This window comes from Canis lupus, chromosome 19 (genome assembly GCF_011100685.1).
Source record: "Canis lupus familiaris isolate Mischka breed German Shepherd chromosome 19, alternate assembly UU_Cfam_GSD_1.0, whole genome shotgun sequence".
Taxonomy (NCBI): Eukaryota; Metazoa; Chordata; class Mammalia; order Carnivora; family Canidae; genus Canis; species Canis lupus.
The window spans coordinates 50,990,270-51,062,358 of NC_049240.1; the positions used below are offsets into that span (position 1 = coordinate 50,990,270).

Below are 72,089 nucleotides of genomic sequence, written 5' to 3' on the forward strand. Positions count from 1 at the left end.
TGTCTGAGCAGATGTTAGATCTGCAACATCAACACCCAAGGAGTATGTAGCCCCACATTGAGCAAGGCCTTAGTCTAGTAGTCTCGGAGTCCATGCTGGGACTCCACAAAGTCCTCCCTCAGTCTCCACAAAGCCTTGACTTTGGAGGTAAGTCCTGGAATAAGGTCCTGGGCTAACGTAAACACTGAAACTGAAGAATATTGCTAGAAATTCTCTCCATACTAACCTTATTAGCAATTGCCATCAGTGTTCTCTCTCCACACCTCTCTTCATAGAGACTTTGACCTACATGTAAATTATATGAAAATCAGATTAATAAGTAATCATACGTTGATCTCAAAAATGAGAGCCCTAGGTTCTCATATAAAAATCCACTTACCTTCAGACATTTCCTCTCAGTAACCCTACAGAAAGCTAAATGTCACAATGTACAATGGTTTTTAAATCCTTACAGGCAAGAAAATCTAAGAAGTAATCTGAATTTCCTTGTTTACAAACAAAGATTTATTGTGAGCCTGTTCTCAGGGCCTCATTTGGATCTGGTTTATTTTCTTCAGCCTCATCTCAGCCTCTAGCACTGTTGCTCTTCTTTGCCTGGCTCTACCTACCTATTCTTCAAAATGCCCTTCCTCCAATAGGCTTATTGGGATCTATTTGCTTTTAGGATTCTGTGTATTACCATTGTGCTCTTTGCACACCCCTACAATAGTACCCATCATGTTTATGGTGATAATATGGCTAAATTTTTTGCCCACCTGCCAAATTCTGACTGAAAAATCTATTACAAGGACTCAGTGCTATGTCTAGTTCATATTAAAGGCTCAATAACTCTTAAATGAATGAATGGATGAATGAATGAACAAATGAATGAATGAATCATAACCCTCTTGCCTATGATGTCCTTTCCCTCTTCCTATACCCGGTGACTAAAAGCCTTATCTCATAGACAAGGAGGTATGAATATACTAAAAAACAAATATTAAAATGATGCAAACATGAATAGAGTTCTAAAACTGGACTGTAGTGATGCTTGGACAACTTTGTGAATTGACTGAAAGATATTGAATTGGGGGCACCTGGGTGGCTCAGTGGCTAAGCCTCTGCCTTTGGCTCAGGTCGTGATCCCGGGGTCCTGGGATCGAGTCCCGCATGGGGGTCCTCATGTGGAGCCTGCTTCTCCCTCTGCCTGTGTCTCTGCCTCTCTCTGTGTGTCTCTCATGAATAAATAAATGAAGTCTTAAAAAAAAAAAAGATATTGAATTGCACCGGGGAATTTTACAGCATGCAAATTGTACCCCATTACAGCTATTTCTTCAAATGAAAAGAAGATAAAATGTTTACATTATAGAATGGCCCACAGTGAGAACATTTCAGAAGCAGAAAGTGGTAGGACATGAAAAGTGAAAGAAGTAGTTACGGAAATTCCTCATGAGTTGTCTTTTTGTTTGTTTGTTAGCGAAATTGCTTTTCACCAAGACAAGACGTTGCCAGGAACTTTGCATTAAAAATATTTAATGAGAGTGTCAGAGGTCACATGCTGACACTGGCCTGTTTCCAAATTGGCAGAAGGGACCCACCCAGTTTCAAAGTTTGATGCATACATGGCTTGAAAAGCAACTTTTGTTTTATTGAGTTAGTGAACTGAGTTCAAATTAATTTAACTCTTAAAAAATGGACTGACAATTAAAAAACAATAAATTTTTGTAATGAAACTTTATTGACATACTTTTTGTAGTTAGCTATTTCTAAGCAAATAAAGTGTTATCTGGTTTTAATCAGCCTCACCGCCTCCTAATTTCCATTAAAATTTTCTTTGGGGTGAGCCAGGTCTTGTCCGCTGAGTTGCAGATGAAGGGATTTCTTCATGTAGTCTCTAACATCTCAATTACATAAAGGTAGCCCTGTTTTCCTTTTAAGTTCCTAACTGCCTTACACTGAGAAGGGGTCCATTTTAAACAGATCTTCTTTTATAAATAAGAGTAAATGCTTTTATCTGTCCATCAAAATCATGTTGCGAATTCCTTTACAACCTCATCTTCATGACATCTCCACCTTTTCCGATAGAATTTATCATAAGGAAGAGAAACCCTACCACAACAATAGCTTCAGATCTCCTTTCACTGCAGAGATAGCCGGAGGTATAAATTCAACATGCAAATAATTCTTTTCATCATCGGCCTGTTAAAACATAGAGTAAAAGGTAAAGACAATGAATTCCTGTTGGAAGCATGAACGTTAAATACACTCCTTGACAGACATTTAATCAAATCAGATACGAGGAACAGGAAGGCGACGTTGTTATAAACATCAGTTGGCATGTCTTACGGTTCTTGGTGGTCTAAGATCATCGCTTTCAATTTCAAAGGATTTGAATAAAGACAGCTTCACAGTTGCTCTGGAGTCCTCAGATCTGAAAGGAATCCTTTTACAGATCTAAAACGGACCGATTTGATATTTATTACGGAGCCGTCACGGTCTTGCAAAAAATCAGTGATTTATATTCATAACCATATTTCCAATGAGAGTATCTTTTCTATCGAGGGGGGCGGGGAGGAAGGGAGGATGTGGAGCATGTAGATCATTCACAGCTGTCCTTGTCAAACAGTCGCCTTTTATTTGTGGCCATGGCTAGATTGGACACTATACTAGCATTTGCATACTTGTTCTTAGTAGGTTTTCTTGTTGTTATTGTTGCTCTGATTAAAAGCACGCACTGCATTCTTTCTCAATTATGTGTCACTTTGTTGTGATTGTTATTTCTGGCAATTTAACAGTCTGTGAACAGGAAAGCTTTGAAATGACTGTCCTCTGTCCCTTGGCATAAACCAATTACCAGGATTTAAACTTATCTGACAAAAGCCGTAGTGACAGATTTGAGAACAAAGTGGTTTTAAATTGTCATTTTTGAATATTTAACCTTTCCTGTTTTCTAAAACTAGATGTTTTCAAGTACAGTAAGTAATCATGAAAACAGCATCGGCTTTTATTTCCTTAATAAAAAGTACGTCTTCCAGACTTCCCTCTACCCTTTCATGATAAGCAATAGCTTCAGCTCATTTAAATTAACTACGTCCAATTATCACAATAGTGACGTGTATGAAAGCTTCAGGACCAAGATTGATTCCTAAGAACAGAATTTCACTCTGGAAGAAACATGTGCGCTCGTTTTTCAAGTTTTCTTTAAAGGAAAGGAATTAAGAGTAGAAATGCTTGTTCTCGACTGAAAACTATATCTGAGAGATATGCAAACCAGGTTTAGGATGCGGTGCTCCCAGGTTTCCCTGCAAACCTTGGAGTGTTTTGTTAGCTGGAGCCAATTATTATTCATGATGCACCTACAGAAGAATTCTTCTGGCTCTAGCTCACCAGGCATGCTGTCAGGTGAAGCAGCTCCTGGGCAATTTGACACAATAATAAAAGTAGGCAAATTCCTTCCCAACCACATATTGCACAAAAGTTGACATCACTTTCCCAAGCCATGAAACCGTTGAGACCTAAAAGATATGTCTGGCTAATAGGATACAAAGTAAAATAATGAAAAGCACTTTTCTTTGGTTATTCTCAAACAGGTCATAAATATTTACATCCCATTATAAAACACCTTAATAGCTTGGTGAGATTGAATGCAATAGCGCTTAATGCAATATGACTCCAAATGCTTTATAACTCCAATGGACTTTATAACTACACCTTATAGAGTTTACCATGCAGGGAAATCTGTGAGGTGACTGGCTAATGTTCTTTGTTTAAAAAACATGCGAAAGAAACACTGTGTTCACTATATGGACAGTGTTTGTTAAAATAACATCTATATTTTATATACGGTTCCATCTAGAAGACCATGGGAGTCCTCAAGGAATCAGACAAAGGCACTAGGTTTATTTCCTGAGGGTTACTGCACCACTTATTACACGTCTTATAAAAAGGAAAATGCATGTGCTTAAAGCAAAGCACCTTGTGTCTCATGAACCTTACATTTAAGTGGTGCCTTATGGTTCACCGAACGTGTTCTTGTTATTTTCTTACTTGATCATTGGAACGATTGTCTGAAGTAAGTAAAAGGAGAAGGGGAGAAAGGGCTGTGGCAGGGAGGGAATGGATATTTATTGAGCACCTACTATGTACCAAACAGCATATGAATGTAAAAAAAAAAAAAAAAAGTCTACTCATTGGTTGAATTCTGAAAAATCATGTGGGCTACCTGTTTCCATTGACATTTTATAGATGAGGCTCAGAAATACTATCTCAGCCCCTCTCACGTAAGTAATAATTGTCAGAGCTGGGATTCACTTTCAAGTCTTACTCCAAAAAGAAAAGTATTCTTTCCTCTATTCAATTAATTGTCGATATTGACTCTTGAATCATTCTGAGATTGTGGTCTTCCTAATATTTTGTTGTTAAAATGTCCCTTCTTCATTAAGGAGGGTGCTTGTGCATTAATGATAGGCACATCACACATGTGATGATGATGTGTAATATGTAAGTGACAAATCCCTAAATTCTACTCCCGAAACCAATAATGTTAACACTCTTACGTTAAGTAATTTGAATTTAAGTAAAAACTTGGAAGAAAAAAGTCTCTTCTTCTATGAAGTATGAAGCTTCTTAAATAACTTTAATGGCTGTTCTTATTTTTTTTTAAGATTTTATTTATTTACTTATTCATGAGAGACACAGAGAGAGAGGCAGAGACACACAGGCAGCAGGTTCCCTATGGGAAGCCCGTTGCAGGCCTTGATCCCTGAGCCACCCAGGGTGCCCCCTGGATGCTCTTAGAAGTATCCTTTCTTGGCAAAATAAGACACTGGGAGTCCATATAGGTCTCTCATATTTCTTTTTCATTCCACAGTCCCTGTGTTTTAGGAAAATACAGGACTCTAAGAACAAGTACATTGAGGTTTTCTTCACACAATGATCTGGCCCAGTTCTGTCCAGTATGATCACAGACCAGAATCCTCCACAAATAGGAGGGGGAATGGGAGTCAAATCCTCTTTGTTCATGAGTAACATATGAATGATTCACAGGTGGATCAGCAAAGGGAAACTCTCTTTATCTTTTGACCCATTTACTACTGGCCCAGTTACCTACTATCCGCGTGTGAGAAGGAGACGAGCATATCACATCAAGGAGTTATTAAAATTCCCTACTTCACTTTTTGTCTCTCAGTCCAGTGGAGCTCGAATTGCGTTCCTCAGACCCCAAGAATTTTGTTGAGGTACCTTCAGAGCCATTAAGAGGCAGCTGTAGCAGGCAAAATTAGAGTGCTCTTCAGCCATTTCAGCAATATTTTTAACTACTTTACATATGGAGGTTTTGTATTATGATTTATTTTAAGAAAGAGCTTTGTACTATATAAGTCCATACATATATGAATAGATATGTGAATAGATATGGAGAGGTATTGAGGTCCTGAAAGATCTACCAACCTGTAATAAAGTTTGGGAAACTCTAATATTTCAAAAACACTAACAGTCAATTTTGACATAACGAGTTAAATTTTTTTTTAAGGATACTTTGTATCCTATAAATACTTGGCTAACTATCCTGGTTTAGAGAAAGAAAACATGATCTACATCTCAGGGTGTTCAGACATCAATTATATAGGTCTTTGATGGCCACACAGAATAAAGGGATTAATTAACACTTTAAATAGAGAAGTTAGTTTGAAAGACCAAATGATTTAAAACATGAAATCTATAATGAAAGACCGTTAAACAGTCAGATTTCTCCATCAGGCTCTCTTCCTTTTCTATCAAGCTTATTTCTACTTTCTCTCCTGATCCTCACTGAACTCCAAGAGTTACCGAGAGCTTGCAGTGCTGTTAGATGTCAAAACCGGCATCCAAAGTCTTCTGGCTGGATCCATCTCAGACATAACTTTTGGCAGAGCCAGAAATCCTGAACCTTGTCCTGAACACTTGTCGAAGGACTTGTAGAAATCCCCCGACTTGGAGAAGTAATCAAGCATCCAACAGTAGGACTCAGCTGTGAAATGGGATTAAAGGTGAACATTACTGACTCCATATTAACAGCAGTACCAACAGTAACTGCACATACTCGGCAGAAACTTAGTAGGAGTTCCACAAGCCGTGGGTGAAGAATACTGTTGACGCAAGCATGAGCACGTCGCAGCACCCACCAGCAGGCTTTCTCCTCCCCTGACAATAAAAGAAAAAGCCTTTTCCACCATAAGTCAGGTAAATGCCATTGAAGGGCTTGCTCTCTGAATTTAACTTCCATACGTGACTGTCCTGATGTGAGAGGCTTAAAGGCATTTTTAAAGTGTTTCCCTTTTAGAGAGGAAGGAGACTCACATTTTTTCATTTCCTAATCTGTGTCAACCTGATTTAGTTTTCATGAATCCTAATGTGCAGGGGAGATTATTAAGGCTTTAATTTAAGGTGTTTTTTTTTTTTTTTTTTTCTGTTGTTACTGTCATGGTTGTTTTAGCACAGTTGGCCTGTTGCGCTGTGCTGAAGCAGCTGGTGACTGAGGAGGACTTTGGATTGCTGAAAGAAATACAGGACCTGTCACTGCCATTTCACCTGTGAGGATTCTCACCTATTCAGCGGAACTGGGGCTTGTTCATACACCATCTCATCAGTCATGTGACCACATAGTGTCCAGATCCCTCTTTCTGCAGAGGTAGGTCAGGGCCAATCACTGAGGGTTACATGGGGCTAGAGCAGGGACTCAGTGAAATTAAGAACACATCCAGAACCAAGAAGTGAGCAGGTCAGAACGCTAGAAAAGGAAATACAGATGAATCACCCAACCAAGTGCTATCTCCCAGCAGAAATCAGAAACTAGGACAGTGAGCCAGGATGATGGCAATAGTGAAGCTGGCTCTTCTGACATCAGGGACACAATGAAATGCAGAGCAAAAGGAAAATAATTAAAACTTAAATAGACCCTCCACCCAGTCCCCAGTGCTCGTTTCCCTTCATTGGCCCTTATGCCTTCCTTTACTATTTCCCTTTTGATGGTATGATATTGAAAACTAAGATTGATTTGCCTGGACGTGGCTCTGGGTCAAGCAGAAAATGCCAAACCATTGCATAACTTTTCTCTAAGGATCAGAGATAAGGGTCTCTGTTGCATTAACTTCCTGTTAATGTTTTTCAGCAAAAAGTTCAATGGTTTATTTTTTAAGGTCATGAAATACTGAGAAACTCTTGCCTACTTACTATTGTTAAACCCTATGGCCTGACTTTATTATTGCATTTCGCACTTCACAATGTGGTCAGATGGAAAGACACACATCAGGGAGCTACGGGATGAGGGAGTTAGAAGGTCCTGGGCAAGATTTGTCCATGCAAGCACTAGCCTCTTCCTCCCTGCCTATAACGTGTGCCTCTGGTAATCTCTGGAAAGGAATTCCAGAGGATTGACTAGCCTTGCCAGTTCCCCAGCTTGCATGGCTGAACATCCCCCCAGTTTCCTGGTTTGTTTTCTTATCTTGTAAATTTCACTGCTTCATGTATTTGTTGAACGTCCATGGCTTTTGCCTCTATTCTGCTAGCTTCATTGAAAACCAGTTCTATCAAGAGTAAAGTTAAACTCTGGTCTGGGAAAAATGATTCTGGGTTTCACGTGTTGGAGAAGCCACATAATTTTTTTTTTAATTTTTATTTACCTATGATAGAGAGAGAGAGAGAGAGGCAGAGACACAGGCAGAGGGAGAAGCAGGCTCCACGCACCGGGAGCCCGACGTGGGATTCGATCCCGGGTCTCCAGGATCGCGCCCTGGGCCAAAGGCAGGCGCCAAACCGCTGCACCACCCAGGGATCCCGAGAAGCCACATAATTTAAACAACAAGAGACAGGCCCATAGATGGAGCAGCTAGTTGAATCTCCATTATTACAAATGTCAAAAATGAATGTCGAGAAATTGAGTGACTTGGCCAACAAATACCAGGGGTCTGGAACCCAAATTTTCTAACAAGTAATTCAGTCCTCTACCCATTACAGTCTTCTATCCATTCCAGGACACATCTTCATACTCACTTCACAGAATATCTTTGTGGAATGCAGTGCTTTCACATAGACTGGTAACACAGAGGAGAGAGAGCAAGAGCCACAAAATAAAATTTGGGGAGAAATTTAAACCTTTATAAAGACTAGATACCTCTGTTTCATCCACTGCAACAGCATAACGTAATCCCACGAACTCTCTGAGAAACAAAGAATCTTCTCTCTGCTTTTTAACAAGAAGGGATCACATTGGGCCTGAAAGCACCAGGCTCTTTCCTCAGCCCCAGGGTCAGGCTTCCCTGGGTATCAGCTTAAGCCCAACACTAGTTCTTAGGGCAAAGTTTTACAGTGCCACCTCTCAGTTCAAAGGTGTTGCTCTCAACTCAAGAACTGAGATAAAAATATTTCTCCTAGTATAAGTTGCTTAGAATATCCCTCTCCTACCCCAGGGGCACCAAGATGATGGAAACCTATAACCAAGAATAAGCTATACAATGGGCATCTAAGGCATCTGGTTTTCCCAGCTCCAGGCATAGATTAAATTTTTATAGGTCACTAGTAGCAAGATGATGACTATAAATGTCTAACCTCAAGCTATAGGAATGTGAATCTTTCAACATTTAATCCACTTCATTATTCTCCTTGGGATGATAAGATAACTTGGCCTGGAGGAATTTTTATTATTTTTCAGGAAATGTAGGCAACCCATGATCAATACCATAGAAACAAAAGCCATTGAGAAACAATAATTAACCAGGGAGGAAAATAAGGTTTTGGCCTAGCACCAAGAATTTAACCAAAAACAAAAAACGAAAACAAAAACTAAGAACATTTTATTTATGATAAAATAAAAAGTAGACAACTCTTAAGGTTTTACATGCTATTTAGCTACTTCTCCCTTTCTGATAACTCCCCATTTTTCAGTGTGATACTCCTACAAAAATCATTACTATGCTGCTATGACTAATTCCATAACTATTCTCAAATAATGCCAGTTGACTATTAAACCATGACTGTGGCCTAATTCTTAACTGATTGACAGCCAAAGAAAGGTCATCGGTCACAAAAATGCCCACTAAAATCCTGGAAAAAAAAATCACTTAACATGCACTGAATCTTTTGGTGGCTTACATTTATGGTTGTTTCTTTTTTAAAAAAATTCAAAGGCCATGAATGCAGATAGATTTCAGTTGTCCTTGTGTTTCTTGCCTGAAAGAATCCTTTAAGTGCTCTTGAAATGGTTGGATGAGTAGCAGAAACAATTGCATCTTTTCAACCCTGGCCACAGCAGTTCTAAGATTTTGATGAGTAAAAAGAATTGGACAGATTTTAAGTCAGTAGTGGCCCTCCAATTTCTAAAGTTCTTCCAGAGTACAAACTATGTCGCTTGTACTCTTCTGGCATGGATTTGCTCATTTGCAGGAAAACCATATTTTGCACCACATCCTCACATATTGATATGTTGAGGAAATAAACAGCAAACATCACTTCCCATCCATCTGCTTAGCTTGTTAGAAAGATGAACACCCAGTGTTCAGATGTTTTGCACTCAGGTTTGAAATTCCACACTCAGCATAATTTTCTTTTACTTTTCAAGACATATTTTAATCCAATAAGAGGAAATTCTGGTCCTCTGTTGAAAGCAAGAGACATCAATAAAATAGAATAAAATAGAAGGGCCAGCCACATTGGACGTTGTCAGATACATATACAATTTGGTTTCTGTCGAGATTCTAGACACATAAGCCACAATTTTGACAAAAGACAATTTTTTTTCCATTTTTCTTATACGCAAATCTAGCCATTACCATTACATAGTGATAACACAAAGCAAAGTACCAGATGAAATACTAAAATGAGAGTAAGTCACTTAATCTATTATTTCTAACAAACTGCTTTCAGAAGATCGTTTACACTCATTCATTCATACCCAGAATTACACAAGTTCTTCTAGGGTTGCAAATATTTTAAAAGTGTGAAGCAAAGCAAAAGAGTCAAAGGAACAAGCAAAAACCTTGCAGCCACAGTGCCCAGTGGAAACTGAGCCAAACGCTCTTGCATAAAGAGCAAGGAGAACAGAAAGTGCATGCAGCCCTAGGTCTATCCCTTCCGGATATTTTTGTTTCCTCTTCTATTTGGAATTCCAACTCTTCAGGGGGCAGTTTGCCCTTCTCTCCTGCTTTTGATTTCCTCCTCACACCATAAAAGATGGAATTGGCGATCTTGAAATTATATCAGTGGGAGAGAAAACGGCAACGAAGCAGATGCACAGCAGAGAAACTCTAAGTTATACCTAACACAAACCCTCGGGGGCCTAGGCAACATAATATTTTTATATCAGTGTTGATTTTCTTTGTGTGGTTATAAAATGAATATATTCTAAATCTTTTACTTTTTCATAATGACATGAAGAACCTCAGATGAAGGAGTACAGGCTCATCTACAGTTTGATAAAATTTAACTTATCAAACTTTGTCATAGAGCAACAACAGTTCCTAGAAACACCAAAATGATCTTGTGGGGTCCCTCATGATGGTCTAATGAAGAAGCAAAGAATGAGAAAATGCAGAGTTCTGAACAGGAAAGGGTTCCTAAAGATGTCTATAGTCCAGTGCTTCTCAGGCCGTAATGCACACTCAGATCACAAGGGAATCTCATTATAATGCAGATTCTGATTCAGGAGGTCTCGAGTGGAGGGGCCATTCTGCACTCCAGCTCCTGCGTGATGCCGGGGCTACAACTCTATGGATGACATCTTGAGGGGTGAGTGTCTAGTAGACCACCCCCCGGGAAGCGAGAAAATCAAACCAGAAAACTATTTAACAGCAATTATTTGTTAAATAATCACCATGAATCAGATCTCATAAACATTGCAAGGAAACAGATGAAGTGTAGAAAGATAAACAGGTGCGTATCACGCCAAAAAAGTAAACTCTTACAAATCAACTCCCATTTATTATGGACTTATTCTGTGTAAGGCAACGTTGCATGAGGAATAAAGGATTAAAATAGAAGCAAAGAGATAGTCTCTACTCTCAAACTGCTTACATCCAGTCCTCTAGCTCGTCGGTTCTCAGCTTTCCCTTCAAATATAGTACATACACCTCTTAGGGAGCATCTCTTTGATCTCAGGATTACTGATTACGGGGTTGGATGCCCTGCTTCCTGCCTGTTCTGAGATCTTGTTCTACCAGTTGTCCCTCACTTTCCTCGAATGTCCTCTCAGCCTCCTTGCCTTCTGGCTACTTACGATCCCTAGCATGAGCTTCTCTATCCTCTACTGTCACGCCTCTAAGCCAATGGGTACCCAGTTCTCCATCCAAGGCAGAGTCTTCTTTCCTAAGATCAAGTCCTCATTTGAACTTGCCTACTGGACATCTTCTCCTGGCATATACAGCTTAACTGAATTTATTATCATATCTCCAGAAGGTTCTTCTCTTTTTTTTTTTCTTATTTCCCAGAATCCAGCCTTTCTTCTGCATCTCACAGCTACAGTTTAGTCTCGTAACTGGCCTCCCTGCCACCTGTCTCTCTCCACTCTGTCCATAATCCATATATGTGCCAAAATTCTCTTCCCATGAAATAAATCTGAATATGTCAGTACTTTTCTTATATATTTCAGCGCTCTGAAAGCTAAATGTACAAACTGCTTAGCTCCACATGGCAGATAAGGACCCTGACAAGCCGGCCCCCAGCTATCATTGTAATCTTCTTTCCCACCCTCCAAACCACATGCACACAACATATGCTGAAGCTCCACCACTCAGTTCAGCAGTCACCGACAACATCACGCCCTCTTACAACTCTGCCTCTGCACGTCTTGCTCCCTCTGCCTGAAATATCCTTCCCTCCTTCGCTGCCCGGAAAATTGCAGTGCCTTCTTTAAGATGTAACCCAGTCTCCATGAAGCCTTTTCTGCTGGAATTAGATATTTCTTCTTCTTCTTCTGAGAGCCTACAGCAAGAACTCCGTTCTTCACCAGATCAGAGAGTGCTACTCGCATCTGTTTTCTCCACGGACACGAGAATTCATTGAGATCAGACAATGCCTTCACTCTTCTTGTTACCAGTGCCAGGCAGAGTGCCTGGTAAAGCAAACATTCAGTAAATATTTATTGAATGACTAAATGGATGTAAAACAGAAACTAATAATGCAAAAACTGCAGATGACAAATGACTGGTACACATTAAAGGGGTTATAAGCACCCAGAGGAAGGAGTGTTTGCTGTGTATAATTAATTGCTAAAATGCATGTAATGTGACCTTCAGAATGGATATTCAAGGGCAGCCTCATGCAGGAAACGAAGTGTGCATTGGGTCTTGAAGGAGGTGCCCTCAATAGACAAGAGTGGGGGGCATTACCTACCTGTAAAGAAGTCGGTGGGGGGTAGGGGGAGGAATATGGGAAGTTATAAGCTGTCTGCAATAAGAGTGGATGGTATTTTTAAAAGAGAAATAAGAGGTAAAGTTGAACAAAGGACACAAGAAAGGAGGGGGTAGGTATCAAACTTCAGAGGATATTGGCTGGACTGTGGTAGGGTCTAGGGCTGTGGGTGGCATGTCACACCCCCCTTTGATACCAAATCACATTTATTATCAAGACTTGTTGCTAGTTTCTTAATATCATTCTTGCAGCAATACCCGATCCTTCTTTCTGGCTCTGCCTTTATATACCTGCAGTCACAAACTCACTCCGTAATCAACTTCATTATAATGGAAACTAATTTAAAGTTATCTTCGCTCCCCTTTCTCAAAACTTATCACCACACCTACAGTATCTCTTCATTGGGCCTTCTGTCCTCCATTCTTTCTGCTTTTTGTTCCTGCTCCTAAAACATGGAAACCCTATGGAGATTTGAGCAGAGCTGAGGAATGCTGACTCAGACGCTGCATTTCCAGCCACTCGGTTGACTGTCCTGGTGGCGAAGACTAATGCTGTGAGCAGAGCTCCCACAAAACCCCACTTCCGTCTCAGTGCCTAAAAAGCTATCTTGGTCTTAGAAATCACAGCATTCACTCTACTAAATTAAAGCTCCAAAGGCAGCTTGCAAATTGCTAATGACACCAGACAAGAGAAAGAGAATAGCCATTATCAATTATTCCTGCATTCCTGATCATTCATTTTTGGGGCTAGATGCAGCCGAAAGCAAGCCCTGTAGAAACATGGCACATGAAGAGTCAACTTTAAGGCATAAATAATTATCACACTGTGCAAAAGAGTGTCCAGATGCAATTTGCTCTCTTTAAAAAAAAAAAAAAAAAAAAAAACTTGGCTGGAAAACTGCCATTTCAAAACAAGGCAATTTTCTTTCAAAGTAAAAGGACTGAATTCACCTTTAGGATAGACTGTTCCTTTGATTTGGGATAATTGCTTCAAGTGGCCCCTTCAAGTGACATGAATATAAAGGAAGTCCCCACCCATCATTGTCCCTGGGGAAAACTGTGAAGTAAACTGAGTGCAGGTGTTTTCAACTGAGAAAATAAGTGTTCTGTTTAGTAATATAAACCATGGTGTACAGCTTTATAGCCAGGTTTGTTCCTTTCAGGGAATGTTTCTCTTACTGTACTGTTTGATGCAGACAACCTGTCGCTGTTCACGTGAAGATGTGACCATGCACATGTATGGGTGTGTTTTCTTGACTACTCAAAGGAGACAAGTTGGACAAAGTGAGAGAAAGGTCACACCAGCCCGGTCTTGATCTCATGATGGATGAGACACCGTGAAAAAAAAAAAAAAAAAAAAAAAAACTGGACTGGGAAATCTCAGGGAAACGTAGACTGGATTTTTGAGGCCCTTTGTGTAGAATTGTTTGACTGAAACCAGCAGAAAGAACTAATGTAACATGTAGATTTTAGATTTAGTTTATAGTTGTTTTTCTGTTGGAATTTGAGGACCTGGTCACACTCACCTGAGGGGTGGGGCTTGAGTTTCTTCCCAAGAGAGCACTTGGGAATCATCTTTGTCAGGAAGATGGAAGATACTATCTGAGACCAGAAATAAGGCCTGAGGAAATGAACCTTACTTAGTCTGAAGAAAGAGAAGCTCTTTGGTCATTTTGGGATACCTGCAGATGGGAACTGAACGCCCTAGAGAACTCAGAGCATTCCAGGAGGTATGAGAGAGGAGAGGCTGGGAGGGTGGGCAGTAATGCAGTCGGGAGGGGATTTTGAGGGTGGTCCTGGTCCTGGTCTGTGGACTCTGAGGGCAATCCCATGTAGTCACAGCTACATGCTAGTATCTAGAATGTATTTCCTTCTCATTGCTCCCTGGCTTTAGTAAAGCCTTATGAAAATTTCCAACTTGTTTTCAGCTATGTTTCATGGGGAATTTGAAGAATGATCCTAGAACACACTGAGGAAAGGGATAAAGGAAGGACCAGCACTCCTCTCCCCTGACTGAGGCCATGGTGGAGGTCAGCAATGTCACCTGGAAAGACCAGTTACCCTGCACCGTAAGAGCACCTGCCTCTATACTATGGATTGACAGAGAAGTCAGAAAGGAAGAAAGTACTAGAAGACTTCTTCTAAATATCTGGGGAGCAATTAGAGGAGCCTACGTTCCTACATTGGTGGGGCAAAGTCATTATAATTTGCATATGAATAAAACGTAGTCTAATTCTAGACACACAGGCCAATGAGGGCTAGGCATACGAACAAAATTAGAGAATTTCTGTTATTTTTTTCTGATTCTAAAACGTATGCATGCTCATTGCTGAGAAATTAGAAAATAAAGTTTCCAAAAAGAAAATTAAAATAACCCACAATCTCTACCAAGAGATAACCAGAGATAACCATAGTTACTGCCGCAGAAGTTTATAATCTATTTTCTTGATCAATCATTTACCTCTGGGTTAAAAGAAATCCAAAGCTATTTTCCAAAAAAATTCTTTGCCCCACCCATAGATATTCTTTTGATTCACTCTAAGAGAAAAATTCTTGGCCAAGGGTGTTCGGAGGCACCTGTAATCCAGTAATTCCCCTGTATTGCCCAAAATCTACTCTAATGGGCCCACAGAACCACATGTCTAAACTATATCCTATTTTCTCATTTGGCTTGGTGACATTGACATTTTCTCGGGTTATTAAATGATTTTTTAAAACATCATCTGTAACAGTAGCATGTTAACCATTTGCAAATATCTCATAACTTATCTGGATATCCAGCTTAGTTTCAGTTTTCCATCATTATAGTGAAAACAGCCAAGAGCATCTTTGTACATAAATCTTTTGTCAAGGCAGTTAGAGGAGCACTTGGGTGGCACAGTCAGTTAAGCATCTGACTCTTGATTTCCACTTAAGTCACCATCTCAGGGTCATGAGATGGAGCCCCACACCCAGCTCCAGATTGCGCATGGAGTCTGCTTGAGATTCTTTCTCTCCCTCTGCCACTCCTCACCCACACATTCTCTAGACTCTCTAAAAATAATACTTTTTTAAAAAAGACAACTACAGAGTGGAACAGAGAAAAAGCAAGATATGGGCTGCTATAGCAAAGGGTCCTTATCACCCAAGGTGACACCCAGGATGAAAGGTGAAGCCCTCACCAAGAGGCAGAGAGCTACATGGGAGAGAAGAAATAGGAGTAAGATGAACAAACTCTGCTCACTTCTCAATTTTATTTAAGGGCAATATTGCCCTCAGCTTGTGAGGTATCAGATACCCACCAACAGTGTCACCTAATTCTATAAATTCTCTATTATTCAGCATAGCCAGGAAATGGTATATCTATCTTGATTAATAATATATTCTGGTTAATAGAGTTTTGTCACCAATGACTAATTTACTACTGCTGCTAGTAAATAAAGTTTATTAGCAATAAAGCTAAGATGAATAAAATTTACATTTTTGTAATTCTAAGGATTTATCAAAATCTACCCATTAATTCATTCATTTCCCAAATATTTATTGAAGATCTATAATTATGTAGGGCGCTATATTAGGTGCTTTTATGTCAATGATCCACTATTTATTCATATCATTATGTATTTTAATCTGTCTGACGTTACACACGATTTGAGGTGGCCATGTCATGGCAGAGGGTAAAAGTCATAATTTACAGAGAATCAGGCTATTAAAATTATTTAAAAATCAAAGAGACTACTTTATAAAGTTGCCAAATGTGTAATCTAAATGGACCTAATGTTATATTATTTTTAAAATTCATCTCTCCTCAAAGCTAATAGTGTGAAACAGAGCCAACATCTAAGTGAAAATCTGTGGCAGATTTAATATTTTTAATGACATAGGTCATATATAAGAAATAGCACAACTCTTTTATTTTCCATAAAACAATTTAACTCCACATCCCCCTCCTGCCTGCATGGTGGGAAATACAACTTGAGCCATTCTAAGGGCTCCCCAGTATTGGGCCAAGTCGCAGGGTCTTTCAGAGTTCCAAGGCATCATGAGTCCCTTGGGGATCACCGGCCACCTGGGCAGAGTTGTTGGTGCTGAGACACCCTCTGTCTCAGCCTACACAGTCTCTCTAGGTCCATTGCTCCCTGCTTCTGAGGGCACTTGGGACTGAGCAAGGCCATCATCGCTCCAGGCCCACACCACCTGTCCCTCCGGCAGCCTCTGAGACTGTGTTTCACCTCAAGGTACAGACTGGCAGTAAGCTATCTGGCCCTTTGTGCCAGGCCCCAGAGATCCGCTCTCCCTCTATAACCCCAAAGGGTATCCCTTTGGAGTCTCAGATCTCTGCAGGTTTCCCTGAAAGCAGTCAGTCCTCCTCAGTGGGGTTCATTAGCAAGTACAAGTGCGATTTCAAAGCTATCTGTGTGTCATCTCCTTGAATTTCACTCATTCTTCACCACAACCCTGTAACTTAGGCCTTATCCCAAACCTACAGGTAAGGAAACTGAAGCTCAGCAAGTTCAGGTAAGTTGTCAGAGATCACACAGCCGGTGAGCCAGCGCCGCGATGCTCTCAATCTTACATTTCTGTATCTTCTAATAACTCTTCTCATTCGTTTAAAAAGACAGAAAAATTGAGACACTAAGAGTTTAGGTGGTTTATTTTGGGGCACGCAATCCCATGTTCCTCTAGTTAAACATTTTTAAAAAATCATAGGATTTAAGCTCATAAGCACATAAAATTTAAGTGAGACATCACCATAGTAGTGGTAAGAATTTTAATGCAGCCAGACTTGTCAAGAGAAGACGGACTTATCAAAAGGACCAAAATGCACGACTTAAAAAAAAAAATTTATTACTATTTAGCAGATGTCTTCCTAGTAGTTTCCATGGGCAAAATTCTGTGTTCGGTGCTCGAGAGATAAGAAGGAGACGGCACCCCTGTCTTCCCAGAGCCTATCAGCAATGGAAGACCCCCAGGTATACAAATAGATCGGGGAAGTGAATGAAGCCAGGCAGGAGGAATGCTGAGAGTGGCACAGTGTAGGCTGAGCGTGGACACAGCCAGCTTCAAGTTTCCAAACCAGAGTGTAGGAGCGTGGGTATCAAGGCAAACAGTGTGGGTGACCCCGCCTTTCTCCTCCTCCCAGAGGATGAGAATGCTGGAAGCTCAGCTGTTGCAGAATGTAAACCATACGATTGCCCAGAGTTACTGACTTGCCTAAAGCCATAAAAAAAAAAAAAAATTTATGAGTTATTTTTCACTTCTTTTTCTGCCAGGATCAAGTATCAGCATTGTTATATTCAGAAACACACCACTTTTAACACACTGAAGAAGAGCTGGCCCAACCCCGGGTAGGCATAAAACAGTTGTCAGAGGCAGGAAGTCTCCCAGACTCCAGCCCCGAGCTACAGCAGAGTAAATTTGAGACATTCAACAGATTTCTAATGCACTGAGATGCCTGAACTAGCCTTCATATTTACTAGTAAAGAGACAAAGAATGTTGTTTTGACAGAGCCAAAAAGAGATTTCAGGCAGATTTGGAATACTCACTCAGATGAGTTTTTCTAAACTCATCTAAAAATCTAAAAATTTTTAAAATCACTGCTCAGAATCTTAAAACTACTGCAAAGATTTCTCCTCCATCCCTGAGCTCCGTTAGGTCCCTGACGGGGCTTGATACTACTAGAACCAATCCTTATACTCCATCTGCCCCCCACCATTTGTTGAATTCTTTACCAAAGAGAAAAAAATGTCAAGAGACTCCAGTTGCTTGGGTTTTAGATTTTGACGGACTCCTACCCCATCGGGGGCCAAGATCTCCATTTTCTTTGTCTTTGACTTTTCAGGAGACCCAGAGAATGAAATCCAATACTTTTGTCTGCATCTGCTGCTAAAAGCCTTTTTTCCCTGGCCATGCCACAGCTCCCCCGAGGCTCATTAAGCACATTTACATTTGGCTCTTAAAATCCTAAATAGCCCATTTCACGCCTAGCAATGGTGTATTGATGAAAGAAGCACTCAGTGATGGCCTGTAGGATGAGAGGGAGGACTCTTCTGGACTCTAGATAGCTCCCACAGAGGATTTGTACATGCTGCTAAGGACTTAAACAGAATCACGCGAGCAAGAGACTACTGTCAGGAAGACACATGCACACAGACTCCATCGTTACATACTGTCAAGTACACCCGTTCGCGTGCACACAAAATGGCAAGGGCCTAACATTTAGTGGAAATGCACAGAGATGTTTAAAGGCGAGCGAGGGGGAGAGGAGGAGAGTGAAAACGAAGCACAGGGAGAGGGGGGGAAAGTAGAGAAAACAGGAAGGAGTATGTGTAGGAGGAGAACATGCCTTGGATTTTAGTGTAAATCTTCCCCTCAGAGTTGTAAGGATAAAAATGAGGAAATAGGGTAAGGGAACTAGTAGAGGCATGTGAATCCTGTTTCCACCGGATGGTGGTGAGCGAGAATGCCTGGAACATGGAAGGCAAGGAAGGGTCCAGAGGGTTCAAATCACCGTGAGATTCAGGAAGAGACACCTGGGAAAGAACAGGAGCCCCAACGGTTGGATCTTGACAATCTTTCCACTTCCACCTACACTTAATGCCCCAAAGTGATATTTTTTTCTGTGACTTCATACCCCCCCGCAGGGGACTCAGCACACAACAGAAAGTGACCCATTGCTCCTCCTAGCTTCCTCAAGAGACATTCAACTCCACACAGTTTCCTCAAGGATAAGCAAGAATCAATTCTCCATGGTGGGGGCTTAAGATAGAAATGAGATCTTTCCTTTTTCTTCGTATACTTTTTTTGTATTGTTTTTAAAATAAAAGTAATAGACCTATAAGAGTACATTTCAAAATCAGTAGGGGTTGCCTGCACATTTGCAGATAATTTACATTTCGGTTTTCTTCATTATATTTTTTCTGTACGACCAAACTATCAATAAAAATGTTTTCATGGGTACAGTAGAGGAACAGGGCCGTCCACTGTCTCACCCGTACCTCCCTCTGCTATGCATGTAAGCTGATTATAATTTTACATCAGTTGAACTTCCTATTACAGAATAGATATGTTCCCAAAGACAAATGCATAAATCAACCTTTTGCCAACTGAACCTTATTTTCAATGTGCCGAGAGCATTTGCTATTTACAGAAACATTTCATGAAATCCTCCTATAAAAGTGAATAATCTACCTTTCTGTACATAAAGCTGCAGTTGGTGCCACTGTTAAAATGGAGTCGACGTGTGCAGCGTAGAGAATCGATTATGAGGGCAGGTTCTGGAGTCAGACCACCTGGGTGGGAATCCCAGGCTTGTCACCTCCTCCGTATATGTGCCCCAGTAAGCTATTTAACTTCCTTGCCTTCCCATCTGTAGAAGGGACTCAACTATTCATCTATAGAGTATCAGCAACTTTTTCCTGATGTCTAAGTGAGGATTAAAAGACATGATCTACTTAAATCACTTATGAGACTGCACGTAGTAAACAATCAGTGTGACCTATTATCCCTCGTGTTATTTCTAGGACTTTTATTGTTCTGGTCATGCTGTTACTAATATAGCCCCTGGGAAGGCAGTGAAGCAGTCTATCTTCTTCCTCCACCTAGATGGAGAGCCCATGAGGGGCAAGACTGGTCTCATTCCAGGCTCTATGCTAGCTCTAGGGCTAGGATGGAGGCACAAGGACGTTCGAAAATGACTATGGGAAATCTTAATTAGTTGTAGCCACCATGTAACTAACGCATGGGGCCTAGCAGCGCGCCTGGACGGAGTAGGGGCCCAACAAAAGCGAGCAAGTGAATGAACGAATGAATGCACATAAATATGGGGCACCCCCTAGAGATCCTAAAAGGTAATATGTCGTATTTTCCTTTCATTAAACCCTAATCTTATTTTTCCTAACAAGGCCTTTAGGAAATCTAGGGCCGTCAAAGCTTCAGCTAAGTGAGGAAAGGCAAGAGTGTAATTAGCAAGCCAAAAACAGATGATGTTTTCAGTAAGGTTTATGTCTTGTTAAAAGGAAACAATTTGTACGATCCTCACTAAACACACCTCATCTATCACTCTTCCCAGCCCCACTCTCCCCAGGGCTCTCAGCGAGGCTCGCCCTCTACAGTTCTCCACGGGTAGCCAACACGCTTTAAATGTTTGCCAACTGACAGTGAAGCCTGGACTTTGAAATTGGCCTCCCCCCATGACATCTACTGCCAAGGGGTGGCCCCAGCCAAAGCATGTATTTTATAAGATGTGCCCCCCAAATCCAGTGATTCCCACATCAATAAAGTCTTGGGCTGCCAAGGCCACAGTTTCCACATTAGTTGAAATTATCAAGGTTAAGCCAGGCCCTTGATGTTGCTTTTATTGACCTGATTATTTTGTGCACATGGTGCCTGAGTGTAAATTGTTGAGACTGTTAGCTATAACTCTCCTTAAGGTGTATTCTTCAGGCAGCCAGTGTTGGAAACAGTGGGGCTCCTTAGAAGTGGGGCTTGAGAGGGTGGGGAGCAGACCTTGAGAGGGGAGAACCAGGCGTGGTCAGCTCTGCCCCCCCAGGGAGCGCACCAAGGGAGGCAAATCCATCCCCTTCTCCATTTTACAGAGGAGACTAAAACACCATAGGGGGGTAGGGGAGATCTCTTCTCCAAGGACAGCTGACGGCATGCAACCATGACGGCATGCAGATCTCACCCCGACCTGTGCCCCCTCTTACTTTCCTCAGCTCCATGTCGGAGTATTATTACCCGGAAGAAACCAGGAGGAGCTGAGAGGAGAGCTAAGAGGAGGACACTTCCAGGGTCACTTATACTCAGCTGGGCTTTGACAAGATTAATTTGTACCTGTGTTACCAGTGGGAGCCAATATTTATCGAGCAGCCACCACACGCAACACTCAGTGCTAGGTGAGATGGTAGGCAGTCCGGTCCCCGTCTTCAAGGGCCTTAAGAAACGGTCTCTGGTTCGGAGGCAAACACACGGAGACGATCACGTTTCGCGTTGATCACAATCTACTTATGGCCTCTTTTCAAGGTTACCTCACTTCATCTTCAGAGCATTCCCAGCAGAGGAGAACACGGAGTCTCCGAGAGATGAAGGCGCTTGCTGCCACATAACGAGTTAGTCAAGTGACCGTTTTTCAACTTAAAATCTCTGACCTTGGAGCCTATACACTTCTAACCTGGATTAGCTTCCTAGAGCTGCCATGACAAGTACCACAAACTAGGTGGCTTAAACTATAGAAATGTATTCTTTCAAGTTCTAACTTCTAGTGCAAAACCCTGGTGGCAGCCCTTCCAAGGGCTGTGAGGAAGAATCCGTTCTCTGCCTCTCTTGTAGCTTCTGGTGACAGCAGACAACCTTTGGTCTTTCTTGGCTTATAGCTAGATTACTCCAACCTCTGGCTCTGTCTTCACATAGTTTTCTCTCAGTGCATCTGTGTTCAAATTTTCTCTCTTGGCTAAGGACACGAGTCATATTGGAGTAGGCCCAGCCTAATGATTTCATCTTACGCTGATTAAATCTGCAAAGACCCTATTTCCAAAAAAGATCCCATTTGTCAATACTGAAGGTTAGAACTTCAACACATCTTTTTTTAGTGGGACACAACTCAGCCCTCAACCACCACTACACCATGTGCTTCCCATAATCCAAATTTTGGAAAATATCTCCCATCAAACCCTTTCAAGGAGATATTTTTGTACTCCTTGCATATTCTTTTTTATTTAACAAACATGAGATCCCATCCCATCATTTACATCAGCAACTAAACAATTTATATTATATGTATTATATAATATATAATATATAATATATATATATATATATATATATATATATATATATATACAATCTCCTCTCTGACCCAGGACAGTAGGATCCAGACCTCTGAATCTAGTAGTAATTATTTATTTTAAATTATCTATATAGTCCTGAGCTTCCTTTTGCACCTAGTTAACTTTCTAAAGCAGATTTAGTGCAAAGCTACTATAGGATATCTAGAAGCAAATCATATAGAGAATTCTAGAGTAGCCCACAAGAAAAGATTCTGGTGGGTCCACTCACAACACTTTATAGGTGATTAATACGAGGCATAGAGCCTAAGCCCTGTCCGAAGTCATGTGGCTCATTACGGTAGCAGGTTGACTGGCCTGCAGCCCGAATCTCTTTTCGGAACTCCTAGGGCTGCTGGTCACCTGTCCGTTCCAGACGTGCCCAGAGATGCTCCTGGTACCTTGCACTGTTTCAGAACTCCAAAGAGGTGGGTATATGCACCCAGGGGCACATTCACGTCCCGGGATAAGCAGGCTCCTAGGCCTCGTGCTTTCTGAAATCTCTCCTTTGACTGGTGAAGCTGAGCCACATCGGTCTGGGTAGCTCGAATATTCTAAGCGCCAATGTTTCGATGTCAGTCCCAGGAGCCCACTTTCACTCTAGAAGCCTCCTCGATAAATGACACCTCAACAGCACTTCCTTTCTTCATTCCTTTCAGTTTGACAATTCAGATATGAAAACATTTGCCAAAGTGTAAAGTAAAAGACTCCAACGAGAAAAATTACACAGGCTCACCTTGGAGACTAGGATTCTCTCCAGTTAGGCCCAGTTGGCAGTGTCTGATCAGGAGGCTGAGGGGTGGAGACCCTCGGTGACCATCACACTGAGATTTCCCGGGCCAGGGCAGCAGGGAGGAGAAGCATGTTCTCTCCAAGACTCTCCAGAAAAAGCAGGGTGTGGCCTGGAGCAATTTCATTGTCCAGCTTTATGAATAATTCTCTTTCCCAAGTGGCCTTTCCACCAAGGGCTTGTTTAAAGAAATCAATAATGCAAAGCCCTAGTGTGCAACACCACGTGACCCTAGTTAATGGTCACTTGATGGATTAATTTAGATAAAAACGTCTATCTCTATGGTTCTCTTTGGAGAAGCAAAATCCCAGTCCCGTCGTACCTCATATTCAGAATTCTGTCCTTGTAGGGGTCAGGATGGCGGATATATTTATGCTCAGTAGTAAACTGGGATAGGAGATATGAGGAGGATCAAGCAACTGGGGTCTCACAGGTCTTGATCCGACACTCAGCCTGGTAATGCTCCTCCTCTGCCACCTGAAGAGTGAGCAATCTACTCCGGGGTGGACAGGATGTAGGAGAGTAGCTTTGGGTCGCTCTCCTGATGGAAAGTCCCTCCCAGTCCTTCTCCTCCTGAAGAACACCTGCTCGCCCCTGATGCTTGGTCTCCCGAGGCCCCCCAAATGCTCCCACGGCTTGCAAATGACTCTTCCAGTACTTGTGGGTCATCTCTTCCCAGCGAGTGAGGTGGGGAGCCTGTTAGGAAGCGGGGGGCTGAGTGGGTAAAGGGCAGCGAGGGGGAGTAAAGGAAGCAACATGCACTGTGCAGAGGGGGGTCTAGAGTGAGAAAGCAGAGCAACCTCGGTGCGAGGGGCTGACACAGGATTAAGAACAGAGTTGCAATGAGAGGTTGAGGGCCAGGTCACTGGAGAACCCTAAAAGGCAGAAAAGAGCATCTTCTGGGGAAGCAAAGCTGAGGGTCTAGGAGATCCTGTAAGCAGGCGGTGCAGGAGCAGCCCAGTCCCGGTGCATCAGAGTAAGATACTCTTGGGAGGGTTGGACAGGGACTTGGGGGGGCGGGGGGGTGTTGGCCAAGAGGTGAAGATTGAAAGCACAGCAGGTGCAAGAACTTTTTCCCACAGCACCCTATTTTTCTCCACCTCTTGACATGACGGGGTGGGCCTTCTCAGCTCTGTGTCGGGGGCCCAACCCACAAAGTCTGACATGAACTAGCACCGACAGGATTTCCCCTGGGAGGCCTTCCCTACGCACCGCCCCCCACACTGGCCAGCGCCCCAAGTGTCAGAGCTCCCCTCTGACAGCGTAGTCCCAAAGGGTGCTCACTGCTCTGCCCTGGGCCCTGTCGCAGGGATTAGGAGAGCCGCTGTCTGCCCCTTCCCCGGGCAATGGGGGAACTGATGCCAGGACCTCCCCTCCGGCCCCTGTCCCCAGGACATGCACACCTAGTCCTAGCTCTGCTCCTGGCAGCCACTCGAATCCCTGCTCACCCTATTTGTTCTTCCAGGTGGAGGCCCACCATCAGGCCAGAGGCCCCTGGGATGCCCCTGAGTTATCTTCTGGAGCTCCCGTGACCACAGGGCCTCACTCCTTTAAAGAGATGGACGGCAAGGACATAGGTCTAGAAACCTGTGAGGGGCCTTGTCTCCCGGTCTCCTCCTCAGTCCCTACCGTCACACAGCCCCACCCCAGGGTCCCGCCAGGGCCCAGCTCAGGGCCTTCTTGCCAAGTGGGTGCTTCCAATAGCACCATAGATGCTCTTTCCCCAGGAGGTCTTCCCTAGGCCCCCCTGCCCCTCAGCCTCAGAGGGTTCTCCTACTCTACACCACTGTACCCCATCCCCCCCCATCTCTTTCCATCATGACTGCAATGGAAAGAACCAGACATGGAACCAGTCATGCATCCGGATCCTCCACTAGAAGGCCAGCTTCGTGTCTGTTTTGCCCATCTTCCTAGTCCCATCTAACGCCTGGCTCATTTTATTAGGTACTTTTTTTTTTTTAATTGAACCAAAGTTTCTCAATTTTTTTCCCAGAGGGTCAGCACCAGATTCACAGTCTTACAGTTCATGACTTCCAATAAATGGCATCGTCCCCAGAGCGGGTTATCCACTTCTCAGCTTTTAGCAGAAGGAAAGGTCAACAGACACCTGGACGCGGAACGTGCCCATGGCCTTGCCATGCGTGGACCCCGTGCCAGCTCTGCACGTTAGCATTAGCCTCCTAGCACCTGGCCTGGGGACTTACAACGTGCCCTCCCCCTCCCCCCAAATCACTCCTATTCACTCTGTTATGTTCGGGTTTGTTCTGCACCGAGCATTTACGCTTCAGTTGTGTACGTGTCCAGAAATAACCGAGGCTCTGGGGCATGTCCATCATTTCTATTTCACTGATTTCCTTTGAACAAGACAAACCTTTGCATGTCGTTCTTGATTCTAGCCCATAACGTCCCAGTGTTTTCTGTGACATTGGATTTGGTTCCAGTGTTAAAAACTCCAGGTTGACTGGACTTATTCCTTCATAATCTGTATAGAATCTGAGCTCGTAAATATAGTTCTCGGACATCTCCCTGTTGTTTTCTTCAGTAAATTCCTGAACACCTCCCTCCCCACCGTGCATCCTGTGCCATCCTGACGGGCTTCCTAATGTCTAGCTAACAGGACTTTCTCCTCCTCCTGCTCAAATTTCACTGGCAGGTCCTTCTTCATCAGACCGGTACCTTGCTGCCTTTTTACTTTACTCTTCCCTCTTCTTGGTGTTCTGGTGCGTGCCCAGCCTGTTGTCATTCTGCTCTTGTGAGCTGCAGTCGAGAAAGCTCAGCCGTTGACAGTGTCTCGGGGGCCTAGCTGACGCCTTTCCAGGTTTTCTCTTCTCTTTCAAGACAAGGGTCACTACCATAGAAGGACAAGTGAAAATGGCATCTATGTTCAGGGGTTCTGGAGATTTCTGATCCTGATTTTTGCAGAAAAGGGAGAGATTTGGGGAAGGAGAAGTACAAGGCAGGCCGTGCTGGTGGAGCCCACCAGCAGAGAGAAGATGGGGCCGTGGAGTCTCTAGGGCTCTACCTCACATCCCAGAGCCTGCGAAGGAAAAGTGATAACGAAAAGAATCCACACTTACTAAAGACCCACCACAAGCCAAACACAGCTTTAAATACTTTCATTCATTAACGTGTTTAGTGCAAATCATGGGAGACAGTGCAGTTTTCTGTTTAACCATTGCAGGCCCTGCATGCACCATCTCCCATCCTGTTAGACCAGTAACGGGAGTCCTAAAACCTACCTGCTGTTAGTCCTCTCCGTTGCTCCGTATGCAGCGAGGGCGAGTTCTCACAGAGGAATCCAGGTTCACCCCCTGAGAGGGATAAGCCAAGCTGATTCTCAGAACCCCCGGGATACAGAGTTGAATATCATTCATCTTTCTTCTCCATGTTGTGTTCTTCTAATCACCAAAATATTGAATACTTTTCATCCCTCCTACGTCCTTCAATGGTTTTTTTTCTTTCTGGTGTCCTGCCTGGCTAAAACTTCCTGCCTGTCCAGAAAGGTCGCTTCCACGCAGCCAGGTTTCAGAGCAGCTCTCTTCCTGGTGTTTGATTTTACATTCGAGCAGGGGATGGACATGCCTCAATAGCACAAGAACGTCCAGACCCTGAACCCACAGAGATGTAGAGCCAACACAATTTCTCATGCCCCAGAATATCACTTTTCCCATTGACCCCCTGGGATAAGCTATATAGATGTTAAGATGTAGCAAGAAGGAAGGAAGGAAAGAAAGAGAAGAGGGAGGGAGGGAGGGTGGGAAGGAAACATTCAAGAGTTAAAAATCATACTTCTTCTACCTCTCCAAGAGAAATGTCTCAACTTAGTTCTCCACTCAACAAAGGCAGTTCTCAAAAATAAATAAAATAAAATAAATAAAATATAAAATAAAATATAAAATAAAATAAATAAAATAAAATAAAATAAAATAAAATAAAATAAAAAATAAATACAAAATTAAAAAGGCAGTTCTCCAGACACAGGTGTAGCTCACTGCCACGTTCCCAAACCACTTCTTGGTTATTATTTTTTACTAATTCCTTCCTTTAGGTTTACTCAACTAGACACATCTCTAGTCAAGGGTGCTCTGGAGGCTCTGCTGATTTCCACCTGCTATTCCTTTCCTCAGGGGTTCCTAGAGGGAGGGCGGAGGAGGCCACTGCATGCTCCTGAGAGGGGAAACGGTGCATGGGCGCTCCCTGCTTCCACACTACCTCAGTCACCACTGCTCCTTTGCTTTTCCCACTGCAGAGCAGGGTTATGTTTAATAGCTAATTCATTCAGCAAACATTAGGTACGAAGATACTTTGTGCCGGACCGTACCTAGGTGCTGGATAGAAGAATGAATATTGCAGGCAAATAAGGGCATGGACAAATGAACCTAGAGCTTAAAGAATTTAGCTGAAGAAGAACACCATAGGTAAGCAACATTTTTTAAAAACTCTGAAGGACCTAACGTAGAACCTAAACACTTTAGCTCCCCAATGAATATTTTTTCATTGAATAAATGAATAAGTGAACCATAACTGTGGAGGCATAACTCTCATCAGCCTCCTAATGATCCTCCCACCTACCTGGTAAGAACAGCGACGATGTTGCTTACCCTAGGAGGCCTAATGTGACTCACACGGAGGGGTTTCTAGATACATCTTATGTTCGCAGGTCTTCTTCTCTGTCAGGGAAACACCAGGTCAAAGCCCAGTAATGGGTTTTCCTGCTTCAATCTGTTGAGACCCTGATCTGTACTACGATCCACACCTGATTGTGTCATTTCCTGTTCAACATCACCATTACTTTGTCCTGTGTCCCACATCATCCCCACCAACTCCGTATCAGTCAGGGTAGAGCCCTCAACAAGGCTCAGCAAGGCTGGGGGTGGGAGGGTCTGTGGGAGGGAGCTGCTAAATGCCCCTTACATGTCATTTCCTGCCTCCCTCATGATCCAGCCAACACTTCCCAACAATTAATAGTTCTGAGAGGAAAAAATAGTGTTCTCGCTTCTCTCTGTGTCTTTACACTGCCTGTTTCCTTTCTCTCCTGGGTAAAACCCACTGGTCCTTGAGGATTCAACTTAAGCATCATCCCATTCAGGAAGCTTTTCTAGAAAAACCCAGACTGACTTGAACGCCTCTTCACAGGCTCCCACAGCTTCCTGTGCACACGGTGCTCTGAGATCGTCAGCACTTTAGAAACTATCTCCCCAAATACACTCGCTGCTGAAGGGCCTCAACGGGGTCGTCTTCTTCACTGGATTTTTCATGTCATTTTAGTGACTGGAACACATTGGGGGTAGGTCTCCACACACACACACACACACACACACACACACACACACACACGTATGTAGAGGAAGATAATAGAAAAGAAATGTAAAAGGGAAAAGCACCTGGCTCTGGAATCTTTGCCTCCCAGAGGTAGCTCGGAGGCATGCAGGAAATTGCCAATGTTGACGGAGTTCTTGCTCCAAAGACTGGAAAGAAGCCAAAGGAATAGAATACTCTGGCACTCAAAGATCTTGCAGGCTAAGAAAGGGAAAGTCGGACATTTAAAAAAAAAAAAAAAAAAAAAGATAAACCTTGGAGAATCTCAGGGATGAAGAAGTACAAAGTAACAATATGCAAATTGCATTATTATTTTGTTACTGGACTTTTAGAAGATATCCAGTGATACACCCGTTGGCATTATTCCCTTGTTGTGGGGAATGAGGAGCTATAGGAAATACAGGCCATCACCGGAGCCACTGGGAGATAAGCCAAGTCGGAGGTCAGAGCCACCCACACCCTCTGGCTGCATTCATTCCCCATACCCAGTGAGCTGGGGGGGGGGGGGCAGGACGGTGGACAGAGGGTCATCCCATAGTCAGAGCTGCCCCACATGGTGTTTCACTGACAAAGTCTTCAAAGCCTTCTCTGAGCCTCCTGATTTCCTGACCCTCCTGATTTCCTGACCCTTCCCCTAAAACAATTGACATGTCCAGCTCCTTTCCGTGGACCCTGTTCTCAGAAGGGAAAGAGAACATTTGCTGAGCATTTTCTATGCACCACATACATTTGTTTTACTCTCCAAACACCTTCTGGTACAGAAGAATATGGCCACTTTATGATGAGGAATCTTGGGCTCTGAAAGATGAATAACCGGTTCTTCATCACATAGGGAGCAATCGTAAAGCCAGGACTTGAACTCTGCTTGATTCCACTGACCAAACTCCTTGTATTATAATGAACTACTTCATGCTAAGGCAGCCTTCATGCTTCTCTTTCCCCTGGCAAAATTTACTCTGGGACCTTTGGTTCCTTGCTCCCCAAAAAAGCACCCCGCAAAGCCATGCCAGTTACCATAGTAGGGTTGGCAGATGAGAGAATTTGGAACCCAAGTCTCTTGCAGCACCCCCTTCAGTTACATCAGGCGGGCACCATTGACCCTAATGATCACTGTGCTGAGTTTCTTAGAATTGTTCAGCATGTACAATCCAAAGCAAAATTATATGGAAATTCATAGTAAGGTAAAATAGGACACCTCATATCCACAAAATTGCCTTTGTATTTATAATTTCATCAGGAAGGGCAAACTTATAGAAAGATAATGGCACCATTTATCCTCAAAAGCAGGTTTATACCTGTGACTACATATGAGTTAAGGTTAGTTTAAACACTGTAATCTCTTTTCATGCATTTTTAAAATTTTAATTTGTGCTTAAAATATTTAGATGACTTCTTTGTACCCATGAATAAATAATCCTATATACACTTTTTTGGCCCGCTTAGCAAAAAATGACTGATCTATGTTTTAATCCTTTCTTATAATATCACTGAAATGATGGCTTTCTTAGGAACTCAGAAGAGGAAATGTGGGCTCTGTCCTTTGCCTTCCATTTCTCTCCTCCCTGACTCCAGAACTGGGAAGAAATAAAAGCATGATCCTTCTGGAAGGGAAGGGGATCTTGGTACCTTGGGAGCCTCTGGAAGAATGATGTTATGTAAGAAAAGAGCTGCTTCCAGATCTCTTATCCATGGCAGTCGGTTGCCACGCAAGGATTATCATGGAGCATCCAAAGAAACCTTACATCACCTCTTTCCCTCTAGGACTAGGGTCTAAACTTCTGTAAAAATCCTCCCAAGATGTGTTTGTTAGAATCACACTGAAGACCAAGGTGGTTCACTATCGCTGAAAACTCAGGATGCACATGAACGAAATGCAAGATATGGAGAGAGGTGTTAATTTGAGGCCTGGTGCTGGCAAAGAATTATTTAGAAAAGCAGTGTGTGAGCCAGGTTTATTTTTGCACATGGTTAGCTTACTTAACCAAAAATCAGACGCCCTGAAGCCAGCCCTCCCTACTCCCACCCCCCAATCTAAAACTCAGTTCCAAGAATTAATAGCAGTAAAAAAATAATAATAATTAACTCACAAACATGATAAAGAAACTTCCCATTCTTCTGAGCGTCTCCATATATCATGGTAAAATGAATCTATGTGGCAATTTGCACAACCTAAACTATTCAGTCAGGGAAACTGTTATATCAGAAGTATTCATAATCATAGGTTCTAGGAGATGCACAATTTCCACTTTATAGATCAAGGTTCTTGAGTCTGACACTCAAGAAGTTATTTTGGGGGAGGTCACATTGACAGCCCCCAAATACTGCCCTTCCTACGAGGGGTGGTACCTTTGTTAAGAAGTTGTGGTTTGATGAAAAAGCCTAAGATTCAGCTAATCAATTCTCTAATCAATACCTCTTATCAAAATAAAACTCTTTATTAAAGCAGTTAGGGATGCCTGGGTGGCTCAGCAGTTGAGCGTCTCCCTTGGCTCAGGGCGTGATCCTGGAGTCCCGGGGTCGAGTCCCACATGGGGCTCCCTGCATGGAGCCTGCTTCTCTCTCTGCCTGTGTCTCTGCCTCTCTCTCTCTGTCTCGTGAATAAATAAATAAATCTTTTTAAAATATACATATATGTGTTTAATATAAATAAATAAAATAAACAATAAAATAAATAAAATAAAATAAAATAAAATAGTTTAAAATAAAATAAATAAACAAAGCAGCTAGGGCTAATGACATTAAAAAGCACTTTATATCCTACTCTATATATTTTCTTAAAGAAATATTTTTGTTAACTCTAGAACAGATTTTACTCTTGTAAGTAATACTTCGTTGATGTTAAGAAAGCAAGAGAAATTTATATAAAGATATAAAATGGTTTTAATAAGAGCTTATGACACACACACACTCCCTCCCCAAAATGTTATACAAGGTCCTGAGGGAACGTACTCCACACAAGGAGGAATTATAATTAAAATTGACAATATGCTTGACAACATGACGACACTGGTCTCAAGCTAATAATAGCTGGTATTTAAATTAAAATAAATGTTATGGATGCACACTGCCTTTGATAAAAATATATCTCATCTGCTTTTTCTTTATATTTTTATAAAATTCTCATGTTATATGTTAGGTAAATGTTACCTTTTTCAATTTACAAATAAGAGTTATAAGAGACTAGAAGAAAAATTTAAAATGCGTAATAGTGTTAAAATAAAAATACCTGCACAATATTACATGGACGGTTATTATAAGAGCTGGGACAGGATTCCTGGTCTCCTGATTCTCATTTGCTGATCTTTCCACCAGTCCAGTTCAGCTGCTTTTACCTCTCATGCTCACCGCCATCACAGGGCCCTGAGAAAATCTGAGATGAGCCTAAGTAGTGTTAAATGGTATTTCTAAATATGGATAGGCCCTTGCACACTGAAGCCACACTTGACGTGAGGCAAGGACACAATCACTGAAGGATGCATGATAGAATTATGATCCAAAAAAGATCCTGAGAAGCCAGGACATAGAGCATGTTGGAAACACACTGTCTCCTAAAGAGGTTCATCCATCCTTCGAGAGCTCTGATTTTCAGTTAGCAATTTACGGCCTTTACCCAAAAAAATATGTAGTATGTGTTTATACTGTGATAGCCAGGCATTCGTGCTAGGTCCTAAAACCACAATGGTATATGAGTTAGCTATTGCTGTATAACAAACTGCCCCAAAACTCAGTGACTTAAAGCAATAAGCATTTGTTATTGTTCACAAATCCATAGGTCAGCTGGGTGGATTTACTGATCTAAGCCAGTTTCACTCATTTGTCTGGACAGCTGGCAGTTTGGTTGGTTAGGCTAGTGTAAGACAGCCTAATTCGTATGTCTGGCAGTTGACTGACTGTTGGCTAGGGCCACCGTGACTGGACACTTAACCTTTTCTCCCCCAGCCAGTAATCACAGGGCACCAAGAAAGCAAAGAGAAGCATGCAATGCTTGCAAAGGTCTAGTCCCAAAAGTTACACACCATCCCTACCACTGCCTTCTATGAGCCAAAGCAAGGACACATCCAGCTCAAAAAAATGAAAGATGAGATGATAGAACCCAAATCTTGATGGGAAGAGCTAAAAAGGTCACATTGCAAAGGGTGTGGGAACAGAAAGCCATGAACGACTAGCATCATTTTTGTAATCAATCCGCAAATGAGGAGTCAATTATTGCCTCTGTCCTATCAGAACTCGAGAACTTAGTTGTTATAACCTCTACCAGTAAACTCCAGTTTAGAGAACAAATCCAATCGCTCCACATGAAAGGCTAATTATGTCAAGTTCCTTCCAACTGTCATGATGCAGTGCTAGGATGGGACTCTGAAGCAGTGAGAATGTTTATTTCATAAGGCTTCTGAAAGCAAAGAGGGAGAAACGATGGCAAGGATAACTTGTTTCAGCTTAGAGACACACTCTCGAAGTATTACATGGCTGGTGGCTGGCCCAGGAGCTCTGGTACATATTGTTGCATATTGTGGATTTTTAAATGAAAACTAATAAGGTCAAATATAGGGTGAAATTAAGTCTTAAAGTGAGCCACTAGAAATTATCCCTCCCAAAATGTCATGAGGATAAGTAATACCAAGAGAAAGAGATTTTCACAGAGAAGATGTACATGGTATTAATTTAAGTGACTTGTACATAGGACTTATGAAAAATGGCTAAAAGGTAAGAGATTTGGGGGTCATTCAAATATGGAGAATTTGGACTAAGTTATAGCAAATAGAGCAATAGGTTGACTGTAGGGAAAAATGAGTCAATTTGTTGCAAAGATTGTACCACTCAGAGATGACAGCATGTGTTTTTATCAATCAGGGAAAATTAATAACAACACCCTGTTTTTAAGAGCTGTAATAGTGATGAAACATGGAGTTTCCAGCATGACCAGAAAATAAACCACAAAAGATTCCAGAAAAAAAAAAAACCCAAAATAGAATGACTACAATAAAAATATATGCCCAAATCACAAATACAAACGATGCTGAATTCGCTTCTCTGGATTATTTGAAGGAGAACTCATCCTTAAAGCCAAGGGGACTATCAAATTTAACATGAAACCATCTGAAAGATTTGAATGCGTGTTCACACAAAAGGTGAACAGCAGCCGAATACGGGGCTCTGGTTTGCAATGAGCCTTGAAATGTTTTTGAGGGAAGACACCATGACCCGGTTTGTCACCCACCTTATTCATCAGCTTTGGCTCTGAATGACTAGTACACGTATTTCCAAAATTCAGATTCAACTTAAAAGGCACAGACATGCCGTCTCTGCTACCTCATCTCTGAAGGTAATTCCAAAAGACAAAATTTTCAAAGCTTTTTGAAAGATAAAGCAGCATTAGAATTAGTAGGTAGCCCCCTCTAGTAAGTACTTTGAAGGAAGGTTTGGATTACAGGCTGGGCTGATTTTCATCTAGTAGACACTGGGAAGACACGCCAGGCAACATTCAGGTTTAAAATTTTTAATTAGGGGTCAGGAAACCAGCACCCTTAGGCCAAATCCAGTCCTCGGACTGTTTCTATAAATTAACTTTTATTGGAACACTGTCCTGCGTATTTGTTTACATATTATCTGGGGCTGCTTTTGCCTACAATGGCAGAGTTGAATAGTTGAGACCGAGACCTTCTGGCCCACAAAGCCTAAAATATGTATTGTCTGGTCGTTTCCCAAAGTTTGCCCACTCCTGATTGAGATCACCACCAGGATATATACTTAATTGATGTTTGTGAGTTTCCAACCATCTCTTTAATTTCGTATTTATAGCTCTACGTAGTTATTATCTGTTGGTTGGCTGAGTTATTTATTTGTAATGTTTTAGTTTGTTATGTTCAAAAAACTGAAGAAGAGATACGGAAAAGTACACGAACAAATATAGAGCGTGATGACTTATTAGAAGACAAAACTCTTGTATCACCACTCAGGTCCAGAAATAGAATATTGCCAGCGACCCCAGAGGCCCTTCCACGTGCCCTCTCCCCAAATGCATAACCAATATCCTAACTTTTATGTTAATTCTTTCCTTGCACTTTTTTGTGGGGTTTATCAACCCAAATGTACATCCCTGCGCATCCTTTATCAGGCTTATTTTAAAAATTGATATAGTTTTTGAGTCATTTTAATCTACGGTCCTTACCGGACCGTCCTTGCCAGACCGGTCCTTGCACTTTTTTGTGGGGTTTATCAACCCAAATGTACATCCCTGCGCATCCTTTATTAGGCTTATTTTAAAAATTGATATAGTTTTTGAGTCATTTTAATCTACGGTCCTTACCGGCACCACCAGCACCTCTTTGTTTCCTTACAGTTTGCCTGGTGAAGGCTCCAAGTCATCTGAGCCAGAGGATTTCCCAGTTTGCATCTCCCCCCCCCCCACCCCGCGCTGCGCACTCCTGGTATGGTTCAACATGTTTCTCTGTCCTAGGTATTTCATACAAATTAGAATACCCTGATTTATTTTTCTTATGCACCTTTCATTTAACCAGGCTTCAGAAAGCAAATAAATGGAGACCAGTAGGCCATTTCAATAAATGTGAAACAATTATGACAACCAACCAAAAGGTAAGACAGAGTGGCCTCATGAGCCCTTCTCTCCCCTTTCATTGGTCCTCCCAGTACCTTTTAGGATAGATATGCAGCTGTTTATGTCCCTATTTACAAATGAGGAACGGGAGGCTAGGAGAGTAGGGGGCTTGCCCACTGCTGCGCAGCCAGTCCCAGTTGGTGAGGGAGGCAGGACTGCAGCCTTCCAGGTATCTGTGTTCATTCCACAACCTCACAATGTCTCCTTGCTTGTCTGTCCCCAGTTCTGATGATTAATTTAACTTCTTAATTGTGGTATATATTAATTTAGTGCCTACGGTGGCCTAAGTACTCAGGTGCTGAAGGCACAGACAGACATGGGCCCTAACTCTCAAGTTACATAGCAATCTAGTGAAAAAGAAAAATGTCTTCATTATTCAAATAATCATTTAATCTCAATGTGCTTTGTGCAATAAGAGAAAAATACCGGGTGCTTTTGGAGTGAGTAATACGGTCAGTAACTCAGTTTGGGGTAATGGTTAGGGAAAAGTGCTATTTAAATGGACAGCTGAAAGGGTGATTATAAGAGGCAGGCAGACTGGGAGGAGAAAGAGGTGGTGCTGGTGGGGATGGGAGTAAGCAGGCCCTTGGATTCCTGGCAGAAGGAGCTTATCTGTGAAGTCCCTGAAATGAGTAAGAGGATGGCAAAGCCCTGAAAGCAACAGAGAAGTGCCGTGGCTGGGTCATGCTCACAGCCTCTGAGGTTCTAGGCCCTATTTGCTGCCTGACCTTAAGCTCGTTGCCCAATTTGGGCTACTGTTTCCCCACTGGCAAAAGGGGAATAAGGAACCCGCTAACAGCCCTATAGGATTATTATGAGGCTGAAAAGAGCTTATTAACATAAAAATAATTTGAACAGTGCTGGTCCCCCGTCAGCAGCAGATATGCATTTGATGGAAAAAAAAAAAAAAAAGGTGAGTATCCTGAGCAAACAGAGAAGGTGGTGGTGGTTACCTTGTCATTCTTGGACTTTATCCCAAGAACAGTGGCAGACCTTGAAGGCATTAAACAGGAGAGTGACAGGATCCAAAGGGTTGGAAAAACAAGTGCCTAAAATTACGACAACGTGAAGTGAACACAAGACAGGTGATCATCTGACAACGCTAATATTTTTCTCTGCTATAAACTTCTGAGGAAAAGAGCCTCCATCGATTAAATAAACAAATGACTGGACTAAAAATGAAAGTATCCATATAAGCACCATCTCTTTCTCCACAGCGAATGAATCACCAACTATAAATTCAACATTCAGAGAAGAATGACTTCAATGCTAGACAAGCCTGATAATTGAAATGTGATGGCTCTGTTTTTTGCAAAAAAAGTCTTTGGTATGTGTATCCCAAACCCCAGCTGGATTATTACCCCCTTTCAGGGCAAAGATGAAGTCTTCCTTGTTTCTGTAATCTGCTCTGCATCTCTGTTCGGGATAGGCACTCAGGAAATTCTCACTGCAGTGGGTTGAACAATTCTGTGATGTCTGATATCAGGACTGTCTCCAGGCGTGATGCTCCACACCAGAAGAACGTGCATGGCCCCCTGCTGGGAAATTCAGTCACATTTCGGGGATGTGATCAGGCTAGGAGCCTGAGTGATTACAGCAAATAAGGTGAACTTCCAACAGGAGCTGCAGCTTGGGAAAGTTCTAGGCTTGTAAGGTGCTGTCAGACTACCCCACTGACGCGTTATAATCTACCCAGAAGCCTTTTGAGAATCAGCCTGTGTTTGGTTGTTCCCTTGTGTCTAAGCACAACTACAAAACGATGAGCACTTTCCTGATGAGTCCAATACCTTCCATACCTTCCAAAAGTGCTGTTTGGGTAGCTGCGCTTGGTCTCAGCAGCCTCGATGTCATTAGAAAAACAGAACTACCACCGGAAGCGTATTATCTGATGACCTCCCAAAAAGCCACCACAAGAGATCATGAGACAAGCTCTCTGTTAGAGGCCTCAAACACAGCAAACCCTTTCCCTGCCTGAAGTGGGACCAATTCATCTTTCCCTTCCCCACATTCAACGTCCAGGACCACTACCTGCTGGGTGACCCTGTCGATGGACCTTACTTCTTTCTGCCTGGAGTTTATCTTCTCTACAGTAGCGCTCCTAACAAGACTACCTCACAGGGTGGTAGGGAATATGAGGCTAAAGATCCCTTTGCCCAATGCCAAGCACATAAGAACTCAATCAACGAGGGCCGCTATTACCATCCCATAGTGTCTGGAGCAATGAAGTCCAACCCCAGTTCTCTACTGTCCCAAATTCTGAAAAACTAACAGTGTTGATTCACTTTAATTTTATAAGTTCCACACAGCACTTTTAAGACGAGTCGGTGGGTGCCGTGAAGTCAAAAGATCTGGTGTTTGTAATTCCAAAAAAGATCAAAAATCATAGCCTGCATTGGACTGTTTAGGTCTGGCCCTGCTGCCCTAACCAGACCCTGCAGAATTTGTCCTTCCAAATGATAGCAAAACATGAAGGGATGCACAGGGAAAGGGACCTCTTCCAAGATACACAGTGAGGATGTTATAAGAGATGGAATTCCAGAAGAGGGACAGGGAAGTGTAGTCTGTCTGTCTCTCCAACAGTTTAGGTTTAAGAATATAAGATCAATTCTTACATCTCCTGCAAACAAATAGTGATGCGCTCATCTTTTGGAACCCTGGGCAGCAGAAAGCTCTGGAAAAGCTATCATGAGAGAATATATACTTACATTCAGTTCTTAATCAATTAAATCTGTTTCTTATTCACAAAAGCACAAATGCGGCCACTGACTCAAGGCACAATTATTGCCTTTTGATTACAGATAAATTGTCACTTCTGACCAGGCTAAGAATTTTTTAAGCTTAGAGAGCCAGAGTGTTTTATTCTCAATATTTTCTAGAAGAAAAAAAAAAATATTTTCTAGAAGAGAAAATTATCTATTTCATAAACTTCAAAGCCTGCAAAGATTAATCCTTAATGATAATACAGCTTAATCTGCTGCATCAAACAACAGTGATTATTAGCATGCGATAGTGTTTTTAATCTAAACATACAAAGTCGCCAGCCATCCCTGCTGTTATTGCTTAGAAATTAAATGAGAGAAAAGCTAAGTATAGAGGAGGAATTTGGGCACAAAATCCTTTTCTTTTGCCCTACCTATTTTCAAATTTCCTGGAAATGCAAATGCTGCCCTTCACAAATTCCAAAGGTCCCTCACGATTTTACACCATTTTACATCAACAAATCAGTGTGAGCAGGCCCATAAAAGTTTTTCCAATGTTTATTCAAGAGACTTGAACATAAACAAATGTAGTTGCAGACTGAAACAAGACTCATGAAAGGGAAAGGCTAAACACTCTTACAATCAAGTGCTCCTAAGGACAAATTAATCCCCTCTCTTTGTATGCAGATGACTAGACAGACAGACAGGCTGACAGACGATCATTACTGTCACTAGACCAACATGGGATGTTGTGCTGGAAGGTCCCTCTTTTATCCAAAGGACTAAAGTGTCTTAGTGTTTTCAACAAGGTAAGGCACCTCTGTCCACTGCCCAGAATAATTCTGAATCTGAGGAGAGCCTGGGGGTTTAAGGGATTGACGGATGTATTAGACAAGGATCAATCTATGGTATGGAGACCTAAGGAGGAAAATGTCCTCCCAACACCCCAACTACTGGTCTTTCTTGGCAGCTTACGATCAGAACAGCACAGCTGCCGTTCTGTACAACCCCAGAGGTACTATATGCATCAGAGTCTGTGAGTACAGTCTACGGTCTACACAGCAGGATACAACAGTTCTGACCAGAAATCTGTCCTCTGTCCACGTAACATGATGACTAGAATGAAGCTCTGCAATGGGGAATACACAGCTCTTATGGGAAAAAAAAAAAATTTAAAAAGGACAAGCTAGTCCAGTAAATGCTCCCCAGGTCACTCCAAGACAGCATTGCACTAGCTTAAGTAAGAGCTGAGATAAGAAATTGCCACGCAGGACTCTAACAACTTGGGTAGCTAATCTTCAGATTTCCCAAGTAAAGTAAGAACTGAAGTACAATTCCGTGAAATAATCACTGGGTCCCTCAGCTCTGGTTCTGATTCTGATCTCAAATTTCTGGAGGATTTTAGGGAAATCACTCAACTTCTCCTCAGGTCGTTTATACCCACCTTATTTATTATGGAAATAAGATGAAAAGTTTTGAGAGTTAAGGCTATAAGTACTAAATATATATTAATTATTACTTTTATAAAGACATTATTACAATGATGCAGTATTAGAGAGACCATGGGACTTGAAAGATTTGCTTCATTTTGAATCTTTCCACTCATTTCCTGGATAGTTCGCTTTTACCTCTGCTTGGCTCAATTTCCTCATTCTGTAGTTGCAGACTGAAACAAGACTCATGAAAGGGAAAGGCTAAATACTCCTAGAATCAGGTGCTCCTAAGGACAAATTAATCCCCTCTCTTTGTATGCAGATGAATAGACAGGCTGACAGACGGAAATAAAATGGAATAAAAACTACTTCATAACTTATCTCATTTAATCATCTATGAACTAAATTCAGGATACATTGTAGATTCCCCAAATAGGAGAGATTCCTTCTCTTTCTTTTGTCAATAGTGTACCAATAAGGACTTCTATTTAATAAGGACAATCATTCCCTCCCCAGGAATCCTGTTCCAGGGAGCCCACTGAAATCCTCCACAAAGGTCTGAGACCAGCTGCATGAAAAGGAATTTCCCAGAACTTGGCTCTTCCTCCACAGTTTCTTACTCAGTTGTGTTTTCTATCCCAGACATATTTAACACGAGCAGCTCAAGGGAATTGCATGATATCTCTGGCCTGGTCTGAGACACGATGAAGCCATCTGGAGAACATAACTTCTAACACTCATTCCTGGTTGCATCACACCTAACCACAAAATCCCATCCAAGCTCAGAGTTTCTCCAACACTTTGCTCTCTCCGTGGACTTAAATTCATGGGCCTGCAATGACCTTTTCAAGCTTAACATAAGGAAAGGCATTCTCCCCTTTGGTCTCCTCTGTTTCCCTAATTAGGGAACAGAAATATGGAGAAGGCAACATAGGAATAAAGCCAAACCACCCAAAGTAAGTCATTTCTGCATTGTTCTGGAATGTATGGCACATGTTTTCCTCGGAGCAAATTTATCTTCTTAATTGGGTTTTATTTGGTCAACTATTGAAATTAATTTCCATTCTCTGAGCATATTCCATTTGATAACAATGGCAGGCAGCCTGAGATTAACTTTTCACTATGAATAAGCTACAAAAGAAGTAGTTTATATGGCTAATCAAGAACAACACATCTTTGATATAGACCTAAAGATTTCAAAACTCTAGCTCAGAAACAGCACTCAGCATCCTGCTGAACAACCAGCAATCTATTAACGTCTGCCTTCCCGCCTGCACATTCGGTCTTTATTCTTATTCTGGTACCATTCCCAAACTTTCCATCCCCACTGGGTGAAAGCTACTTCAGAAATCCTTCCACACGAAATGCAATCATTCTGCTTTCTGCCACTCTGGCCCAAGCCAAGGAGAGCTGGCCTACTAAAAATGCCTGAAGGGGGCTTATTGTTACTAAAACACATTTTTCAGCACAGAGAATGGCTGAGTCTCCCGCGGTCCTGAGGTTTGGCCCTCTTTGGTGGTTGACTCTGCCTGTGACCAAAAAACAGCTGAGTAGCAAGGTGGTGAGTGTTCTGTATCAACATAAGGCAACCAGACGCTTAGAAAAAGGCAGTTATGAAATATATTCAATAAATATCCACATCCAATTGTGGTCTCTTTAGTTGTGACAGAGGGAATACAAACAAATCAACAGAACACAATTAGTTCTTCATGCATGGGATGGAATTTCCCAAAATTTCCACTTGTGACCCACTCCAGGACTGCCACATAAATCCAGATACTTGAAAGATATTGCCCGAGATGTAAACAAGGTACTCGCTTGGTTGTCTATGCCTATTGACCGAACTGTATTCTCAGACTCTGAATTTGGTAAGCCTTCTTTGCTCTGGTAGTTGACAAAGGGCCAGATCTGCAATTGTTTGAAATGAATTGATCAGAACATTGGGGATGTTTTACCCAGAGCAGAAGGAAAGCAGCAGCCCTAACTGTAACAGCAGTTATCAAGACACAGGTTCATAACCATATAACACAAAAAGGTAGAGATAGAATCCACATGATAATAAGTTCAGCAGTCTAATTAGCATTAGGCAACTTGACCCAATGTACCCATGTGTTTTTATTCAGGGATTCGAAGTTGGGAAGAAGAATATTAGGAAGTCTGTACAGACAATGGTTAAGACGTGGGCTATAGGATCAGACCTAGCTTCAAATTGCAACTCTACTATTTATCAGTTATATGGTCCTGAACAAGTAATTTAGCCTCTAGGCCTCAGTTTTCCCTTTTTTGATGTACTTAGTGGAAGATGAAGCATATTAAGAACCCAATAAAAGTGAGCAATAATAAGCTCCAAATACCAGAATGTTACGGAAGTCTTTTGGTCTTAATTTTAACTAAGCCTACTAGAGAGGTACCAATTATTCCTAATTTTCAAAATGAGATGCCAAACAACCTAAGCAGGATTTTAAAATGAGTTATTAAATTGTTCTGTGACCTTGTCTCCTCAGCCGCTCATGAGCATATAAAGAAATCATTTGATAAGGCTGGGAGAATGGAAGGTTGGAAATTTCTACCCTCACCTCAGTACTAGTGAGAGAGACTTCAAGGCGATAACTGGATGAGCTTGTTAGAGGTCTCCTGGACAATGAGTGACATAGTGGATGGAAACTGGACCATACGTGAGAAATAGAATGGGCCAGAGCTGCCTACTTGGCCTGTAGAAGAAGAGTTGAGAGTGGTAGCTGAAAAGTAACTGTATTCCTACAGAAAGGGAATCGCAGACATGGGCCACAGGAAAGATGATGGAGGGGGTGGAGGAATTGCAGACTCCTCCCAAGAGATATCATGCACAGAATTCTAAGCCTTCAAGATTCCACTCTCTTGTGTCCACTCCTATCTGATCCCCTCTCCTTGTGTAATCGCCTCCATTGAGCAAGACCCAGGAATATGATAGGATATCACTGCCATGATTAGGCTACTAATCCTCTGAGTTGATCAAAGGAGAGAGGTTCCTGAGTTATCCTGATCTAAGTAGATGAGCCTTTAAAAGACGACTAAGTGTCAGAGAGACATTCTCCTGCTGGCCTGGAGGATGCAGCCTCCACGAGTTCTAGAGATACAAGGAAATAAATGTTAACAAGAACTGTGTGCAATTGGAAGAGGACCTCCAGCAGCATTTGAGATCACCACTCTAGCCAACCCCTCGATTTCAGCCTAGTGAGACCCTGAGGGATAAACTCAATTAGGCTATGCCTAGACTTTTCATCTACAGAAATTGTGAGATAATAAATTTACTTTGTTTTAAGCCACTAAATTTTTAGTAGTTTATTTCATGGCAATAGAGAACTAACATGAAGACCCTTCAGACCTCAATGTGCTGCAGATAGATCACCAGATGCCTACAGCTGAGGAAGGTAACATAGACAACCAGACAGAATGTACCTCACTTGTGAGGGAACACAGCAGGCAAAAGATCCTCAGTGATGCATTCGTTGTTGACGGAGACTGCTCCAAAAACCCCAAAGTACCTCACAAGGCTCAAACACTAGCTGAGAATATTCTAGTCATCCTCCCTCTATGACTTTTGTCTATCACAGTCATCCCCCAACTTCAAGCTGACATTGTGGGGAAGAAGGTCAAAAACCATGGTCAGCGAGCTGGGGAAGAAGGGGAAAGAATGTAACTTGGAGAAATGTAAAAGAAGTCATTCTGGTACCTCTTACCGACACTGCTTGCCCACTACTAGCTTTCTACTTGCATAGGCCTAAAGTTTTACCTTTGAGTGAAGTTCTTACATTTGATCATTACTCTAAATTAGGACTAAGAAAAAGAACTGAATCTAGTTTTTTGGTCTGTTTGTAATTTTTTTTCTAATTAAAATGACTAAAGACATTTTATTATCGGACAATAAGAAGATAAAGTCTGAGCTTAGCCAAGATTTATCCAAGGGTAGAGGAAGTAACAACTGAGTTTAGAGAAGCATTATTTTTAAAAAACAGAGTTGGCTGTCCGGTGGCACACGTTAGTCTATTCTTAGAACATAAGGGTTACTGAGATTTGGGGGCACCTGCTTGGCTCAGTTGGTAAAGCATGCAACTCTTGATCTCAGAGTTGTAGCTTCAAGCCCCATGTTGGGGGTGGAGACTACTTAACAATAAAATCTTTATTTAAAAAAGTTCCTGAGGGGCAGCCCGGTGGACTGAGATTTTAATGACTCGACACACCAAGAAAAATCTTTCTGTCCTATTTCTAGATAGAAATCATCAGGTTGGGAAAATAAAGTATGAAAATTTTGTCCATGTGAGCCGAGGAGAGCCTTGAAATTGATCTAGTAAAATGACTAATAATACTAATCAGGCTATGATAAAAAATTCTGCCCTCAGGTTGTGCTGAGGTCTGTTCCAAAGGAGATCTCAGACTCTTGATTCCACCTTAGCAGAGAAGGGGGAAAAGGTTGGGGTACTCAATACCACTCTCAGATTCTAGCAAAACATGGTGGTGGCAGTACTCCTAGCCATTCTGCTGCCCCATGGAAATGAAAAGGATTTCCCGTACACTAAGAATTGAATATTCTTCCGCAGTACCTCATTATTTATTTAGTGTAGGTACACTTGAGAGCTGTCCAAATATGATCCATAATTTACCTAAAAGTCATGGTCCTCACTCTTGAAAAGGCTGTTGTTTAATAAACTTTAAATATAAATTCTCCTCCTGAAAAAATAGATAAGCATGAATGATAAATACAAACACTCAGAGACACCCCCTTATTAAAAGATGTCCATGTTTCATTGAAGTATGAAAAGTGGCAAAACTGCATCTTTATTTCTACATCTACAGAGGAAATAGATGGAAGAAATGTTGGGCCGTTGGAGAGAGGGAGGAGTCTCAAGCGGTCAGCAAAGAGAATGAAGATGAAGCAAGTGGTGTAAGAAGAAAGCCTGAGATTTAGACCAGAGAAGAGAGCAGAGAGAAGCAGGCACAGAGAATTCACCAAGTCAGAGACAAAGGGACAGCATGAGGACCAAGGACCCCAGCATCCCTCTGATGTCTACTAGGCCTAGAGGGCAGCAGGGCCCTGGGGGGAGGGTCTCATCACTGCATTTCACTTCTTGGCATAAAGGAGGTAGCCAGTGAGGAAGCCTCCTTCTGAGCAGTTTTATCTTATGTCTGAGGAGCTGGAGCTGACCACTACATACTTCTAACAGTGAGTCATCTGAAGACTTACTCTAAGTCTCTGGCCATAATCACGCTTCCTCCCACCTACATTCCCTGCCTGGAATGTCTTTCTATGACACCCTTTCATCTCCCTATTGAAATATTGTCCTACCTATAAAATCCAAGTCAAAACCCATCACTCCACAGAGTCCACAGGCATGTCCCCCTTCACTAACATCCTACTGAATTTAGAAGGAAAGGGGGAGATGGACATACTTAGATTACCTATGTTATAGAAAGGACTATGTAAGGTGGTCTCCATTCTGTTCCAGTTATCTACCACTGAGTAACAAACCATCCCCCAAGCATAGTGACCTGAAACAACTGCCATCATTTATTAGGCTCATGAAAGCTATGTGGACTGGGAAAGCACATAGTGGGATAGTTCTTCTCTGTTCATCTTGTATGGGGCCTTGGCCCAAGTGACTTCCTGGTGGGGAATGACTCCGTAACTGAGGGCTGGAGTAGCTGGAGGATCCACACTAGGATGACTTCTTCACTCACATAGCTGTTGCCCACATTGGGAGGGGGGCAACAACTAGGCTTAGCCAGAAGGCCTACATATGGCCACGTAGTATGATGCCATCAGGGTAGTAGTCAGACTTCTTAGGTGGGAATTCTGGCCATTTATGACCTCGCTCTGGAGGTCACATAGCATCACTTCTGCTATACTCTTTTGGCCCAAGCAAACACAATCCATCCAAATTCAAGGGTAGGGTACATAGAACCCTACCTCTCAACAGGAGTAACAAAGAATTTGCAGATGTATTTTAATCCTACCACAAATAGAGTGACACATTTCATTCTCACAGAGATGTCTAGAGAATATTAGTATTTATACTTCACAGATGAAAAAACCTCAAGGTTCAAAGAAGTTAAGCAAGTGGATATTAGATCACATGCCTAGAGAAAGGTGTCCAAGTTTGTCTAATTTCACTGCCATTGATAACTTCATTTAGACTTTCTGCCACCTTGAGTCATCATCACAACACATTGCCCTAATTCTAAACTCTTTGAGAGCACAGATTGTATCATTTCTTTCTTAGTACATATATGTGGCTAAATACGTGAGTCAATAGTGAGACTTGTAATTAATATTAGCCAACTGATTTTCAGTCTTTTCCCCTGCCAAAAGCCTTGTGTCTTATTTTTTTTTAATTTTTTATTTATTCATGAGAGACACAGAGAGAGAGAGAGAGGCGGGGGGGTGGGGGGGCGCAGAGGCAGAGACACAGGCAGAGGGAGAAGCAGGCTCCATGCAGGGAGCCCGACATGGGACTCGATCCTAGGTCTCCAGGATCACACCCTGGGCCGAAGGCAGGCGTTAAACCGCTAAGCCACCCAGGGATCCCCAGCCTTTTGTCTTTCAACTTGCTTTCCTTCCTCATGTTGCATGGGTAAATAAACTCAACTGACACCAAGGCTATTCTCTCTCCAGGGAGAGAGGGAAAGTATGGCAGAAAGTCAAGTACACAAAAACAGAAGTGTTTTTTTTTTTTTTTTTTTATCTTCTTACGTCAAAGAAAACAATACACAATGTACCATTCATTAATTCAACAAATATTGATGGAGCACTGCTATTGACACTGTTCCATGCAATGGCAATAGCTCATTGACTAAAGCCTCTGCCCTCATGGATTCATACTCTAGGGGCTGAGTTAGACAAATCAATAAAAATAAAATATGTCAGGTAATGATAAGTGCATAAAGAAAAATCATACAGGGCAAGGGTGTAGAAAACACAGTACTGTGTTAGGTAGAGTGTCAGAGAATACAATTGGAAAAGGAAATGAGGTTAGAAAGTCAACCAAGGGTCTGGTACATACCATCTGAGTGTGGTGGATAGACCTATAAGAGTTGTAAAGCAATGGGCTTTGATTTGATTTATATTTTTTAATGTTGGCTTGTGATATTCTGAAGATAATTGGTTATAGAAGGACATGGAATATAAAAGACAGTTACAAATTTTTGACACTCCTCTCACTGAAGGGTAGGATCTATCTTTCCCCTCCTTGAAACTGGGCTGGCTCTGTAATTGTTTGGACTAATAGAATGTAATGAAAGTGATGCTTTGCCAGTTGTCAGGACCAAGGCATTCGGAAACTGGCAGCTTCTACCTCTGGTGTCTTGGAACACTCATTCGTGCAACCCAGGCACCATGCTGTGGAAAGCCTCAAGGAAAGGCCCGTTGGAGGGGAAGTGAGGCCCCCAGATGAGAGAGCCCTGGATAAGCTCAGAGCCAAGAGCCAGCGTCAACTTACCAGCCTTGTGAGTGAACCATCTTGAAAGAAGACCCTCTGGCTTCAGTCAAACGGCCCCAGGTGACAATGCAAGGAGTAGAGACAAGCCATCGGGCTGAGCAATTCTGAATTCCTGAACTCACAAAACTGAGCAAACGTTTCAGTGCAGTTTGTTAGGCAACAATTAATGATTAGAACAAAAAATGGGAAAGGAGACAGGAAGACCAAGGAGGGAGCTCCTGCAGTAATCCAGGTGAGTGATAAGGGGCCGGGTCTAGGTTGTGGTCAGTGGAGAGGCTGAACACAGTTTAAGAGTCATGACATGTTTTTACACAGAAGGAATCACCATTTACCATGGACTAAATCAAATCCTGTGTCCAGAGTGAAAGGACTGTGATCTCAAATTAATGGTAATAGGTTACCTCATCAAGTTTTACTGAATGTCAGGTATTGCCCTAAAGGTCTTTTATATGATTTACCTGATTTAAGCTTCATGACAACCTATGAAGTGGGTGCCACTATTACCCTCAGTCACATATGACGAAACCGAGGAATGGAGGAGTTAATGAACTTTCTTAAGTTTCTTATTTGGGGAAGAGCTGTCACTGGCAACTTGAATACAGGCTGGCTGTCTCCAGAAACCGTGTTCTTCATCAGTCTTAACCTCTGTGTTGTACAATATACACTACAGTCTGAGCTTTTCCAGTAACCAGCTCTCTGACCTTTGACAAGTTCCTTGACCTTCCTGGGACTCAATTTTGTGATCTGTAAAGCTGCAGAGGCTAAAAGAAGATGATCTATCATCTCTGAAAACTCTAACAGCCTGTTTGTTTCTGGCATTCAGAACGGATAACCTCAACTGCGGTCACAAGAAATGAGAGACAGAAAGTTTATTACAGACCTAGAGACACTGCAGGACCAACTCCCTGAAGACAAGAGCATGCACCTAAAGCCAGCTGCGGTTGGTCTCCCTGCCTCCTTTCCTTCTGGCTCTGTAGCCCAGTATGACAGCGAGATCACCCACAGTTCAGCTCTCCTCCATCCTGGTTCAGCCAACGTTGTTGAAAAAAGCCACAGGTTCTCTCTGGGGCCCAAAGACCAAACCAGCACATCATAGATGTCCTTTTAGAAATTACCCCATTCCACATAGAATGAATATTTCAGCAGGGAATGGAAAGATCCTAAGCCCTCCCTACCCACCCCCACTCACAAACCAAGAAAAAGGAGCACTAATATTATTGGGCAGATTTCAGGTTGCTGACAAAACCACGGTGCATTAAAAATATAAAATTATATATGTATAAATATAAAATATAAAACATGCCACCAGCTTCTATGCCTTTGGGTAGTTAAGACCTGAGCTGATTTGGTGACCTTGCTCTGGCCTCTGCCATTCGATATAACATGAGCTGAGCTGGATCTCCCTAGGAACCTGGCCATCTTGCTGTCTGTTGTCCTGTTTCCTTGTGGCTAAATGGCCAGATAAGCAAGTCAGGATCTACCTTAGACCCATGTTATGCTTTGCCACTCTCCCCATGAGGTGGGTTTTACTGAAAAGGCCAAGATCTACTAGAGAACTGGTTTTCTTGATGCTTTTCCTACTCTTCTTCTGTCTACTGAACTGCAGCATTCTCAGTCCTCTGGACAAGGCCCTAGCTGGCAGTGGTGGAGTCATGGTAGGTGGAAATCCTATATGTCCTAAAAGAGAAAGATGGCTCACAACCACCTCTGGAACTGGTCACCAGCCTCTACTTTTTCCACAACAGGATATGTCTGGGCTTGGAAACATTTTAACCCTTATCTGTCTCCCACCTCTGTCCTCATTCTACTCTAAAAGGCATCAAATAATAAATCTAGATCTTCTTACATTTTTTTGTCTCCTGGCAAATTTTTTTTTTTTTTTTTTTTTTTTTTTTTTTTTTTTTTCCTGGCAAATTTTTAATTAATCATTGTGTCCTTCTTGAACCATCACCCTGAACTACCGCCAAGTCTTCTCTCTGGCAAAATTAAACTTCCCAATTTGACTGAATGTCCTCTCATGGGACACAGTTCCAGACCTCATGCCATTTTGTTCACTCACCTCTGAATGTGCTCCAGATTGTCAAAGCTCTTGGTTAGGTGGGGAGTGAGTTTCCATGAGGGAACACAATTCCAGATAGGCTGTGGCCACCACAGAATAGAATAGAACCTTCCCCATTATTTATATGAATTTTAACCTCTCTTTAGTGCAGTCCAAGATTGTGTTGAATTTTTAGCAGCTATGACACCGGCATCTCCCTATCTGTAAGTAGCTAAGGACTTGGGTTTAAAAGGGAAAACTTAAGAAAATGACTAGGCCCCTGACTCCTTCCTTCTCTGAGCCTAAACTCTCTCCTGGTTCTGAAAGCCAATTTCTTAGGCCTCATATATGAGGGCATTACCCCTTCTTGAGAAACATACTGTAGCTGGCAAGAATGGGAATCCAGCTACAGTGTGGCGTAAGACTACTGAAGAGGCAGGAAGGGGCCTCTAGAAACAAAGCAAATGGACCATTAACAGGAGCTTCTAATAACATTTCATTGGTCCCCACCCAGCCACTAACAGAGTTTAAGAAACTTGCCCCAGATTGCAACACTATTCAGTTATAGAGCTGAATAAATTTGTCTGAGTGGTGTTCTTGTCCACTCCTCTATACTTTCTAATCTCCTAGTTTAATATTTCTCAGATCACAGTCCATGGACCATTACCATAGAACCATAAAAATATGTACTCTTTGATGCCATACCAGTCTTGTTGAATCAGATTCTCTGATGGGGCCTTGAAATCATCTTTTCTACAAACTGCCCAAGTGATTCTTAAATACATCTACATTTGGGAACCGGTATCTTAGGTAACTTCAGTTAAACAATCCTCCATCCGGAAGAATGAGAGAATAAAGATCAGAAAGCCCTTCAGAAAACTAACAAATTATCTGAGATGTGTAAGAGGAAACTCCTTCTCTCCTAGTCTTTAAGATTTATTAGATGCAAAAAACAAAAACAAAAAGTAAAACAAACAAAAAGCCCCCCCAACTTATCCCACAGAACATCAAGTAGTTAAGCAGTAGTGCCCGTAATCCTTTTATTCTTTTTTTTTTTTTTTTGGTGGGAAAAGTGTTGATAAAAGCTAGTTGGTCTCAGGAGACTAAAGATAAGAAGATCAAAAGATTTGAATAATTGCTAGTTACTGTTCTACTGGCAAACAATATTATTACCTGAACTATCAACACCTCAGGATCTCTATGATTTAATGACTTGAAATGGAATAGAGTTCAAGAAACAAGATGCAGTTCCAGAGGTAAACAGGAACAAATCATAAATGACCTTGTAGTCCTTGATAAGGAGTTGAGACTTTATCTCCTTTGAGATAAAGAGTTGTGACAGAAACTGGTTAATTGTTCCCCAACTCTCTTTTCTTTCTTCCTAAGTAAGACTGCAACTGGACCACATTTCCCAGGCTCCCTTTGGTTAGGTGTGGTCATGTGGCTATTGTCTGGCCAATGGGCAGTAGGTGAAAGTTTTATAGTCCACTTCCAGGCCAGGGACATAAAAACTTTCCATTCTATCCTTCAGGTTCTTTTTCTCCTCATTCACCAGCTAGAAGTTAAGGCTACAGAAATCTAAAAGTTGGTAGTAGAGTCAAAAGAAGGAAGGATCCTGGGTCCCTAGCTCACCACATTGAAAGCTGCTTATTTGAACATTCATATTACACTATTGCTTGAACAAGAAATAAGTTTTATCCCATTCAGTTACTGAAATTTGAGAATTTATTCGTTACAACAACTAGCATAACTAATACAGGAATTATAACTGGACTTTAGTTAATATAAGTTTTTTGTATAGAAAAGCCACCCTGATATGACACAACTTGGCAAAAATTAGATTCAAAGGTAAACAAGAACACGAGTTGTTTAAAATAAAAAAGAACAAAGAACCAAGCGCACTAATGATCATGTGGCTCAAAATGAGTTCTATGGGTCATTAACTTTAGTAACCTGCCTGTGAGCAGATGAATATCCATCCACCATCAAATCAAAGGGTTGTTTACATAATCTAAAGAGCTCCAATAATTATACTTCCTCCCATAGTAATTCAGAGTTATTCTTTGGCTCAAGATATTTTGCTTCATGAATACATGTAGTTTTGCTACATTTGAAAGATATTCTCTCCAAATAACTGGTATGGAACTCTGTTAGTTTCTCCCAAAATCCTATTCTTCCTTTCTTCTAAACTATCATAACTCTTGAGAGGCCCTAGACCAGCCAGTTAGAAACTGCTTTGCTGCCTCTCTTGCAGCTAGGTATGACTATTTGACTAAGTTCTCTCTGATAGACTGGAACGAAAGTCTTGAATGTACCTAACTCCAGGCACAGAGAACATTTGTTCATGTAATTGAGAGTGTGGTGCTCTTTCAGAGTCCCTGGCAACCAAGTGCACTCGATAAATGTTAAATTACTTTCTATCCCATGTTATCTGTTATAAACTCAAAACAATATGCTTAATGGGATACTAGGGGTGCCTCCGTGGCACAGTTAAGCATCCAACTCTTGATTTCAGCTCAGGCCATGATCGCAGCATCATGAGATTTAAGCCCAGAGTTGGGTGTGGAGACTGCTTAAAGTTCTCTCTCCTTCTCTCTCTGCTCCTCCCCCACTCAAGATCTTGCTCTCTCTCTCCCTCCCTTTCTCTCTTTCAGAAAAAAAAAAAAAAGTTAAAAGAATAGATTAATGTGATATTATTTTCTAAGTGGGAGGAAATGAAGTAGAGGAATGAGAAATTAACCTTTCTGGTACATAATACCATATTTTAAGACTCCCATTTGGTGCTCCATTTCTAGGCCCACAGTGCTGCTTTAAGAAAAAGAAACTGGGACACCTGGGTGGCTCAGCGGTTGAGTGTCTGCCTTTGGCTCAGGGCGTGACCTCAGTCCAGGGATGGAGTCCTGCATCAGGCTCCCTGCATAAAGCCTGCTCCTCCCTCTGCCTGTGTCTCTGCCTCTATGTGTCTCTCATGAATAAATAAATTAAAAATCTTAAAAAAAGAAAAAAAAAGAAAAAGATAAGCATTTTAAAACATGCCTAAATAGCAGCCATCATGTCTAAAGCAGCCATCATTTATCCCATCTTTCTCACATTTATAGTGACATTCATCTTCAAAGTTTTATAAAACTAACCAGCATAATTTTCTAAGTAGAAAAAATATGCTAAATACAAAGAATTGGAAAATGCAAAATTCTTATAATTTCATCCATAGTGGTAACTGTATCATTTTGGTAAATATGTATACACATATGTATATATATGTGTGTGTGTGTATAATATACTTAATTCTTTTTTGTTAATATATAGGTTTAAATAAATATATTAATATATATCACTTTTTTTACAAAAATAAGATTATAAGTGCATGGAGTTAGGTAACTTGTTTTTCTTTTTTTTGTACTTTTAGACTTTGTTAAAATAACAGCTTTATTGAGATATAATTTACATAGTATACAATATAATTTTAAGGTGCACAATATAGTTTTTTGTTTTGTTTTGTTTTGTATATTTAGAGTTTGCAGCCATCCAATTGCAGAAAATTTTCACCACTCCAAAACAAAACTTAATATCCATTAGCACTCACTCCCAATTCCCTCCTTCGCCTAGGCCCTGGAAATCACTAGTTTGTGTCTCTGTGTATTTGTCTTTTATGGGCATTTCATATAAATGGAATAATAGTAGTATGTGACTTTTTGTGTTTGTCTTCTTTCAATTAACACAATGTTTTCAAGGCTCATCCATATCATAGCAAGTATCGATATCAGTACTTTATTCCATTTTTGGCCAAATAATATTCCATTGTACAGACTTGCCATGTTTTATTAATCCATTCATCCGTTAATGAACATTTAGTTTGATAACTTGTTTTGCTTACCAAATTTTTATTAACATGGAATGAAGAATCTGTTTCATACGTGTGGAGTATTCCATTGAAGAAGAACCAATGCACTGAATGAGATGCACCATGTTTCTTAATCCACTTCCCTATTTACAAACTATCTTACAATAATAAACATCCCAATAGACAAACATTAGCAATTCTGTCCCACTTTAGGTTAGAGTTGGGCTACTAGAATGGGATTGACTTTTTCCTTAATGCCATTGTATTCTGGGGGGAAAGGTAAGCGCAAATACAGAGAGGAATAGGACAATGCGATGAGAGAGCCAGGCCACTTTCTTATCCTCCATCAGGGAAAGCAGTTTAGGAATACACCCTTGAAAATGTCTGTAATCCTACAAATAAAATTATTTTCCTGACTAAGGGCAGACGTAGGTCATAGACAGCCAGCATGTGGTTCTAGCCTCTTTCAGATCTCAAGCAGCCTGAGGCAGTACTCCTTCAGCCCCAAAAGGACTGAGTATAAATTGTGCCTGTTGGCAATTTCTGCTGACGTGCTGCCTGACACATGGCTAAAAGCCTTTCTCAGAGCTGAGAATAAATTCCAAGACAGCAATGACAGCTATAACAATGATGCCACATGTTAAAGCGTTTAAAAACCCTCATCAGGAGTAGTCATCCAACACAACATCCTTTACATAGATGGATCTTGCATACTGGAAGACAATGGGGAGGAGGGTGTGCTATGCTCAAGAAGGGGAGAAGATTGTTCTGCAAAAGGTTATCTGACTAAGGTTTTCAAGCACTATTTAGATGAAGCTGCCCCTGTTCCACCCTTACCTCTCCAAGCCCAAAGGGATCAAGTTCTTCTAAGGCATTTCAGGCATGAGCAGATGTCTACTGTGCAACAAGAAAACGAGACAAAGGGGAATACAGCCATCACTTGAAAGAGCATAATAAACACAAATTACGCTGCCTCCAATGGACCGTAGGGCTTTCATTTGCAATCTGGATTATTCCACGTGATTTGTTTCAAAAGGATTCAGGTTTGTTCTGGGAGGAGATGATAGGAGGTGGTTAGACATTGTGTCTTGGGGATCAGCTTCTGTAGGGTGTCCACACAGGGCATGTGCTCTAAGAGCATTTTAGGGGGTCAAGGATTTTGATTAAAATGCAAAGTCATGAAAGGGGAAAGTTTGCCAGCCTCTTTGAAGAGAGAAAATTTACCACTTTTTAGCAAGAATTTACCACAGACTAATTTTTTAACCAATAAAACTATTTGTGTGCGTGCATGTATGTGTGTTTTCAGAGAGTTGTTTTGCAAAAGGAACATGCCTTGAGATTTACAAGAAGAATTGGCAACATGAAGCAAACTGAGGGACCTTCTTGAGTCAAAAGAAAAAAAATCCCCGGTGGTTTCTGGCTCACAGATACTCTGCAAAATGTCCTGGGATGGGGACCATCTGGACAAAGATATTCCCACCCCACCAAACAAAATGCAAGTTAGAAAACAGGAAAAACACACCCCCACACACAAAGCGAGCCAAGAAGCCAAATGACTGAAGGGCAACAACTTTGCACAATGCAGGAGGAAGTGGAGCTCCCTAGGCACCATGGGAAGCAAAACTGCTCCTAATCCAGGGAGATGCCCCCCAGAACACCCCAGGAGAGGGAAAGAGCATAGGTCCTGATAAATGTGGGGCTAGAGAAGACTGCCTGGCAAAAAGGGAAACAGGGAGATAGGAAATGGAGAAATTTCATTTCCGAACCACCTTCCATGCGGTCTCCAACCACTCAAAAGCTGGTCAAAATAAAGCCTATTCTCTGGATGGCTTTGAATGATAGAATGGCCATTTTGGGGGATTCCTTAGTATGTTTAAACCCTTATGAAGTCTAAAAGGGTGCAAGATTTCCTCTGCTAAGTCAGATGAACAGTCAAGTCATCAAACATATAAACAAACATGCAAGACAGTCACAAACACACAAGGAATTTTCATTGGCATGATATACTATCCGCAAACCTAACCAAACTTCTCTACTTTACTAGTGTTTACTATAACACTTTTTAAATTCTTCTACTGAATTAGATTCTCCAAATTTACAGATCTGAAAAAAAAATAATAACTTTCATCATACTCCTTAGAGGTCAATGGGAGTAACACATACATGTGAGCTGTGGTATCACTATTGTTTTCATGGTGTTGGTTTCCCAAATACAGTAAGATGTCAGCTCTCTGATCTTAGGAAAATCACCAATGATTTTATTTGGAGTGGAGTCTAAACACATAAAACATTGCTTTCCCATTAGAGCGGTACAGGCATGCCTTCCTCTGCATCTCGTAGCTGAACACCTCACTTTCCCCCCTCTTCCCATAAATCACCTTCAACATCTAATTCTTTTCACCATATCTTTGAACTATGGAGTCAGAGTCTTTTCTGCCCATCAGCAGCCCATCTTTCTCCATTTAAGAAAGCTGTTGGTTATGGACTTCTGCCTTCCAGAACAGCTACCCACAGCTTGTGGTCCACTTGGCAAGTGATCCAAAATGCCCTCCCTACCTAGAAGTGAAGTCAAGGCAAGTGGACTATTGCCTGTCAAACAAAATAACCTCACAAAGACACAGGGAATCACTGATCCAGACCACAGGAGAGTCTCCAGCTATTATCAGAGTTTTAAAAAAGAAAATCAATCCATGTGGCCAGGCCAGAAACATGTGGTCCTGGTTGCTAAGCATCCACTTTCTAGTCAGGAATTTTGCTTCACCACCCAGCTTCCATTGCTTTGTGATTTTTTTCTAAAATGCTTTTGTGTGTATGTGTGTATTTCTCCATCTTCAGCCCTGAAATAGGAGATAAAAAGATAGAGGCACTTTAAGATTAGACTATTTAGAAAAGGGAATATAAAGAAAAATAGTCCTATGTGAGCCTGCCTTCCTCCCTCTCTTCCTTCCTCTTTTCTTTTTTGGCAATGGAATACATTTCCACAGAAGAATATTAAAATTAATCTCATTATTTAAAAAGGTAAAAGTGGAGTTGCTCTGGTCAGATGGGATAAAGGAGCTGATCCTTGCCCCATCTCCCTCTTCCAGTCCTGCTTTCCTCTGTCAGCCGCAGAGACCAATTTGCTGTGTTCTAGGGATCTTCCAGAGGTCTGAAAACCATTGGTTTAATAGACCATTGGATGGGTGTCAGGAGAACCGGATTTCCATCTAGAAATGGAGCTCAGGCCATTGTCATCCCATGTCAGGACCTAGAAGTACCAGGATTACATAGGAGGTCAGAGACAGTCTCAATAGTCAATCTGGTGGAGCGGAGTTGGAATAGCTCCCATGCTTCAAAAAGAGTAGCTCTTCTTATAGCTGGGTCCTATTTTGGGGTTCCACTGGGATTCTAGAATTTGTAAAACTACTTGAACAGGTGATCTCTAAGGTCACTTCCAATCCTGAAATCCTATACTAAGGTTTTAACTTAATTGTAGTCCATCTAACTTTTCTTTGGAGAAAATACTTTCAGAAAGGCCACAGAATATAGCCAATTTATTCATTTGCCAGCTGCCGGCAAATGTTAATAGTATTTTCCAGTGCTCCCTTGTTATGCTTAAATTCCCATAGTAAAGGTATCTGGCTACTTTTCTTCAGGGAAAGGAAGATCATTATGATGGTTCAGGAAGGAAGGTATTACTTAATTCAGTTCTCTTCCTTAAAAATGGTTGATTACAGCAATGTACGTAAAAGGTAATCACTTGAAACCAAGTTAACTCTATGAGTTTTACCCAATATCTTACCTACAAATATCTTAGCTGCAATGCTGTTCTCAGGCACACACATTTTAGAAACTCATCTTTTTTGAGGTTCCTCAAGTTACACCAAGCAACTTGGGTTGTTTGTATAAAAATTACATATTGAAGGAAAAAAATGAAACTATCATAAATAACTCTTTGCAAAAAAAAGAGAAAAAATCCCCAAATTAACCAACTTTACCTCTATTCTTAATTTTGCCTATTACTTTTCAGTTCCTATACATACTTAGAAAGGTATTACACCATGGTTTTTGTGTCAATTTGTAATGTGATTTTTCAATTATTTTATAGAGTGGTAAGTTTCTCCACTTTCTTCCTAGTTACGATTGATAAAGACTGTGGAATATTCCATTACATTGATGCATTATAGTTTGTTAACCATTCTCTGACTGTATTTCAGAGTCAAACAGCAAGAAAAGCTCGGAATCATGATGCCAGAGATTGTAGTTCTCCTTGTGAAGGTAGGCCTTCACAAGGAACCACCAAAATACTCTGCTGGTCTCAAATTACCACTGGGTCAAGTGCCAGCAGGGCCTCACGTCATGTTCTCCAGGCTAGAAAATATATATGGCAAATGGGGTGCAAAATGCATTCCACAGAGGGACTTTTCAGCCTGCCTTGCTCTCTAAATACAGAGAAAGTTGGAAATGTGAACCCATACAGTTTCATCAGGTTTTGATCAAGGATCCCAGGTTGTAGACACTACTATAGCCAGGTCATTCTTGGTTACCTTTGATTCAGCTTTCCAGGAAAATCTAAGGCAGAAATTTCTATAGTGGTAACTCAGTTGGGAAGCAATTTCTTCTTTTAGGAAATATTTAAGTTTGAAATAAACTCACAAGCTTTGGAGCTGGAAATTTTTAAGGATGGATCCATGGCTAGTACCTAGGAAATCTGTCCTCCTCTAAACACATTTATGTTTGGTGTTCTATGAGCATTTGGATATTCTGCTAAAACATCAGGCAACACTGAGCCTTCAGAATGGATGGGCCTTGACTACTACTACTACTACTACTACTACTTACTTACTTCTTCTTCTTCTTCTTCTTCTTCTTTTTTTTTTTTTTTTTTTGCCTTGACTTCTTCAACCAAAATTTGGTTTTCAGAGGTAGTGGGTGATTATTTTGATAATGTTTCACATATGTTCAGAGGGTTTGTCAATAAGAGCCTAAAAATGTCACTTTTTAGAAACGTTACTTTTTGTTCTCCTCTGTTAGGCCTTGTCATTCTTGCTCTAAAACATGCTAAAAAATTCCAACCTTCCAATGCTGTTTGCACCTTTCTAATGCTCATAGCAGGTACATGGGGCTGTATAAATACTAACGAGGAAATCAGTCTCTGAAAAGTGCTAAATAATCACATTGTTGGAGCTATAATAGCAATACAAAGCACTTTCATTTTCACAAGTACATTTTGAATGTAATAAAATAAAGAGTGTTAGTTAAACAGAGACATTTGCACCATGGGAGGTTGTAGAACTATTCAAAGGTAACATTGATAGAGGTTAATATATGAAAGAGGCTGTTGGGAACAGATTATTATTATTTTAAGTGGAAATATACTTACATCATTCAAAAGGAATAGGACTGCAATCTTATTATGAGGAGTCCTCAAGTTTGTGATTTTTTTTTAAATACAAATTTGCATGTGATTAGTCTATCATTCAATAAAAGCTGAAATGCCTCCAGCATTTTCCCAGCTTCTTTCTTTTTTTCTCTAAAACCGCCCAAGTTCAGTATGTCAACTTGGGACAGACTAGCTTGGAATGAACTTTGATTCTCAGCAACCACAATCATGCAAAGAATAATGACCACTTTCCTCAGCCACTACTAGAGCTCACGTGTCTAAGAGATTGGAATCCTAGCCTTTGTCTTCCTCTAGGAATTCCATTATTGGTATTCTGAAGATGGGAACTCCATTGCAATCAATAATACTAACCACCTGGAAGCATTTTGTGCCAAAAATAAGTATACTTTAGGCCTTCTTCCACACCCCTTCTTTTAAAAGTTCTAAAACTACACTTGGACAATGACTAATTTTTTTGAGAATTTTATTGACTCAACCAGTTATAGCAAAAGATACACACATGGTCAAAGTAGTACTTATCTTTCCAGAATTATCCTAAATGCATTTAAATTTCTCTTTTTTACTTTCCATGCCTCCCAACCTAATGTTTTATACATGGAAAATTTAAAGATACATTGGATTCTTTTAGTACCTTGGACTGGCAAGATTTGTCCTCAATGAATAGTATTCCATCAAACATGTTTTTTTAAAAACTCTCCTTGTCAAAGTCATAGTCTAACAGAAAGGCAGAAATGTCTCTATTATTGCCTCTACTTCCTCTTTGTAGCCCTCATAACTCCTTAGTCAATCACCTACATCATTACCTGAATGCTCAAAGATCTGCCTGTAATACTAAAACAAAACTCTCAAAAAATAGTTATTTTTCTGGGCCTCAGAGAGCTTACAAAGATGACTTATGATTCTAACTCATAGGGTGTTCATTGATTGGCAAGAATCCCTAACTCTAGCAATTTGTAGCTCCTCCGCCACCCCAATTGTAAACGTTTTAAGTCTCAATAAACAAACATCTCATTACACTCTAGAAAAACAGCAGAGTATATTAATTTGAAACAGACATTAAATCAAATTGCAGCTCTGCTACCTTCTAGATGTTTGATATTCAACAATTACTTCTCCAACCCTCAGTATCATCATCTATAAAATAGGATAACTGTGCTTATTTGAATTCTTATAAAGATTTAATGAAATGCTTGTGAAGTAACTGCCTCAGGACTTGACACAAAGAAGCCAAAAAATGAGGAGGTTTTTCATTAGCTTTGTTTTTAACCTTATCCATTTCATTTTGTTCAGTGATGGCCACTTACCCAAGACTAAATGAATTACACCCTCTCGTGTCTCAGAGATTGAAATCCATGTGTCCTATATTATCTTCCTTTGATGGCCAATTAACTTAAAATATATTCTTAAATTATTGGTTTTTTGGAACTTTTCACCTGGATTATAAATGTTTTATGAGAAGGACTGTTTCATATGCTTGTCTTTTGGGGAGTTGACTGGGGAGAAGATCGCTGATGGAACACTACTGAACACTATTAGGTGCAAAGTGCCCCACATACTGTCAATGGCTCAGCAAGCTTTATTGGGAGTTTGCTGTCTACACATAAATGTATCAAGATGGTTCATAGACCTCCAAAGGTTTGCCTCGGGTAGAAGTCACTTCACGTTTTGGTCCTTATTACTGTAAAAGCTCATTTTTAAAATAATGGTACCACTCCTTTTAGTGTGGTTTTACACTGCCAACAAATCTTCCTGCTTAAGTGTAAACATTTCAGTGTGAGCATGAAGTTCAAGCTCTGCTAGAAAACATTCACATACAATAAACACAGAGTAATAAAGATACCACAATTTCAATGCAAGTCTGCAGGGAGCCCAAGGATCTCACAATCATATAATGCTCTAATTTCAAAATACTTTTAATGAGCATCTGTAGGAATTGAGTTATAATGCCTTTTTTCAAAAGATCTGCAACATGACATGAATTCCCCATTGAAATGAACCTCACGTTAGCATCCAATTTAAAACGTTACAAAAATGACATTATTGCCTAACATCTGTTTTATCATCTGATGGTTCTGTTGTAAGATTAGAATGGTGAATTTATTTCACCAAAAGCCAAAAGAGACCCTTATGCTGTCATTATCCTTGGATTACTTTCCTATTACTCCCAATATCAGGGTCATGACTGGGAGGGTAGACAATCATCCAGTCAGAGGAAATGGTAAGATATCACCTTAGCCCATTCTCAGATTCCATGCAGGATCCCACCTTATCTACTACAAAGAAATGACTGTCTACTGGTTAAGCAATATAGCTGCTGACATGCTCTGAATGTTTGTACCAGCCCCCCCCCCCCCCCCCCCCCCAATTCTTATGTTGAAATCCTAGTACCCAACATGATGGTATTAAGAGGTAGAATCTTTGGGAGGTGCCGAGGTCACTAGCACCTGAGGATAAAGCCCTCAGGAACGGGATTGGTACCCTTGTAAAAGAGAAACTACAGAGATCCCTTGCCCCTCCTACCGTGTGAGGATAGCAAGAGAAGGCACAAGCCATGAAACAGGAAAAGGGTCCTCAGCAGAAGGAACCATACTGGTGTTTGATCTTAGACTTCTCAGCCTTTAGAACTGTGAGAAATAAATGCTTGCAGGGTCTTGTTAATGGCAGCCTGAATGGACTAAGACAGTCGTCAATTACCAAAAACAATTTCTAGAAATTCAGAAAGAAAACATGTTCTAATTTCAATTCTATTTATAAATTACATTTCTTTCTTTGGTCCCAACATGCCTTAAGTTGAAAGATCCACAATAAATGTGATGATCTTTTACTGGTAAGATACGTAGACATTCTTTCATGGATAGAGATTGTTAATAAAAGCCATCATGCTGTTCTTTGTAAAAATAACTACTGTACATATGATTAGTAGAAAAATTATTTTTGCATATTTAAGCTGTTTGAAATAATCCACTCAAACTAAATTTGTTATCAGAAGTCTCCACTACCATACCCCATGGCATTCAATTACATGCTGAAAAAAATAAGGATACATATACGTGGAACTTTTATTAAAGCCTTGAATTTTATATTCTTGACATTAAAACCAAACCTCACTAACTTTCATGGTAACACTAAATGTTAAACACGTATTCATTCATTTATATTTTTAGAAGACATGTTGTATGAGGTAAGGAGTAGATTCCATGAATTTCTTGGAAGACACAAGGCAAAAGCTTGGTTTTTCCAGAATGAACAAGAAGACAAGAGAAACTTTTAAGGTAACGTGAGCACACTGCCACCACTATTACTGGAGAGAAGAGAGTCCCTCAAAGAGATGGACTGATTTTTTTAGCTCAGTTATAATTTTTATGTTGAATGTGTTCAGTTATTACATATAGGGAAAGCCTCTAGAAATCTGCCTCAGAGTAGAGACATGCAAGAAATGCTAAGTATCATCTTCCACTCAAAATTAAAATGAGATTAGGAGCAACAAAGTTTTCGTGCTACTGATCTCCTGCATCTTGCCCCCACTATTCTGGTTAAGAGGAGAAGAAGTCCGCTGCTGGAAAGCAGGGATTGTCTCTTTCATTCACTGCTGCATCTCCAGGATCCAGAGTAGTGTCTATCACAGAACAGGCATCCAATAAATGATTGTTGGCCAACTAACTGTCTCTTCCTCTCCCACCCCCAGTCACCCCATCCTTGCCCCTCCTCCTCAATATCACTGGATGCTAAACCAAGGAGAAGAGAGCAAGCAAGGAATAGAGAGGAAGGTGGGTCTGGACTGGTATCTGGATGAAGGAGGTCTCCAGACTTGAGACAATACGCTCTGACTTGGAGTATGTGGTCTTTTTTTTAATTTTTTTTTAAGCTCTAAGTTGCCTATAAAAGTATTAAAGATTAATGTACAAATGCACTATTAGGACTTGACTGTTCATTATAGTAATGCTTTGTTTGAAATTTGTAAATAAAAAGTAATTTCTTCAAACTTCACAGAGGTTTCCATCTTAATAAGGCCTTTGGAATCATTCAGAATGGCAGGAGATTCAGATGGAAAAACATTTGAAAATGCAAATCAATATAGGAATCCCATAAAAAGATTGAAAAGCAGTATCAGGAAAAAAAAATAACTAGGTTCTTTATTTTCTGAAACAAAAATTGAACCAGGCATGGTGTATAGAATCACTTTGAAAGGTCATCAATCTCCAGATTAGAAAAGCATCACACTCTAGGATGCCAGGATATTGGCAGGTTTATAAATCAGCCTCGTTTTTGCTCAGTCATTTCAAAAGAAGTATAAGGTTTGAGCCTCTAGTACGATAGAGGTAGGCTGCTCCAGAAACAAACAAACAAACAAACAAACAAAAAACAAAACAGTATATACACACATTGATATTAACACACACTTACATAGACATATACACATATATATTAGGGGAAAAAATGTGCCTACATTTGATCCATATTCTTTTTCTTTAAGCCAGAGAATATTCAGAATATCGAAGTTGAATACTGGACTCTATTCAGCATGGTTTTACTGCTTATTATTCCCCATTTCAGCCCACTGGATATAATATGTTTTTCCCTACAAATAATGAAGCACAAATATTCCGTCGGCAATGTGGGAATAATGCTAAATACAGCTTGAAGTCTATTAAAACACACACACACGTGCACACACACTTGAATTAAAGCAACATGTAGGCCAGAGATTATTTTCTTCATTGCTTGAATCAAGAAGAATTTAACTTATTTTACAATGTTATATACTTATAGGAGACATTTAGAATTTCTAGCCAAAATAACGTTTATATTCTAACAGTTATATTTGATTTTTTAAAAGTCAGCTTAATAAGCCAGCCACATTTCTGGAAACATTTAGGTCCTCTCAGCCTGATATTGTGGGGAGGAGCAGGATGTTACATTGCGATAATGAATTATAGATATTCTCCACTGAATTGAAATTTCACTGCTATTAGTAAAATAGGATATAATTCTAAAGGAATGTTGGAGTATTCTTGAACATATGGGACAAATTATAAGTAAGATAAAATAAGTCAAATGGGAGATGTACTGTCATTATGTAGAAAGAATTGGCTGACTGCAAGAGGTGTGATTCTCGAAGTCAAAGACCAAAGGTCACTTACCCCAATGTACGTACTCAGTAAATGTTGCTTTAAGTAATTGATTTAAATAAAAGTCCACTTTACAGACTAACAAGTTGTGATGCAGAAAATCTAAATACCTCGGCCAGATCACACTTTTAGAAACTGTAGCCTGAAGCTCAGATCTGAATCCCCAGCAGCAGCACAGCTCTGTACTGTGCTGGATGTGTAGACACACCCAATCTTGCAATGGGAAAAGAGGAGAGAGCTGTAGGGAAGGAGAGGAGTAAAGAGAAAGAAAATGTATGGGATCCTATAGTGGAGGAAGAAGAACAGAGTAGAAAATGAGAAGTCCAAAGGATAGGAGCCAAACTCGAATCCATCTCAAGCAGGAATGGGTTCTGCAAGGCAGTAGTTCTTGTTAGGGAGCAGGGTTAGCCACTAGAGATTAGACAGATGGAAGCCAAGTCAAGGAGAGGCTCCTGACCTATTGACAAGGGATCCAGGGTAAACCCCAGAACACCTTCCACATGGAGGAAATACGGTAGAGAGAACAGAGGCCAGGATTCTATTCAGAAGTCCGGCTGGGATTGCCTGGCCACACATGGATAGGAAGGCCTCAGTATAAGCCATTGCTAGACCAAGACTACAATAGCCTCCAGACACTTGGACAGCCTACCATTATTCTCAAACCCTATATCTAATAGGAATGCAGCTACAGACACCATATCCATTTGTGTCCACTGGTTCCATGGCTCTAGAAGGGCTGAGGCTACCAGGACCAGCTAGGTGAGGCTGGGACAGGCAAAGACTAATGTAACTTATCCAGAGCTGTTCCCATAAACCACATGGCATCCAATGTCCCTATGCCACAAAAATGGGCATAAATATTGGCTTGGTAATTTCAAAGCCACATAATACTTGGCCAAAAAGTAGAGATACTAAGAATGCAGTTAAAATTTAGTCATGTTATAGAAGCCAACTAAAAGAAGCAAAATGATGGACATGATGCTGTGGAAGAGGGCATGAAGTGAAAAACATAAAAAGAAAGTTTAACTCTGTCTTGCTAGTGTGAAATACCAATATGCTATTTTAACCAAAAATTGCAAGGGATTTTTAATAATAATACTGTATGCAGAGATTGATACCGGCACTCCCCTATTTGAAAATTAAGTGCATGTATTGGGAATACATGATGACTTGATGTAAGTATACAGAGCCTTAAAAGTTGTGTTTATACCCAGTAATTATACTTTTAAGTATCCCTTATGAGGAAATAAGGTGGGATTCAGATACTCTTAAAACTACAAGGTTCACCACACTATTATTTGTAATACTGACGAAATTTGAAATTGTTTAAATATCCAAAAATAGGTGAATTACAGAACATATATTCCATAAAGCATTAAGTAATCATTAAGCATGTTGATTTTGAGGAATTTTAAATATCCTGTTTGGTAACATAGACCATAAAATTATTATATGGCACATGATCCCAATTATGTGTGTATATGTATACAAAGAAATATGTCCCTATACTTTTTGTCCATGTATATTTTATATACATATATTCTTATATACCTAGATATAAAACACATATAATGAAAAAATATATTTATATAAGACACAGAAAAAGACTGAAAGGAAGTTGAACTTCAATTTGCCCTATTAACCAGCTCTATGATCTTGGGCAGATTATCTTCTCCGAGATGAATTTTGCTCATAATTAAAATAGATAATATCACCTCAAAGAGTTTTGAATATTAAATAAGAACAAGAAAATATAACATCATGATACCTGAAAATGGTTTAAAGACTCAATAAATGGCAGCTATTATAATATTCTCAGTAACTTTGCCCCCACAACCCTACCACATACACTTCCCAAACACAAGCATCCAAGTTTATAATGATGTTCAGGGGCTCCTGGGTGGCTCAGTCAGTTAAACATCTGCCTTCAGGTCAGGTCATGGTCCCAGGATCCTGAGATCAAGCCCCTGCTCAGTAGGGTGTTAGCTCCTCCCCTCCTCAAATAAATAAATAAAAATCTTTAACAAGCTTTTAAAATGATATTCAATTAGCACCCTATACCAGGCAGTATGTTGCCTCCAGGGTTATAAAGGACTCAACTCTAGGGTGAGAAAAGAAATCTATTTAGAACAACTTTGTGTATACAACTAAGTCCCAGCAGCTTCCCTGGCAATTCATTTCAGCCCCATAATTACCTCTTTCCATATCTGAGGAGTTTTTAAAAAAATATTTTATTTACTTATTTGAGAAAGAGAGAGAGCACAAGCAGAGGGAGAGGGAGAAGCAGACTCCCCGCTGAGCAGGGAGCCTGGCATGGGGCTCCATCCCAGGACCCTGGGACCATGACCTGGCCCGAAGGCAGATGCTTAACCTGAATGAGTGACCCGCAATGAATAATAATAAAATAGAATTATAACAATATACTGTAAACAGTCATATGATTATGGTCTCTTTCTTTCTCTCTTCACTATCTTACCAAACTGTAGTTACCCTCCTCCTTGTGAGGATGTGAGATGATAAAATGCCCATGTGATGAGATGAAGTATGGTAAATGACAGGCATTGCGACATAGCGTTGGGCTACTACTGACCTTCTGACAATACAAAGGAGGATCATCTGTCTTCTCTGGACTGCAGTCAACCACAGGTAACTGAACCTGTGACCAAGGAGTGGGAGAACTACTGTACTTATAAATCTAATTCTTCTTTTAAATTGTACAATGTCCTACAATCTCATACTCTATAAATTACTTTCATATGCCATAACTTATCCTGCATGCTAAAAATATAATCTCCTTCATTTTTATTTTTTGGACATTTATTTGCTTTTTATACAATTCTGGGCATATGTTGCGTTAAACAACTTGATCGACACACAGAGTCCCAAAGGCACTCTCCCAGAGGTAATATTTCCAACCTACTGGTTCATGGCAAAAAAAAAAATAATTAAAAATAAAAATTAAAAAGTAATAAAAATAAATGCTTACAAGGACTAAACACAATTCAGTTCTAAATAAATATTGAGCAAAAACAAAAACAAAAACAAAAACCCTCTGACACACAGTTTCACCTGGGAAAGTGAACACTATAGCCCTGTTATCCTAAGAGGTTTTGATATATAGAGCTATTGTTTACCCTGGCACAAGAGAGGGAGAGTGGGGAGAAGAAGAATTCAAGGAGGAAAGGAAGAGAAACAAAGACACAAAGAGAGACAAAGAGGGAAAATTTAACATATATTAAGATAAAAAGCTCTCATCAAAAAAGAAAAATTTTCAGGTGGCAGGACTCTTAAATACTGATATAAATTCTTAGGAAAGTTGTGGATTCTTCTTAATTTGTAGAAGTAGGAGATGGGAGAAAATTGGGAGACAGATTTTCATCTATCTAAGTTGACGGCTAAAGTGAGGTCCATTGATTCCATAGATTCGTATTTATTAGGTTATTCTACTTTAATCCTCTTCTTTGAAGATTGTGTACAAAAAATAACCTACATGGTAGAGAGATTTTTGGTTTCTGAGATGTTTCTACCTGAGGTCAGTATGAGAGAAAGAAAAACAGGCTACTCTATGCAACAAGTGCCATTTGCAAAACACTGATTCTCTCAATAAATATTTTTTTAGCATCTACACTGTTCCAGGCTCTCTTTTATGGCTAGAAGGATAGCAGTCAATAAGACCTGCAAGTCTTTGATCTCAGAAATGCCTATTTTCAATAGTCTTAAGGCCAGGATAACACAGTCACATTTGCAATATAGATTACTCCCAAATAAAGTGACTAGAAATTCTCAGTGTACTTTATGTCCTGAAAATAAAGGGATGGATGGATGGATGGATGGATAGATCAATGGATGGATGGATACAGTCAATCTTAATTATTTGCAGATTCTGTACTTCCAAATTTGCCTGCTCACTAAAATTTATTTGTTACCTCAAAAATCAATACTTGGGGTACTTTCAGTTATTCATGCACATGCTGAAAGCAGCAAAAAAATTTGAGTCACCCAACATACATGTCCCCAGCTGTGGTTTAACAAGGCAGTGCTCTGCCTTCGTGCTTTGGTTCTCATGGTATAGACGGATCTTTTTGCATTATATTTTGTGGCCTATTTTTTTTTTTACATTTTTGTGCTTTTCATTGATGACTTCACTGTTTTTAAATAGCCCCCAAGCATCGTGGCTAAGTGCTGTCTCTGATTCCTAAGTGCAAGAAGGCCGGGATGTGCCTTATAAAGAAAATAAGTGTGTTAAACAAGCATCACCCAGGATGAGTTACAGCGCTGCTGGCCGTGAGTTCAACGTCAGTGAATCAACAATACCTATTAAATGAGGTGTCTTTAAATAGAAACACACATCGGGACAGAGTATATAATAATGAGTTGATGGGCATGGAACCCAACCCTACATTTTCCCTAGGAGCAATGGTTCACCATTCACTAATTCAGTGTTCATAGCAACTATACAGAACATAACTACCATTCATGATGAGATTTGGTGATAAATGGTAGATAGATGAGTGGCCTTTAGTACCATGGGAAAGCTACTACACAATGAAATAAAGATATGTGGTTTTTGTTCTGTGGTGACATGTCTTGCTTCTGGAATAGAAGTTTGCCTTGAATTCATCTGGGGCAATCAGTTCCAGTTAGGGGGCTGAGTGTCCTGAAGGAATACTGTAAAAAAGAAGGTGCAATCCTTAAATTTCTCCATGTGTGCCAGCTGTTGGCCTTTCCTGCCTGGCCCATCAGAAAGGAATATTTTCCCAGGCATGTGTTTGATTTCAACACTCAATTATTTTCTTCAACCTCACCCACATGCTAGTACATGTCCAATAAAGTGTTGAATTTTTCCTCCTTAACTGTAAACAGTACAAATCCAACTCCCACATAAACAGTATCTGCTGCAAAATCATGTAGCACCCACATATTTGTTTAATGGAACAAGGCCCAAATGGAAAAGTCACAATCTCATTTAAAGTTTAGATGCCTGAGGATAGTTTTGATAATGTTTAGAGGTGGGTAATTGTGGGAAACAGAAGAAATGAAAGATAAATATTGGCAGTGGCTGAAAGAAAAGGAAAAGGGTGTATCAGATTCGTGAGCAACACGAATAAGTGGCATGATGGAAAAGACCAAGGATTTCATGAGTATATAATGTCTAGATATGTATTTCCCTCAAGTGCCAGGAGCCTTTTCATTTCCACGAGGACAACTGCAAATGGAAGGAATATTTATTACCGCGGAGCATTCAACAATAGCCTTACATTTACAAAATTTAACTGGAAGTCCTACTAAGAATCTAAGGACTTCTAGGTAGATAAAGAACTCTCTATGAAATCCTGATATTGGTAGCTGGATAATGCCACAAGGTAAAAACAAGAGAAGAAAGATGCTTTGGAAATGCTGATTCCCAGAGAAAGTGATATCATATCCTCCAAACTTAGAGTCACTAAGAAACCAACACTTTGTAAATGGATGAAGTATAAGGACTTATCACAAGGATCTCCTTTTGGTTTGGTTTTGTTTTTCTAGATTAAAAAAAAATAGAAATTATGTAATTGGGCCTGATTGTTTATGTAGCTTAGAAGATGACTTATTGCAACATTATGACTGGTGTTTACAAGAAGCCTTTCGATTTACTTACTCTCATTGAAAGATCCAAAAAATTCAAAATTTACTTGAAAAGGGAATAACTTCTTAGAAGCATCTTATGACCAGATTTGGCTTTAGCTGAAATTACACACTTTTATTACCCTTGCTTTTGCATCTGGTGTGTGTAGATCTGACTGACACTGATGATTTTCCTCCCAGAAAAGGCCCTCTGAAGATTCACTGGAGTTTCAATTCTCAGTGACGAAAGGAAGAACACAGAAAAGCCAGTCACAGGAGGAGCAGGGAGTTAGGGTTCCATATGGGAGGCTTGAAAGGGCGAAGATCTAGGAGAAATAGATCAACAGAAACCACAGATACAAGAAGTCAGTCTCAGACATCAGCCATGCTGCTTGTTCAAGTTGGCCAAGAAGTACAGGCTCTAAACTGATGAAGTGCCATCCCTGTTGGGTTCCAGACTGTGGCTATACCAACCTGCCCCCCACTCTAGTGATGTTATGGTACCAACAAACCAATGTGCCTGACTCCTGCAGGCCCTTTACTCTGTTTCACAAAGACCTCCTTACTCTCTCAGTACATCACTATCATCCATGTGCACACTCCATCAAAGAGTCTTTATCGCTCTACAGCCTAATTACAGGACATAGTGGCTCAGAGCATGCACTCTGGAGTCAGACTCCTGTCCAGGTCCTGCCTTTACTGCTTTACTCCACTGTGGCCTTACATAAGTTTCTTTCCTCATCCATAAAGCATGGTCTATGAACATTTTTTTTCCTTTTTAGCTGATTAAAGGCTAATCATTATTTGTAACTTTACTTATGTCTGTAGAATCTCTACCTTTAGGAATCTTGATGCAAGGCAAAGATGGCCTCCCAGTATGGAACCTAGAAAAGCAGGACATTCATCATCCCAAGCTATCTAGCAGCTAGGGTGTGGTCACACGGCCAACCCTAGCCATTCAGACCCACCCACTCTGGACTTTGACTCAAAGAAGCAAGGCTGGTAGAAAATCATTTCAGGCCTAGGTGGCACAGTTCTGACAAGGTCCACTTTCTCAGGCAACAGAAGCAAAAGGGTCAGTGGAGACATTAGAGCTGGCAACATCAGCAGAGCAAGTTGAGGCAACTGGAGTGTAGTGGTGTCAGTTGTGAGACATAATTTTGGCTGGGGTGAAAAGTTGTTGCTTAACCGAAATATATTAAGACTAGAAGGAAAACAGAAGTAGAGCAAGAAAAATAGAACTGATCAAAGCAGTCCTCTATTTTAAAATCTGTAAAAGCTTTCTATCCTATAGAATAATAGGCAAATTGTTAGGTCAACCCTAAATCTCTTCAGAATTTGGTCAACCATGACTTTCCAAACTGAAATCCTAGAGCTGGATCCACACAACTTAGTCTCAAACCACAACAGACTACTCTCCCGGTTGCAAACATGATCGTTCTCATTCATGCCTTTGCCACCTAATCCCACTCACCCTTAAGGGCCCTTCTCAAACATACCTTCCCTGGTGCTGCCTTTTCTAACTCCTTTACCAAAATCAAATCAATTGCTCCCTTCCTTGGTATTCTCCTAGTCCTCTATAACTGCTTAATGTAAGCATTTACCACAAGAAATCGTGATTTGCATGCCTGCCCCAGAGTACATTAGTTTTTAAATGTTCTAGCACATTGCCAGTCATTTGATGGGTACTCAACAAATAACTAAGTATAAGCATGAAGTGCAAAGATCTAGCTTGAAAAGACATCAACAAGAAAAAACTTTAATAATTAAGGCTTAGTTTGATCTAGTCAGGAAATACACTTGTGTCTAGAGGGTCTGTAGAGGAAAGGCAAAAAAAAAAAAATGATTTCTTTTTTTTACACACAATTTATTCGTAGGGGAACCGCATAAATTCAAGCACCTAACTCGAAGCAGAATTAAGTGAACAGATCCTGACGTTCCAATAAACATTTTTCTCCAACAAACACATGATCAGTGCTCCTCAGGCCACAAAGAAGTAGGTTAAGACAGGAGGCAAGACTAAGTGAAATTTAAGATATGCCTATTTGTTTTACTCTTCTACTTTAGTCTGTAAGCATGAGAATTTTTGTGGAAGAGTTCTAAAGATATTTTGTAATACACAATGCAAATAAGGATGTAGGGCCGTTGAAAGAGAAAGACCTAGTATGCATGGAGGAAGCCAATGTCCTGTGTAGGAAGTCTTGGCCAATGCACTCATTTTCTTCATCAAGTCTTTAAATCCATAGATTTCTCCATTTCTCTCTATTCGTGAAGACCTGCTCGCCCTCACTTCCTTCCTTACCCAGATCAATATCATTGGTCTATCACTAAAATTACTCCTGGGCAAATATCTGCACTCCCCCTTCCCCTTCTATAACCCCTGCCCTAGCAAAATCCCAACTCTTAACTATGGCATTTTGGCAGGACTCACTCTTGATCTACCCACCCCTTCTCACCTTCTCGAGGAGGCTACCCCACCCCATCATTAAATCCCTCTCTCCTGCATCCTCAAACACCTCCTCTTTCTTTCTCAATCCTGTCAGTACTCAAACAGACTCTAGTATCTCCCACTTTTTAAAAAGTCCTCCATTGACCTGCATCCCTCACCAAAGACCACTCCTCTCTCTGCTTCTCTTCACAGCCAACCTTTCCCTAAAAGGTTTTCTACACATTCATATCCGCTTCCTCATTGCCCATTTACTCTAATCTAAATCCTGCCTCTGCTTCTAAAGTTGTTCTTACTAAAGCCACCAAGGACCTCAAAATCATTAAGTTATCATCTAACTAAACTACCAACCACATCCAACCAAACTGACCTCTTTTCCTATTGAAGTACTCTCTTCGGCCCTTCAACGACATCATATTCTCCTGAATGTTTTTGTATTTCTCCTACTTGTACCTTCTTAGGCTCATTAAACAACAGAACTTCCTCTATGTGGCCTTTAGGTTTTAGAGTTTCATGGCTCAGTCCTGGGGCTTCTTCTTTCTTACCATATGTTATGTATCAGTAAAATCTTATACCTTCACATGGCTTTAAGTGGCATCTATGTACTAATCAATTTTCCACTTATCTCTCTAAACAGAGACCTCTTTATCTAATTCCTTACCACTTGAATGTCTCAAATATATTTCAACCATATTAAAATTAAATTTTGATTTCCCCCTCCAACTGTTCCAACTTCAGCCTTCTCTATTTCAACAAATGGCATCTTTTCCAGCCACCTAATTGCACTAGCCAAAATTCTAGAAGTCATACTTGTCACTCCCTTCTTTCTCATCCCCTCTTCCAAGGCATTTCCAAGTCCCATCTACCTTACTGATAAAATATACCTGAATCTACTAACTCCTGTCGATCTTCATGCTATCCCAGGAGTCCAAACCACTATTATCTTGTCTTAGGCTAAAGCAATAATACTCCATTTCCCATTCTTGCCTCCTCCAATTGATTTTCCACACCGAAGCCAAGGTGGTCTTGGCCACTTAAATCCAATTGTGTAGTTCCCTTGCTTAAAAGTTTGCAATGGCCTGTCATTTTTAAGATTAAAGCCAAGTCCTTAAAACAGACAACACACCTTGTATGATCTGACCCCTTCCTGTAGCTCAAA

The 72,089-nt window shown here is 40.8% G+C and overlaps 1 long non-coding RNA gene across 1 annotated transcript; it reads right to left on the reverse strand.

Moving 5' to 3' along the window:
- Positions 1 to 17,062: 17,062 nt before the first annotated feature.
- On the reverse strand, positions 17,063 to 57,977 carry LOC111091197. The gene is made up of 3 exons (XR_005373841.1): positions 57,731 to 57,977; positions 28,335 to 28,470; positions 17,063 to 17,549 (listed from the first exon to the last, which is right to left on the reverse strand). It is a non-coding gene; the product is annotated as an uncharacterized LOC111091197 (long non-coding RNA).
- Between the last annotated feature and the right edge of the window lie 14,112 nt (positions 57,978 to 72,089).